General features: G+C 41.2%; 3 protein-coding genes and 1 long non-coding RNA gene across 4 annotated transcripts in view; all 4 read right to left on the bottom strand.

Moving 5' to 3' along the window:
• Positions 1 to 2,171, bottom strand: part of nit2 (nitrilase family, member 2) — a 6,035-nt gene extending 3,864 nt beyond the window's left edge. The window contains exons 1-7 of the mRNA XM_079244541.1: positions 2,108 to 2,171; positions 1,861 to 1,979; positions 1,648 to 1,768; positions 935 to 1,023; positions 756 to 849; positions 612 to 686; positions 462 to 540 (exon numbers count right to left, since the gene is read on the bottom strand). Of these exons, the coding sequence (XP_079100667.1) occupies positions 462 to 540; positions 612 to 686; positions 756 to 849; positions 935 to 1,023; positions 1,648 to 1,768; positions 1,861 to 1,979; positions 2,108 to 2,135 (605 nt within the window). The 5' untranslated portion in view covers positions 2,136 to 2,171. The remainder of the gene's footprint in view (positions 1 to 461; positions 541 to 611; positions 687 to 755; positions 850 to 934; positions 1,024 to 1,647; positions 1,769 to 1,860; positions 1,980 to 2,107) is intronic.
• Positions 2,172 to 13,788: 11,617 nt separating this feature from the next.
• LOC306759219 lies at positions 13,789 to 32,743 on the bottom strand. The gene is made up of 3 exons (XR_013771416.1): positions 32,660 to 32,743; positions 32,533 to 32,560; positions 13,789 to 14,676 (listed from the first exon to the last, which is right to left on the bottom strand). It is a non-coding gene; the product is annotated as an uncharacterized lncRNA (long non-coding RNA).
• Positions 32,744 to 36,649: 3,906 nt separating this feature from the next.
• Positions 36,650 to 53,061, bottom strand: tbc1d23 (TBC1 domain family, member 23). The gene is made up of 19 exons (XM_079244786.1): positions 52,926 to 53,061; positions 51,375 to 51,486; positions 49,333 to 49,438; positions 45,889 to 46,093; positions 45,205 to 45,328; positions 44,984 to 45,108; positions 44,861 to 44,904; positions 44,671 to 44,774; positions 44,409 to 44,531; positions 44,234 to 44,326; positions 43,973 to 44,143; positions 43,730 to 43,772; positions 42,285 to 42,391; positions 42,012 to 42,154; positions 41,699 to 41,743; positions 40,893 to 40,981; positions 40,671 to 40,806; positions 40,284 to 40,478; positions 36,650 to 38,442 (listed from the first exon to the last, which is right to left on the bottom strand). The coding sequence occupies exons 1-19, from the start codon at positions 52,961 to 52,963 to the stop codon at positions 38,358 to 38,360; spliced, it is 2,088 nt and encodes a 695-aa protein (XP_079100912.1). The 5' UTR covers positions 52,964 to 53,061; the 3' UTR covers positions 36,650 to 38,357.
• Positions 53,062 to 54,768: 1,707 nt separating this feature from the next.
• Positions 54,769 to 68,941, bottom strand: tomm70a (translocase of outer mitochondrial membrane 70 homolog A). The gene is made up of 12 exons (XM_079245528.1): positions 68,669 to 68,941; positions 66,392 to 66,565; positions 65,874 to 66,000; positions 65,665 to 65,774; positions 65,433 to 65,581; positions 60,808 to 61,015; positions 60,496 to 60,630; positions 59,474 to 59,581; positions 59,204 to 59,320; positions 57,011 to 57,108; positions 56,791 to 56,913; positions 54,769 to 56,698 (listed from the first exon to the last, which is right to left on the bottom strand). The coding sequence occupies exons 1-12, from the start codon at positions 68,894 to 68,896 to the stop codon at positions 56,545 to 56,547; spliced, it is 1,731 nt and encodes a 576-aa protein (XP_079101654.1). The 5' UTR covers positions 68,897 to 68,941; the 3' UTR covers positions 54,769 to 56,544.
• Between the last annotated feature and the right edge of the window lie 2,872 nt (positions 68,942 to 71,813).

The following is a 71,813-nucleotide window of genomic DNA, read 5'->3' as shown; positions in this document are numbered from 1 at the left end:
TAAATTCTGTAAAATAATTGAAGTTATAAATAAAAAAACAAAACAAAACAAAAAAAAAAAAGAAAAATACACAGCAAAGAAGCATGTCTGGACCAACAGTTACAGTTGTCCATATATGTATTCATCCCATTAAAAAGGAAAAAGCAGCTGTCGTGAAATGCGCTGAAATTGACAAAAGTAATAATAAATAAAAATTTTATGAAAATATGACATTATTTTCCAATTCTGGTTCAATAGAAATATTTTTAAAAGCAAAATAACATAAAATAATACACGTTACATCACTCATAAACTAATATTTTGTTGAACAATCCTTTTATGGTTCTGCTACAGTCTGGTGTTTTCTGTTCCTCTCAGTCAGACTCCTGCGCCTGTTCAGTTTTTGAGCGATTGTTGTAAATTCAGCCTTTTAAAATATAAATATAAATGGATTTCAGGTGGTAAGTGACTTCAAGTCTCACCTCGCCCTCTGCAGGAGTTCCCAGTGCACTGGACCAGTTGTCATGTTGAAGGCTCCAGGAAAAACCAGCAGCTGACAGCCTGAACACAGAAACCACAAGCCGGTCAGCATCCAACAGCAGCGTAAACCTGAAGCCATGTAAACCTCTCACCTTTTCTACTGTAGAGCTGTGCAAGCTCTGCAAACCGTATGTCGTAGCAGATCCCCACTCCCACTTTACAGAAAGCTGCAGAAGCATGAAAGAGAAGTGAATCAGATGTATGACACAAGGCGGAAGTCTGTAGTTGTCACTCACGTGTGTCAAACATGGACAAAGTGTTCCCAGGGCTCAACGTCTCAGACTCCTGGAAACGGATCTTCCCTGGAACATCGATGTCAAACAGGTGAATCTTGAAGGAGACAACATTGAAAATTTAGGCCGATTAGAGGATCTTTCGCCTGTCTATTTAACAGTTGCAGGAGATGAACACAAACCTTCCTGTGTTTCAGAATCATCTCACCATCAGGACCAAACACTGTGCAGCTGTTATACAACTTCCCACCATCCTCCTCAGGGATCGATCCTGTTGAACAACAAACCTAAAGGTTCATTAATCCCCATCCAGAAGTCACATGTAGTTTTAGTTAGAGGCCCACATTTTCTTTTTCATTCCTTATTATTATTATTATTATTATATAAAAAGAATGTATGTTGAATTCTGTGATTTATTGTGTGTATTATGACTATTATGACATTGATCAGGGGGGTTTGGACTAGATAAGACTAAATAAGTGCTCAACTTCTTCCAAAACCCTTTTTCGAACTTAAGAAGCTTATTTTATTTGTCGTTTGTTGTAACCAATATTTGTTATTTTAAAAGTCTTTTATTATTACGAAATAAATAAGAAAAATAAATAGTTATGTTTTTTTTTTTTTTAAACAATTCTTCAGTTTTTGTCAACCCTGTCCCAACTTTTCGTAAAATGAAAAATCCTACCCATCAATGAACGTCATGTGTTCTTAATTTACATTTTACACAATATCCCAGCATCTCTGGAAACAGGGTTGGAGTTTGCAAAGCAAGATAAGTTTTGTGAATTGTTCATTTAAAAAAATGAATTATTTCCAGGAAACACACTGAACAAGTCAATGAATTAACATTTAACATACAACGAATGAATATCAGTAGCCAGAGATGCTTCCCTACCTCCCACCAGATACACCTTGTTCTCCTTCGCCATCTCTGACAGCACCTGGGTGGATTCCCCGGGAATCCTCTCTGCATAGGTGGGGAAGAAGCTGGTCCCATATGGTGAATTGAAACATTCCTGTATCAGTGGCAGAGAAGAAACCAGCAGACAGTTTAGTCTGTCATTGGGAAAGCAGTAAGATTGTATATAAATATAAAACCCCTCCTGACCGGCAGGAGCACCAGTTTGCTGTCCTGTCCCGCGGCCTCCTTCACCAGCCTCCGGGCTCTGCTCAGGTTGTCCGCTTTGACGCTGCTCACCTGCAGCTGGACAACAGCCAGACGGAACTCTGCAAAAACACAGTTTTCTTCAGTTTACTATGACTTTACCAGGGACAACAGCACCGAGTAAAGCAGTCTCCCCCTAATGTTTTTAATACTTTTAAACTCTTTAGGATAAAAATGCAAAATAACTTACTAGACATCACTTTAGCTAAAGTGGTCATCTGGACTTTGTGCTGTTTAAAACGCTGTTTCGTATCGGACGTGAAGTGAAAAAGTTTCCGGGTGGCTGTTTGAATTTCAAAATAAGAGAATGATTACTTTAAATTTCCTTATTATTTTAAACAAAACAAAAATACCAAGATACTATAAAATAGTGTACTAGAATAAAACTATGCCATTGGACTTTTATCGATGTGAAATTATTTTTGGTCTCATTTAAGCAATTTCTACAGTCTCTGAAAATTTCAGTATTTTAATTTGAAGTTCAGAGGCGACCTTACGTCAGCTGGGGTGGTGAATCCACGCCCAATCAGGTATCAGTGCAAGATTGCAAAACTTTAAGACAACTCTTTGATAACGATGTTCAATTATATTCTTTTGAGCAAATATAGTGTTCCTATACCTCAAGATAATTATAACACTGTTATTAATGCCCTCCCATCGGGTATCATGGCACTATCCCGCTGTGATTCAAACATACATACCTCTTTTAATATAACGGACTACAGTGTTCAAGTGAACAGAGTTTCCATCTCTGATAAAAATTTAACAATACTTTCATAACAAAAGTCCTCATTACTAAAACCATTGCAACAGCTAGATACAAATGTCTGGAACATACATGAGATGATAAAACGTGGAACGCTATATTTACTCTTCCTTACAAATTTATTCTGCCCAATAAGGTTAAAGAACTTGTCTTCAAAATTGTGCATAGATATTATCCTGTTTAGGATTTTTCTTTTAAACGAGTTTGACCTGCTACTTTTTTTTTTTTTTTTTTTTTTTTTAGAAATTCTAACTCCACCAAAATAAGTCACATATCATCATGATTTCAAAATTATACAATGAGCTACAAACCATCAAAGGTGAAAATACTGAGTATATCAAGCAAAAATGGGAGAAGGGTAATTTTAAGCTGCCTTTGGAAGAATGGTTTAAAATACAGGACAACTCTTGGAAATGTACATGTTCACTTAACTGGAGGGAGTTCGCCTGGAAAAGTGTAGTGCGGTTTTTTTCCCAACGCCAGCACAAAGAGGTTCAAATGCAGATGCATCCTGTTAGATGTTATGCAGAATAAAAAGAGCTCATCATTATGTTGTCTGGGGCTGTCCGAAATTGGCTTATTACTGGGAAAAAATTAAGCTTAGTATTGACAAAGTCATGGGGACAAAGATACCTTTAAATTTTGAGACTATGTTACTGGGTAAACGACCAGAATGTATAAAGGGCTCTTGTAAGACATATCTATGGAACATTATGCTGATCGCTAGCAAGAAAGTTCATTCATTTTCTGAACTGCTTATTCCAATTCAGGGTTGCAGGGAAGCTGGAGCCTATCCCAGCTGGCTTTGGGGCAACAGGCAGGGTATACCCTGGACAGCTTGCCAGTCCATTGCAGGGCCACACACAGAGAGACGAACAACCACTCATGCTCACACTCACTCCTAGGGGCAATTTAGAGTGACCAATTAACCTATCATGCATGTGTTTTGGAAGGTGGGAGGAAGCCAGAGTACCCGGAGAGAACCCACGCATACACGGGAGAACATGCAAACTCCACACAGAAAGGCCACTGACCAAACCAGATTGAACCAGCGACCTTCTTGCTGTGAGGCCACAGTGCTAACCACTGCGCCACTGTGCAGCCCAGCAAGAAAGTTATTACAAGAAAATGGATGACGGACCAACAACCCACAGAAGAATGGATGAATCTTGTCAAGGAGATTGCTCAAATGGAAAAAAAACTCACATTTGCAGTAAGACTTGACTTTGAAAAATTTGTGGAACTCTGGAAATCATGGATGGACTTTATGAACACTTAAGAAGGACTGAGTTGTGATGCCCTTAGTTCTTGAGCTGCTCCTGTTTCTCCTTTTCTTTGTTTTTTTTTTTTTTTCTCCATTGTTTTGTTTTAAAACAAACTAATACCAAATGCTGTACACACACTTATTGTGATTGTCAACTGTGGGAATTCTCCCCTGCTAAACCAAATAAAAAATTGAATTATACAAAAAAAAAAAAGAAAGAAATACTAAATGGTATCGGTACCGAAACAGAAAGTTGGTATGGCGACAACCCTAGTACCTATTGTCCTGCTGTGCTGTAATAAGACTGAGTGTAAGTGACTTCAAGGACCTGCATGCACCTTCCTTCCTTGTTGTTACGGCCCAAGCCGGCTGGAATGTGGAGGAGATGTTTCCAGCACCCGCACAAGTGTAAAATTGGCCGGTTTTCCTCGTCTCCGCCTTTATCATTGGTGTCTCAGGATTGGTGGAGGACCACAGCTCATTGGCTACCTCCTCCGCCACTATTTAAGGGACGTCATCGCCCTCTTTCAGGGCAGCTGTGTCTTAGTGTGACACAGTTTGCCACTGCTGTGCTGTTGTCTGTGGTTTGACTTCTGGGACTTTAAATTGCTGTAAACTTACAGAGCCTGTAGTGTTGGTTTTTCCATTGTGGTTTTGTCCTTGTGTGGACCCTGTCTGTGATTACAGAGTTTGTTTTGTTTTATGTTATTAAGAAATTAAGTTATTTCTCCCGTAGTGAGAAGTTTTGAGTTATCCCATATTGTTTCTGGTGAATACACTTATTTGTAAATAAATATATTTGTGAACTTTTATTTACTTGTTTCGTTTTATGTTACCACCCCCTTTTTACCCCTAGATTTTCCTTCAAATCTATTAACAATGTGTTGTGCACACTGTAGTTATGTGCTGGTTAGAACTTCATAAGGGTTGTTCATAATGTTTTTTTTTAAGAAAGATGTCCAGCCAAAGAAATCCAGCTCAATATATCACTATCTCTCTGATTGAGCCCTAAGACGTTCCCTTCAGCCTTTATTGATCCAGACTCATCCAACCCAGACCTGAACAAAGGTTTATTGCTCTCCGTCTCTGTGTGAATCTCCAGAAATGTTTTGGACTCATTTTATATTCCTTAAATCTTGATTGACCTCTTTGCTATACACATTATTTCGTCTAATAATTGCTTTTATAATTCTTTTGTTGATTTGTTTTGACATAAATTTAATAAATCCACTTTTTACATATGTCTGATTTAAAATATTAAGGTTTATATTACTTTTAGAAACAAAGAAAAGGCTGATATTTTAAATGAATGAATTGTTCTCAGAGTTTTCCAGCTAAAGTTACCATGGTAACCCAGCTGGTATCCATTTAACCACAACAATGGAACATAATTCTTTTTTGATTAGCTACAATTATTTAAACAAACTAGATTCTCATATTATCCAGTTTCTTTAAATACCCCTAGGTTTCATGTTCATAGTTATTGCAACTTACCATATAATCATTTGATAGAATAATTCTACTTACATGTCATTTCAAATACTCCTAACTTTTCACCATTTTATGACTACATTTCTGTTTGTAAACTAATGGTTTACGGACAATGGCGCAAATAGAAACTAAAAAATACATTCCTAACAGAGATGTCAACTTTTTCCACTCAGTTTGTCCTTCTTTAATAAGATACTATACATTTTACTAAACTCTTAAAATTACAGAACCTTATAAACAAAAACAAAACCTGTGCTTAGGCGTAGTGAGTATTTCAGACTCTGGATTTTAGCTTGACCTGTCCATGGTGGACTCTGCTTCTCACATGACTGTGGCCGGGATGTAAATAATAGAAAGCGTTTTAATAAGCAGTTTAAAAGCATGTGTCCTGAACACACATTTTCCATACTATACTTTTCCATAAATTGAGCAATTCCAAGGATACATACAACAAAACATATATAACAAACATATTGTACTAAATCTTTGCCTCAAAAATGTTGGAGCCCTTAATCACTCCAAACAGTACTCAGATGACAAATAACTTTCTTAACATATTCAAAAGTTATTTAAAAACTAAAAACAATTCAACCCAGGGAAGCCGTCCGTTTTTAGGGCAGTTAATGTTTCCAATCTGATCACTGTAACCCCACACTAAAACTATTTGCCCAACTGTGTCATTACGTCCCCATCACCCTCTTTGGGAGGCAAAGCAAAACCAATACAAAGAAGGCACAACTTTAAGGGAATTCATAAAACTGCCCACTAACATTAGCTAACACTCCCATCCACACTTTTATCTCCAGGGAAGTTAGAAATCTTGCAAATCTGCAACATATAAAGTCTAGTTAAAAAGGGAAGTAGGTTCACTTAACTCACCTAACGAGTGAGACACTGAGCTTGAGGCGACATCTTTGAGAAATTCCTTTGACTGTTTTTTCTTTAGAATTGAAAGATGAGGAAAGAGAAACATACGGTCCTGACGTTAGAGGACATATTTCTAAATTAAACTCAAAAGCGTGTATCATTGTGCAAGCACATTGGATAATGTTTAAATATAAATAACTGTGTTGATATGTATAAAACTTTGATACCTTCGAACAGACTGTGACACTGGAAGTAAAAACTATCAAAATAAACCCAGAGGATTACAACTAATTGTTCACTTTTTCTGTAATCAAAGTGCTGTGAACTGCAGCACACTTTCACTCCCATTGTGTCAACAGTCTGATAAATGGTTTGAATATTTTCTCTTTGTTTATCATCAGGTACATGAAATAATTAATACAGTGAGAAAGGCGGATAAGTTGTTAGAATGACCCTGGATCTGTTTCTCCCATTTTTCTGACAGTTCTGAGGAACAGCTTTAATTTAATATTGTATTTCATTTTTGCTATGCTTTTATGAAACAATATTTGTATGAAGATTGTGATGTAATTCGGTCTCCTTTTTACCATTATAAACTTTTTTTATTATTTCATTATTTTAAAGGCAGAGTATGTAAGATTTCAAGGCGATTCGTTCCACCACCAGGTGGCAAACACCAGGTCGTGAGCAAACCACAAAACTGCTACCTCCACAAACGACCACAGGTTGGCAGTAATGAGCAAAAGTCACCCCTCACCCCTCCTCCTTACCAGCTCCAATGAGGGCAGAAATCGGTTGTGAGCTGTAGCTCAGAGCCGCTCTGTAATAAATGGGTGTGGTGAAGGGGTTTGTGTGTCCCGAAGATCCTAGCAGCTATGTTGTCAGGGGCTTTATGCCCCTGGTAGGGTCACCCAATGCAAACAGGTGTCTAGGGGAGGGACCAGACCAAGTACGGATCATAGACCTCTTTTCCATTTGTCTCAGCTTGTCTCAACTTAACTCGACTCAACTTGTCCCGGCTTGGTCTTGTTTCTTTTCCATTGCAATTTAGCACCAGGTCTTAAATGGGCGTGCTTTGTGTGAAATTGCTGTCACGTCAGTGTTGTGCGCGACCATCAACATACGCGACAAACACAAGATGGAGGACCTAGAGGCAATGGTATGTCTACTACTTAGTCTGTGGCTAGTTTTCAGAAACAAAATAAAAAATGAGAGCGAGCGGCGGCTGCAAGCGGCAAGACAAAATACCTTGGAGAAGCACAGGAGTTTTAGAAGCCCTGCAGTTTTACCAAGCGGAAGACAATCGCAGACTTCGAAGGAGGATAAGTCTTATTGGGTGTTTTATAGTATAATGTAATACCACATTTATTAGCACCCTATTTGCATACCTAAACCAAATAAATGATTAGATAACTATGATTTCTGGAAAGATATAACGTATTCATTCTGTGTTTCAGGTGGCAGTTTTGGAGCAGTTTCGACGCTGCAAACCGTCAGTCTGGGTGGTCAAACGAGCCTCACAATGGTGGGATGCCATTGTTCCTGGCTTTACGAGTCAGCAGTGGGTACAGAACTTCAGGATGTCCGAGGAAACATTAGATTTTCTATGCAACAAAGTACGTCCAGCTATGGAACGGAAGGACACGACTTTCCGTGAGTATGTGCCCTTAAAGAAGAGAGTGGCTCTGGAAGCTCGCCACCGGCTCAGTACAGGAGCGTCGGACACCTTTTTGGTGTCAGCATCACAACTGTGTGCAGGTGTGTGCAGGATTGTTGTGCTGCTGTGGAGACGTTGCTGTTACCAGAGCTAATCCGGTTTCCTGATGAGAGGAGGTTAAGAGAAATGGCTACCTATACCGAGAATAAATGGGGTATGCCGCAAAGTGTGGGTGCAGTTGATGGCTCCCACATACCCATAATAGCACCACGGGACTACCATTCTGATTATTTTAACAGGAAAGGCTGGCACTCCATTATTCTTCATGGTGTTGTAAATGGAAAAGGGATGTTCTGGAACGTATTCACCGGACTGCCAGGGAGCTTGCATGATGCGAGGGTCCTGAGACTGTCAAGTTTGTGGCAACTAGCCAGCCGAGAAAACCTCTTCCCAGCCAACTACAGAAACATTGGTGGGGTGCAGGTTGGTTACTACATCCTCGGAGACTCTGCATATCCCTTGCAGAAATGGCTCATTAAATCATTCCAAGACACCGGACGGGTGACAGCGGACCAGCAAATGTTTAAAAGAAGATTCAGCCGGGCACGGGTCATTGTTGAAAATGCTTTTGGCAGGCTGAAGGGAAGGTGGTGTTGCCTCCTTAAAAGGAATGACTGTGATGTACAACTGGTGAAAAGTGTGGTGCTGACATGCTGTGCTCTGCACAACCTGTGTGAAGATCATGGGGAGACATGTGAAAATTCCTGGAAGGTACCTGCAGCTGAACCAGCTCAACCTGGGGTAGCAGGAGCACCGGGTATAGAGGAGCAGGGGAGGGATGTAAGAGATGCTCTCATGCATTACTTGTTGGCCAGTACTTAAAGATTTTACTTAACAGCCAATGCCATGTTCATAGTTTCATTCATAGTTAATAGTTTGTTCATTTAAGGTTGTCTTTACATCCAGTTTTGAGTGATAATATTCAATAAAATGTTTTACTTTATGAAACTGTCTTTTTTTGTTTTTAGACCCAATTTGAAAAGAATAATAAAAACTGAAGAACTGACAAAGCCACTGTACTGGGATGTTTCTCTGCTCTTTCACACTTGATACAAACAAATAGGTCATTTTGCAGTAACAATTTGATCCTTTATTAGACATGTGTGTTGGAGCTTGGAAAATGTAGAACTGTGGTCCTGGAGAGATGGAGCTTGAAGTTGTTAAAGTAAAGTGTTTTATAAACTACATTGTATTGGTAGAACTTGAACCATATAATTGTTTAAATCAGAGACATATGTTAAATTATTAGTATAATACTGCTGCATTTGTCCACTTGCTGCATTTCATCAAAATGTCAGTAATGAATGCTTGGTGCACACTCTTCACTGGGTTCATCTGTGTCTGAACAGGCAACATAGAATAATGGCACAGTCACTTCAAAAGATGTTTTTAATTCAAATTAACCAGAAATATGTACAAAAGTCGAAAAAGCCAAACACCTAAAAAGATATATTTACAATTAAATAGGTGTCACGTACGTCGGCCACTCAGTGACGGGGCAAGCTGGCCTAACACTCCAAGAAATGCCTGATTAAATTGTGCATTTTGCTGCATCTCCTCACGCCGTAAAGCAGCTTCCTGCTCCCTCGCCTCACGAGCATCACTGAGGAGCATCTGCATGTGATGATCCCGCTGGGCCCGGTTCAGCTCATCTTCATTCTTCATCTCCTTGAGGACAGCAACAAGGTCCGATGAAGAGTTGGCCCTTTTCCTCTTTCCTGGTCACACATTTTAATAAAAATGAAGCTAATGTATTAATTAATATTCATTGCATGGACATTAAAAATAACACTGAAAAGTAAATACATAAACTTAAAGTTCATTAATCCTTTCATGCATGAATTAATAAAACAATGCAACATTTTTCTCATTTTTGTAAAAGAAAAAAAAAAACAAGTGGTTTATTTACAAAAAAACCCTTGTAAGAGAAAAACTTGTAAATAGGTTCCCACTACAGGGTCACTATGCATGAAAGGGTTAAAAACATAAAAGTTTTACATCTAGAGTTATTTAGCATATTACCACACTAATTTAACAGTGTATTATTATTACACTTTTCCTCTGTGAAAAATGTTTTTCCAAGCATTACGCCTGGTCCATGCAATATTATCTTATCTTTAATCCAGAAATAATCTTCTAAAACTCAAAATACTGACCAGCCGTACACTTAGTTTGCAGCATCTGACCTTCTTGCGTTGACCTACGTTGCGACTCGCCGCTCAACGTATCTGGCGTCTGGGTGCGTGTCGGTGTTGAGGAAGCTGCCGGTGCCAGGGTGTTTTGGGAGTCTGCGAGGAGGACACTTTAACTGTCCTCGTTTTGGGAAAGGCAGCCTTAAACAGACACAAACACAAACCCAAATGACAATAAATAAATGTATATAAAACCAATTCAGAAACAATAGCTTTTAGCTAGTGTTGGCTTTCCAATTGTAGCTTTTTGCTTGGCTGGTGTTTTCATCTTAGCTAGGTTTCGCTTTATCTAGCACACTAAAGCTAATTTAGCTCCAATTGATATTAACTGATATAAGCCAATATTAACGATCACACAAAATGCTGAAGAGTATCCATTCCTAACTAGCTGTTATTATTGTTATTATTACTTCAATTTATGTATGATCTCCTCTACACCAAATAATAACTAATGTAAACAATGGAAACCCACTCACCATCCACCAATATACTCTCCAACGCAGCAGTGGCCGAATCGACACCAATCGTCCTTCCATTGCTTGCCGGTCGCTGACCATAAATCGCATCCATTTGTTGGAACCACTTCCAGTCTCTTCTATTCGATCCACTTCGACCATTGTGGTCCTTGACCTGCCCATAGTCACTTTTGAGCTTTTTCAGCTTCTCTTGGCACTGCTGGAAACTCCTTTGGTATCCGTGTGTAGCCATGGAATCAGACAGCTCTTGAAATATTTTTTCATTTCGTGTCGCTCCATCGAGTTCCCTTTGGATCCGTTCTTCAGCAACCAAACAAAGAAACGTCTCCACCTCAGCGTTGGACCACGGAACAGACTTTTGTTGCGCCATTGCTTATCACATTGTACTGAAAAACAACTTGCGAGTTGGAGTCGCTCTTCCAGTGATGTCACTCCCTGACCCTGACCTCTGATTGGCTGCACCCCTGACCAATGGCGGCATGCAGTCTGGCGACGTCACGCACAACCCGACTCAGCTCGCTTGGAACCTGGGCTGAGGAGTTACAAAAACTGTACCGGTTAACTGGTACAAAGGCTTAGTGGAAAACCCTACAAACCGAGCCGAGTCGAGTTGAGTTGAGACAAGCTGATACTAATGGAAAAGGGCCAATAGACCTCTATGATGAAGACAAACATGGGCATAAATGTTCCCTTGCCCGGACATGGGTTACCGGGGATACCCTCTGGAGCACGAGTGCGAGCATCCGGTGGCCGGGCCTTCGCCCAAGGGCGAAGTCGGGCTCAGCCCAAATGGGTTACATGGGCCCCACCTCCTGTGGGCTCACCATCTGTGGGAAGAGCCATAGGGATCAGGTGCAATGTGAGCTGGACGGCAGCAAGGGGCGGGGACCCTGGTGGTCCAATCCCGGGCTGCAGAAGCTGGCTCTAGGGACGGGGAATGTCTCTGGTGGGGACGGAGCCTGAGCTTGTGCGCGAGGTTGAGCAGTTCCGGCTATATATAGTTGGACTCACGTCAACGCATGGCTTGGGCTCTGAAATCAGTACCCTCGAAAGGGGCTGGACTTTCTTCCACTCTGGAGTTGCTCATGGTGAGAGGCGCCGAGCAGGTGTGGGCATTCTCATCAGCCCCTGGCTTGGTGCCTGCACGTTGGGGTTTACCCCAGTGGATGAAAGCATAGTTTCCCTGTGCCTCCGGGTGGGGGGACGGGTTCTGACTGTTGTCTGTGCTTATGCACCGAACAGCAGTTCAGAGTACCCACCCTTTCTGGAGTCCTTGGAGGGAGTGCTGGAGGGTGCTCCTTCTGGGGACTCCATTGTTCTGCTGGGGGACTTCAATGCTCATGTGGGCAATGACAGTGAGACCTGGAGGGGAGTGAATGGGAGGCATGGTCCCCTCCCTCTGAACCCAAGTGGTGTTTTGTCCCCGGGGTTGGATGAGATCCGCCCGGAGTTCCTTAAGGTTCTGGATGCTGTGGGGCTGTCCTGGCTAACACGACTCTGCAGCATCACATGGACATCGGGGACAGTGCCGCTGGACTGGCAGACTGGGGTGGTGGTCCCCCTTTTTAAGAAGGGGGACCGGAGGGTGTGTTCCAATTACAGGGGAAATCACACTCCTCAGCCTCCCTGGTAAGGTCTATTCAAGGGTCCTGGAACAGTACACCAGCACTATACCCTCTTTAGAGTCCTGGAGGGGGCATGGGAGTTTGCCCAACCAGTCTACATGTGCTTTGTGGACCTGGAGAAGGCGTTCGCCCGTGTCCCCCAGAGGCTTCTGTGGAGGGTACTCCGGGAGTATGGGGTACTGGACCCCCTTGTACGAGCTGTCCAGTCCCTGTACGACAGGTGTCAGAGCTTGGTCCACATTGCCGGTAGTAAATTGGATTTGGACAGAATTTCTAGGCGCAGCCGAGGTGCTGAGGGGATCCAACTTGGTGGCCTTAAGATTGTGTCCCTGCTTTTTGTAGATGATGTGGTCCTGTTGGCTTCATCTGGTTGTGATCTCCAGCTCTCACTTGAGCAATTTGCAGCTGAATGTGAAGCGGCTGGGATAAGAATCAGCACCTCCAAATCTGAGACCATAATCCTGAGCCAGAATAGGGTGGATTGCCCTCTCTGGGGTGGGAGTCAGGTCCTGCCTCAAGTGGAGGAGTTTAAATATCTCGGGGTCTTGTTCACAAGTGAGGGAAGGATGGAGCGCGAGATCGACAGACAAATCGGTGCGGCGTCTGAAGTAATGCAGACTGCGCCTGTCTGTCGTGGTGAAGAAGGAGCTGAGCCAGAAGGTGAAGCTCTCAATTTACCAGCTGATCTACGTTCCTACCCTCACCTATGGTCATGAGCTGTGGGTCGTGATCGAAAGAACAAGATCTCGTATACAACCAGCTGAATTGAGTTTCCTCCGCAGGGTGGCTGGGCTCTCCCTTAGAGATGGGGTGAGGAGCTCAGTCATTCGTGTTTTCAATTGGGAAAAAACTACAAAGTAACCAGAACAAAATTCTGCTGCTTTAATACCCAAGAATACAAGTTAAAAGATCAATACAAATAAAAATGACAAAAATTTATTTTATTTGGAAAAAACATTTTTTAACAAAAAAAAATCTATTGTAAAATTGTGAAGCAAAAATCTTTGATTTTTCGATTTGATTTTCCCACCCCTACAAAGTTCCCAGCAGTTTTTGTGTGGAATTCTCTGATTTCTCTTAATATTTCAGAGACTCTGTGCAGCTTCCACACCCTCATCTGGCTGATTATCAGGTGAAAGGTTTGTGCCGACCTTTGACGATTCTGTTCATCTTTCTGCTGCTTTGACACTGCAACCTTTTTTTTTTTTAAGTAGCATTCAGCTATTTGACGGAGGTATTATCTTAGCCCCAGTTAAAAGATCTATTTGATATTTGATCCACTCCTGCTAGTGGAGGGTTACAGAATGATAACTCCAGTGTGAACACATTGTTTACAGATTTGCAGGAAAATCTATAAAGCTTCTATTTTGTGTGGACATGCATGTGTCTTTTTAACATAGTATGCCACCTAAATAATTTGCCATTCATCACAGCTGAATGGTTTGTCTCCTGTATGGATTCTCATGTGGTGGTTTAAGTGTTGCTTTTTGCTAAATCTTTGTCCTCATTCATCACAGCTGAATGGTTGTCTCCTGTGTGGATTCTCATGTGTTGGTTTAATCTTGTCTTTCGACTAAATCTTTGTCCACATTCATCACAGCTGAATGGTTTGTCTCCTGTGTGGATTCTCATGTGCCTTCTAAGATTCCCTTTATGAAGAAAGGTTTTACCACAGGTCTCACATCTGACACTTTTTTTACCCGAGTGGGATCTTTTCTGCAAAGTGTCGGCATGCAAAATTTTTAAACATTTCTTACTTCTCAAACAGATGAAATACTTTTTAGTTAAGCGTGTCTGATGAGATTTTTGAGAGTGAAACTCTTCACTACATTCAGAGCGAGGTGATTTCATAGCAGTGTTACTCTCCACATCTGATCCATGTGCTCTGTTGTCATTCCAGTCTTTATCACCACCCTCCATTTCAGTTCCAAAATCTGACAACAGTTTTTTCTGTGAACAAGCCTGAAGCCTTTCTGTCACTATTTGCTTTGTAAATAACTCTTGGTTCTGGGTTACTGGTTAGTTCTGGTCCTCTTCAGCAGATTCTGATGAAATCTGTTCAGCAGGGTTGTTGATCAGAACTTCTACCACAGAGTTGCCTGTAGCTTGGGTTTGATGAAGGTGAGCTGATTATAACCAAAACGTAGAATCTTTTCCTCATCTTCAGTCTTCACAGTAGCCATCATCATTGGTAAACTGGAGACACTGTCCACCAGCCCGTCATCATCTGCTTTCCATTCTGCCATACTTCCTCTGGTTCCTTTAATAGGAGATGGGACTCAAGGTCCTGCTTGTCCAGACTGCATTCATAAGGAACTCCCTTTGTAATCACCAACTGCTGCTGCACATCTTCAGGGAAGTCTGAAATAAAAAGATACATAAGCTAGATTTCTATACTAAATTTATAGCCATATTATAACCTTTAATTACATTTGATAAAAATCCCCAAGAGACATTACCACAACTGACCTGCTCATCTAAAGTTGTAGCTTATTTGTATAACTTAAATAGGGCTGTATATGAAAATGGTATATGTTGTGGGTCTCTGGTGTCTCTGGTGTGTCGGTCAGAACACAAGGAAGGAAGGTTCATGCAGGTTCATGAAGTCCAGTTTTACTGCTTATTACAGCACAACAGCACAACAGGTACTAGGGTTGTCACCATGCCAATTTTCTGTTTCGGTACTGATACCATTTAATATTTCAATACTTTTTGGTACTTTTCAATACTTTTTGTAAAATGGTAGGACACCCTCTGATGCCGATATTTCCTTTATTTTAAAATAGACTTCGGGGGAAAAACCCCCCCCACAAATAATCAAAATAAATAATTTTTAAGAACCAACAACCTCTAAACATGTGGACACATCTTCCTGATCTCAGATCTGCTCCCTTTATCTTGAGACCAGAAGGTATGAGATATTTGGGAGTTAAAATTAGAGCACCTGTTCATGAAATATTTTAATTAAATGCTAAACCTTTAGTGGATAATATGAAGGAAGACCTCAAAAGATGGTCTGTTTTACCTCCATCCTTATGGGGTCGGGGAGAGATACTAAAGACGAATCTCCTTCCAAGATTGAACTTTTTAGTGTCCTCTGTCCCACTGTTTATTCAGAAGTCTTTGTTTGATCATATCAATAGAATGTTCCCTTCTTTTTTATGGAAAAATAAAAAACCTAAAATTAGTTGGAAACTGTCCCTACCAAGAGATAGAGGTGGTTTAGGAATTCCAGATATTTATTTCTATTATCTTGCTTTTAATGCAAAATATTCTTTAATTTGGGGAAATAAAAAGATGAAAGAGGAAGGGAGTTGGGATTGGCTTGAGGAATTCTTGGTAAAGGAAAAAAATAAATGTGTATCACTGTCTTCACACTGGTACACTCCCACTCCATCCAAAAACATCGACAATCATATTAAATTTTCTTGTGTCATAAGTACAGAAAGTCATAAAACAGCTATTGAAAAATCATTTCTTCCATCCTCCCCAATATGGTGTAATAATGCCTTTAAAGCTGCGGGGGCACCACTAAATAATACTGTATGGCGTAAACAAAATATCACGGAAATCTCTCAAATTGTAGAAAATGGAGAAATCTTCCCCTTTGAAGAACCTGGGAAAAGGCATAATTTAAGCATGAATAACTTTTTACAGTATTTTCAGTTAAAGTCAGTTGTCTCCAAACTTTCCAAAGAATGATTTGATTATAATTTTGAGATTGATAAAAAAAACTCAGACTTCTATCCTCAAATAGAAGCGCAGTCTCAGGTTTATATAAGCTATTGCTTCAGTCCTCTTTAAATCCAAACTTAAAAACAGAGTCACAATGGGAATCTGACTTAAAGGTCCAACTCACATCCACAGAACGGGAAAATATTTGGCGTGATATTAAAATAATCTCTGAGTCAGTTAGAGGAAAAATAATAGAGCTGAAAACTTTTCATAAAGCATACATTACTCCCTCCAAACTTAAAAAAGATAGACCCAAATGTCAGATCTTTGTTGGCATAAATGTGGAAAAGTAGATAATCCATTTTATATGTTGTGGCTCTGCCCAGCCGTCAATCTGTTTTGGACAGAAGTAGGGCTGCAACTAACGATTATTTTAATAGTCGACTAATCTGTAAATAATTTTTTAGATTATTCGATTGGTCACAATTATTTCTGTCACGCCCACCATCTGTGCTTCCAGTTGATGAGTTCTTTTTACAGGCTCCAGTATGTTTTACACCACTCTCTTCATTTGCATCATATGAATATCCCCCTGATTCCCAGTCAATCACAACATAGTGTCCTTTAGAAAGTTAAAAGAATGATTCCTGAACCAGCTGAAAATTAAATTTAAGATTAACAGCTTACTATTAATCTATTTTGAAACATTCATACTTAGCTATAGTGTCACATCCAAGCTGTACAGAATCTGACTCAAAAGGAAAACAAAATAAATATTTTAACATCTTAATTTCTGTAGAATTGCATTGAAATGATTATTTACATCTTGAAAAAGCGTGTTTTATAGGTAAACAAGGGCCAGAATCCTTTAAATTCCTTAATCCAAACGGTGATCCGGATCACCACCAAAATTAAATCACTTCTTTCTTTTCACATTTCCAACAACTCATGAAAATCTATCCAGAACTTTTTGAGTTATCTCGGAACAAACAGATAAACGACAGTAAAAACAAAACCTAGCAGAAGTAACAACAGCACATCGCTACTCGCTAATGCTAACTTTGCCATCAGGAATGCTGGAAACCATGACTCTGGAGTGGTTTCATTTCAGATGCTCTAAGCATGACCGTCATGCTGCCATGGTACGCCAACTCTGCGTGGCAGACTACACATTTGACATGTTTGACACTTAGTGTGAAATATCCCCAAATGCTGCACAAAATGACAATACTGCCCCAAGCACTTCATGTAGTGCTTTGCAGTCATTTGCTTGGTGTTTAGAGTTCTTATACTCTCTGAAAAGCCGTGGTTGGTAAATGGCGTTAAGTTGCCTGGAGCAGCGTTTTATTAGCAAAGCCGTTACGGTGTTTATAATGCGACACATCGACAATGAAATTTCACAACGATGAATTTTTATTGTCGCGTTGTCGACAAATCGTTCCAGCCTTAGACAGAAGTCTGTAGTTTAACCATATGTCTGTTAGGTCATAGGACCATAAAGTTTAAAACAAGACTAGAAAAGAAAACAGTGGGCATTTTTGGCTGCCAAAAGAATAATTTTATTTAACTGGAAAATTGCCAAAATGCCTTTCCATAGAAACATGGTTATCCGAATTTAAAAATCTTATAAGCATGGAAAGAACAACAGATATGCTAAATGATACAAAAATGATCTCTGAAACTATTTGGAAGCTGGTATGGGGGACACATGGGATTAAAAATTAGGGTTTGATGTTAAGTAAGTTGTTTTTTTTATACAAGGGAGACAGTTTCCCATGGGACATAGAGGGAGCATATGTCCAGGCTTTTGACATGTAGTATATAAATTGTTAAGTAGCTAAAATGGAAGAGTTTTGCATAGGTAGGTACACATACAAAACGTGAGTATGTATGTATATATTTTGTATGCAGATGTAAATGTAGTTGGTGTGTGTATGTATAGGCAATATGTATGTGTGCAAGTATATGTATGTATAGGTTTATGTAAGAATCATATGTATATATGTATGTAAATTGCGTAAATTCAAATTTGACGGTAGCGCATCTAAGCTAGTAGCTAACACCAGAACCACAAGGAAGCACATAATGGAGCCCTGATATGACTAAAGGAATGAAAGTGCATATTCTCGCCTCTCTTCGAGGAGAAATCTCCAAGATTATAAGAGAGGAGATGAAGAATGTGTCGTCTAAAGAGTTCACCACTCTTAGGGCAGACATTAACGTTGTAAGGGGTGAAATGCCCAAGAAAGCTTCTGCTGTCCTAGCAGAAATCACCTCTATCAAAATGGATATTGAAGATGTGGACGGTGTATTATCATCATGGTCCAATAAAGTGAACACACTGCAAACCACTGTGACAGAACTTGAAAGTGAGCTTGTCAAACTATGGGACAAGTGCGATGACATGGAGGGAAGGATGTGATGCAGAAATATCCACATAGTCAGAATATACAAACTCCGTCAGTCCTAAAGAAGTCTCCAAAATTATTAAAGAAGCTCTGGGGATGGACCGGGATCTAAAAGTAGATTGCTTACATCAAGACCTTGCACCTAAGATTCCAGGGGATGGAGGAAGAACTCGTATCATCGCTAAGTTACATTATGACATCCTGCAGAGAGCTAAAAATCAGTCCCCGCTGATGTACAACAGTAAAAGATTCTCAATTTTCCCAGATTACAGCACCATTGTAGCGAAAGCACGCACCGCATTTATGGATGTATGGAGATCCCTACAAGGTCGAAGTGATGTGCGCTTTGGTCTACCATACCCTGCAAAATTAAAAATCATGTACAAGAAGGACAGCAGAGTTGAAGCTGAAATGAAAGAGTGGACTTCAAATGCAAATTTTGTACAATTTAAACCAGCAAATCTCAACACCAAATTGTTATTTTAAAGTGCTCAAATACAAACTGTGAGTATGGTCAGCTGATCTGCCTTTCTAAACTAGTTTATCTTGCTCAAATGTACCCAGCATTATTACCTCTAAACAACTCATTGTTCACGTGAGCTGAAAATAGAGGTATCCCGTGTGTACGGCCTGTATTATGATGATCAGTAGATCCTATATGTTGTCCAAGTACCTACATTTATGCCACCAGCAGGAGCTTGAACTCCAACACTTATTTTATTTCCCCACAACCACCTTCTTCGGTTGTGTTTGTTGCTGCTAATATAGTAGCAACAGGCTTAGACCCACATCCATCTCTTACTCTCTCTCAGTGGAAGGTTGGTGGAGGGAGTACTTCGAAGACCTCCTCAATCCTACCAACACGTCTTCCAAGGAGGAAGGAGAGCTGGAGGACTCAGGGGTGGACTCTCCTATCTCTGGGGCTGAAGTCACTGAGGTGGTTAAAAAGCTCCTTGGTGGCAAGGCCCCGGGGGTGGATGAGATTTGCTCAGAGTTCCTTAAGGCTCTGGATTCTTTGGGGCTGTCCTGGCTGACACGCCTCTGCAGCATCACATGGACATCGGAGACAGTTTTCGTCCTGGTCACGGAACAGTGGACCAACTCTATACCCTCTTTGAGGTCCTTGAGGGGGCATGGGAGTTTGCCCAACCAGTCTACATCTGCTTTGCCGACATGGAGAAGGCATTCGATTGTGTCCCCCGGGGACTCCTGTGGGGGGTAGTCTGGGAGTATGTGGTACTGGACCCCCTTGTACGAGCTGTCCAGTCCCTGTCAGAGCTTGGTCTGCATTGCCAGACGTAGTCCATATTTGTTTCCAGTGAGGGTTGGACTCCGCCAAGGCTGCCCTTTATCACTGATTCTGTTCATAATTTGTATGGACAGAATTTCTAGGCACAGCCAAGGTGTTAAGGGGATTCAGTTTGGTGGCCTCAGGATTGGGTCTCTGCTTATTGTGGATGAAGTGGTCCTGTTGGCTTCACATGGCCGTGATCTCCAGCTCTCACTTAAGCGATTTCCAGCCGAGTGTGAAGCGGCTGGGATGGGGATCAGCACCTCCAAATCTGAGACCATAGTCTTCAGCTGAAATAGGATGGATTGCCCTCTCTGGGGTAGGAGTCAGGTCCTGCCTCAAGTGGAGGAGTTTAAATATATTGGGGTCTTGATCATGAATGAGGGAAAGATGGAGGGTGAGATCAACAGATGGATCGGTACAGCGTCTGCAGTAATGCAGACTCTGTGCCGGTCTGTCGTGGTAAAGAAGGAGCTGAGCCAAAAGCCAAAGCTCATGATTTACCAGTTAATCTATGTTCCTACCCTCACCTATGGTCATGAACTGTGGGTTGTGACTAAAAGAACGAGATCTTGTATACAGGACACGCTGGAGGGATTATATCTCTCAGCTGGCCTGGGAACGCCTTGGGATCCCCCCTTATAGCAAGTCTATGGATTTAAACCTTTGTTGAATACAGTCAGGAAGCTCGTTTTTGTGAACATTGTACATAACTACAGCGGGGCTGAGATCAACTAAATCAGTAAATTTGAACATATTTAGGTCAATAAACAATGAGTTACCGTACTTTCGAGACCATAAGGCGCACTTAAAAGTCTTATTTTCTCCAAAATAGACAGAGCACCTTATAATGCGGTGCACTTTATGTTCATAAATGTTGTTGTGTGACTTTGATGAGCGTTTTGCTTGACTGACAGAGCGTTTCCTGCCAACACGCAGCTTATATAGATGAAAGATGGACGTAACAGAGGGCAGCATGAGAACGTTAAAGGGGGAAGTGTGGGCGTGAAAGAAGACGCTAAAGGCATGTCCTGAGTAGGTATATAGTGCCGGTATGTGCATTATGCAAAACATCAGTTTGGCTAATGACCCCTTATTAAAATGGCACCTGTGAAGAGACACGTTTATGAAGCACAGTTCAAACTTCAAGCTATCAGCTACGTGGACAAACATGGGAATCAGGCAGCAGTGAAAGAAATCAAGTGACAAATGAACTCGGAGCTTGACGAAGGAACTCCAACCGCTGGACATTAGTATAAACAGGGTGTTCAAAGTGAAGTTGCGAACGGCGTGGGAGCAATGGATGACAGAAGGCAAAGACAGTTTTGAGGCAGCACCAGGGGAGTTACGCGACAATTTGTGAATGGATTGCGGATGCTTGGGCTAACGTATCTGCTTGAACTGTTCTTTGAGCTTTCGCAAAAGCCGGCATCATTTATGAGGAGACACAAGGCACAGAGACTGATTGACAATGGCGGGCGGGAACCCAGTGTGTTCGATGGGGAACAAGCCCAGCTGTTCATTTCAGCTACAGAAGATGAGGACTTTGAGGATTTGTGAATGAGGATTGATCAAAAACAACATGAAAACATTGCTAAATTCTTCAATAACTTAGTTTTTCTTCTGCTGCCCTTTTTAAAACACACGCAAGCAAGCATGTTTTAAGCTAGGGTACAAATATGTTTCACCATGCCCGTGCCCTAAAATCCGGTGCACCTTATGTATGTGTTAAATACAGAAACAGCACCCGTAACTGAGACTGCGCCTTTCATTACAGTGCGCCTCATGGTTGTGAAAATACAGTAGTTGGAGCATAATAAATCTGCATATTATTCTGACTGCTTTGTTTTGCAAAAATAAAAATGGGTTGGATAACTGTTTTATAAATATTCCGCCATAGTTCCACACAATAATTTAAGCACTGAAGAACGAGGGTATTGTACAATAACCGGAGGGATTTTTTGTTGAAATTTACCTTAATTTTACACAATACACAAATGATTTTTCACATACTTCTGTTTTTACTAGGGCCTGACCTATATGGATTTTTTGATGTCCCGGGTGAGGTGGGGGACATTGATATAAAGACTTTAGAGAAGGCCAATAGCCGATATAATGGCCGATAAATCCATCCACCAGAAAAAAATTCAAAAATATTACTCAAAGCTAAAACACTACATTCTAAGCTCATTCTTAAACTCATGTCTACTGTTAGACACCATGAACTATCTGAATTATTCACTGATTTTTTAAAAAAAAATGTAAATACGGTTTTCTTATTCCACAGTGCCTACACACCGTCACTGTTTCATCAGCTGATCTCTTTCATTCTTTATCGTATTTGACAGGGAAACCAAAGTGTTCCCACACAGGGGATATGAATGAACTGGGGCGTTCGAATTCCTCCGCTCGCCATGACCATGCTGTACTTGTGTGGAATGGTTGTGCATGCAGCTTTCTTTTTTTTTTCATATCAATCCGTGGATCACGTGTGTGCCGAATCGTAGATACTGATCTGAATGGATCGTGGATCAATGATGATCCGTTGCACCACTAATAATATTAAGTATTCAGAAGTTGTGGCACGTAAAAACAAGTAAATGGCACGCAGCCACCAACTTTCACAAACGTTCACGAGGCTAAACACTAAGCACTGCGTTCCTTGTTGCAAAACATCAAGCTTTCCTCACTCTTATGACTTTCCTGCCTCATGACTAGAGGTGTTTTGGGGGCGCCTCTATAACATGTAAAGTGGTCATTTTCAAAGACACTGTTGGAAAAAATACCTGTCAGATTATGGCTCTTTTTTAGAGATGATGACAATAGTTGCTATTTAACTTAAGCATAGTCTGTCCTGTATGTCTATCCGTCACAAAACACCAATATCTTTATTATTGTATATAATAATAATCATGCATGGGCCTGAAAATGTTAGCATCGTATGATGTACTGCACTACTATTACAGTAACAGAGTAGAACCCAGTGTGTGGATGGCTGTATTAACAGAGCAAAAAATGCTACTTTTTTTTATGATGGCAAAGAGCCATTTAATGAAGACTACACTTATTTTAAGTGAGAGATAGAAACACGATATCTTTATGTCACTAAAAAAACACCAGTTATGATGCTTTTACGCACTTAGACAGCTATGCTTCACATTGTATTTGTGCATGCTTAACTTTTAGCAAGGTAAGAACTATCGTAACTAAACACAACGCGGCCACGAGGCACACAATGACAAGTTTGTTGAGAATGTAAGAGGGAAAACATAATTGGGTTTGTTTATTTAACGTTTCAACTAACCAGTGACAAAATATAAAATGCTCGTGAGCAGAAGTCACTTTACTTGGCTTAGCTGCTATCCGTCGGGTTTGCTCTGTCTCAGCTTCCACGGTAGGCAGCCATGAGCAAGGATGACCCCGCCCTGGTACTTATCATGTGTTATGGACGCCATCTGCTGGATAAGTAGCCCAATCATCCAGCAGTTACAGTTTAACTGGGCAGTCTCAGAAACAAATATATGACAAAGACAATTTTTTACCGGTAGCCGATATCAACCCCCATATCGGCCGATAATATCGACCGGCCGATAGATCGGTCGGCCCCTAGTTTTTACATGATTTCCTTGCTGCAAAACGTTTTGAGCGTTTTCGACGCTCAAAACGCATTTGGTCTGAAAACACCGTTACACTAAGATAACTTTTTATGCAGTCATAAGCGATTCATCTGAAACCATATTGTTCCATTTTTGATTGAAGTAATTCATGATATATAGTGTCAAAGGCCTTGCTTAGATTGACAAAAACACCCACTGTATATTCTCCTTTTGTCTATTACATTTGTTATCTCCTACACCAGTTCTGACTGTCACAGAGGTTGATGTCTTTGCTCTAAAACCGAACTGCTGATCATTATTTATATTATGCTTATCAATAAATTCATTCATCCTTTTGTCAATTTTCTAATTTTAGAAAAATTAAGGAAGTATAGAGACCCGTCTACAATTTCTAAATATGTCTACATCTATGCTTTTGAAGATTGGTATTACTTTTGAGATTCTCATAGTTGCCAGAAAAATGTCTGTAAGAAAAGATTAATTGCAAATGTATGTGAATGGTGCAACAATACAGTCAATCATCTCCTTTACCAGCGTCATATCTGAATCAAAGCTTCATCTTCATCTTCAGCCGCTTATCTGGGGTCGGTTCGCGGTGGCAGCAGCCTAAGCAGGGAAGCCCAGACTTCCCTCTCCCCAGCCACAATTGCCAACTCTGCGGGGGGGGATCCCGAGGCGTTCCCAGGCCAGCCGAGAGATATAATCCCTCCAGCGTGTCCTGGGTCTTCCCCGGGGCTTCCCCCCAGAGAGACGTGCCCGGAACACCTCACCAGGGAGGCGTCAGGAGGCATCCTGACCAGATGCCCGAGCCACCTCAACTGGTTCCTCTTGATGCGGAGGAGCAGCGGCTCTACTCTGAGCCCCTCCCGGATGACCGAGCTCCTCACCCTATCTCTAAGGGAGAGCCCGGCCACCCTGTGGAGGAAACCCATTTCAGCCGCCTGTATACGAGATCTCGTTCTTTCGGTCACAACCCACAGCTCATGACCATAGGTGAGGGTAGGAACGTAGATCGACTGGTAAATCGAGAGCTTCGCCTTCTGGCTCAGCTCCTTCTTCACCACGACAGACAGGCGCAGTCTGCATTACTTCAGACGCCGCACCGATTTGTCTGTCGATCTCGCGCTCCATCCTTCCCTCACTTGTGAACAAGACCCCGAGATATTTAAACTCCTCCACTTGAGGCAGGACCTGACTCGCACCCCAGAGAGGGCAATCAACCCTATTCTGGCTCAGGATTATGGTCTCAGATTTGGAGGTGCTGAGTCTCATCCCAGCCGCTTCACACTCGGCCACGAATCGCTCAAGCGAGAGCTGGAGATCACGACCAGATGAAGCCAACAGGACCCTGTCATCTGCAAAAAGCAGGGACCCAATCCTGAGGCCACCAAGTCGGATCCCCTCAACACCTCGGCTGCGCCTAGAAATTCTGTCCATATAAGTTATGAACAGAATCGGTGATAAAGGGCAGCCTTGGCGGAGTCCAACCCTCACCGGAAACGAATCCGACTTACTACCGGCAATGTGGACCAAGCTCTGACACCTGTCATACAGAGACCGGACAGCTCGTACAAGGGGGTCCGGTACCCCATACTCCCGGAGTACCCCCCACAGGAGCCCCCGGGGGACACGGTCGAATGCCTTCTCCAGGTCCACAAACCACATGTAGACTGGTTGGGCAAACTCCCACGTCCCCTCCAGGACCCCAAAGAGGGTATAGAGCTGGTCCACTGTTCCGCAACCAGGACGAAAACCACACTGCTCCTCCTCAATCCGGGATTCGACAATCCAGTGGACCCTCCTCTCCAGGACCCCTGAATAGACCTTACCAGGGAGGCTGAGGAGTGTGATTCCCCTGTAATTGGAACACACCCTCCGGTCCCCCTTCTTAAAAAGGGGGACCACCACCCCAGTCTGCCAATCCAGCGGTACTGCCCCCGATGTCCAGGCGATGCTGCAGTGGCGTGTTAGCCAGGACAGCCCCATAGCATCCAGAGCCTTAAGGAACTCCGGGCGGATCTCATCCACCCCCGGGGCCTTGCCGCCAAGGAGCTTTTTGACCACCTCAGCGACTTCAGCCCCAAAGATAGGAGAGTCCACCCCTGAGTCCACCAGCTCTGCCTCCTCATCGGATGATGTGTTGGTAGGATTGAGGAGGTCTTCGAAGTATTCCTTCCACTGACCCACTACGTCCCGAGTTGAGGTCAGCAGCTCCCCACCTCCACTGTACACAGTATTGATGGAGCACTGCTTCCCCCTCCTGAGCCGCCGGATGGTGGACCAGAATCTCCTCGAAGCCGTCCGGAAGTATTTCTCCATGGCTCCTCCCATGTCCGAGTTTTTGCCTCGGCAACAGCCGCATGCCGCTTAGTCCGTCGGTACCCATCAGCTGCCTCCAGAGTCCCACAGGCCAAGAAGGCCCGATAGGACTCCTTCTTCAGCTTGACGGCATCCCTCACTGCTGGTGTCCACCAACGAGTCCTGGGATTACCGCCACGACAGGCACCAACGACCCTACGGCCACAGCTCCGGCTGGCCTCCGCCTCAGCAATAGAGGCACGGAACACAGCCCATTCGGACTCAATGTCCCCCACCTCACCCGGGACATGTTCGAAGCTCTGCTGAAGGTGGGAGTTGAAGCTCGCTCTGACAGGGGACTCAGCCAGACGTTCCCAGCAGACCCTCACAACACATTTGGGCCTGCCAGATCTGACTGGCTTCCTCCCCCACCATCTGAGCCAACTCACCACCAGGTGGTGATCAGTTGACAGCTCCGCCCCCCTCTTCACCCGAGTGTCCAAGGCATGTGGCCGCAGGTCTGACGATACGACTACAAAATCGATCATCGAACTGCGGCCCAGGGAATCCTAATGCCAGGTGTACATATGGACACTCTTATGTTGGAACATGGTGTTCGTTATGGACAATCCATGACGAGCACAGAAGTCCAATAACAAAACACCATTTGGGTTCAGAGGGGGGGGACCATGCCTCCCAATCACTCCCCTCCAGGTCTCACTGTCATTGCCCATGTGAGCACTGAAGTCCCCCAGCAGAACAATGGAGTCCCCAAAAGGAGCACCCTCCAGCACTCCCTCCAAGGACTCCAGAAAGGGTGGGTACTCTGAACTGCTGTTCGGCGCATAAGCACAGACAACAGTCAGGACCCGTCCCCCCACCCGGAGGCGGAGGGAAATTACCCTTTCATCCACCGGGGTAAACCCCAACATGCAGGCACCAAGCTGGGGGCTGATGAGAATGCCCACACCTGCTCGGCGCCTCTCACCATGAGCAACTCCAGAGTGGAAGAAGGTCCAGCCCCTTTCGAGGGTACTGGTTCCAGAGCCCAAGCCATGTGTCGACGTGAGTCCAACTATATCTAGCCGGAACCGCTCAACCTCGCGCACAAGCTCAGGCTCCTTCCCCACCAGAGAGGTGACGTTCCACGTCCCTAGAGCCAGCTTCTGCAGCCGGGGATCGGACCGCCAGGGTCCCCGCCCCTTGCTGCCGCCCAGCTCACACTGCACCCGACCCCTACGGCTCCTCCCGCAGATGGTGAGCCCACGGGAGGTGGGGCCCATGTAACCCTTTCGGGCTGAGCCCGACCGGGCCCCATGGGCGAAGGCCCGGCCACCAGACGCTCGCCCTCGTACCCCACCTCCAGGCCTGGCTCCAGAGGGGGGTCCCGGTAACCCATGTCCGGGCAAGGGAACATTCACGCCCAGGTTGGTCGTCATCATAGAGGTCTATGAGCCGTGCTTGGTCTGGTCCCTCCCCTAGACACTGTTTGCCATGGGTGACCCTACCAGGGGCATAAAGCCCCCGACAACATAGCTGCTAGGATCTTCGGGACGCACAAACCCCTCCACCACGATAAGGTGACAGCTCAGGGATGGGCTGAGCCGTCACCTGTTAGAAAGCTGTCAAAGCTGTTAGAAAATGTATAAATTATCATTTGTTCATGACTTATCTTTTCGTATATTATATGTTAACTTTTGAGATTACTTTATCAAAGATTAATTCTTTTTGGTGAAACAGAGTGCCTCAGGCTGAATGAGCTTTTGTCACTCAGACAGACCATCCTATTGTTTTCTTTGCACCTCGTGTTTTACTCATGTCTTACTTCTGGTAGTCTGTTAAACCAAATAGATGTTTATTTGTTTTAACAGCTGCAGGAGTAAATGAAATTAACACTACATTTTAACTGGAAAATGTGTGATGAACTCGTGATATGCACCATGCCATTATCTGTCAAATAAAAAGCCTGAGCAGAGGAAGAGCAAGCGAAGAAGACAGTTTGGAGTCTCTGTGCACTCTGAGACTGTTCTCTTCCCTTTGCAAAGGTTACACTGAGTTCTGAGTCTGTGTCTCTTTCTTTATTTTACATGTCACAGAGGTTTTAAATCTGACAAAAGCTGTCTGGCTTATTTGTACATATTGCTGCCTGACACTTAGATAACTTTTTATCCAGTCATAATTGATTCATCTGAAACCATATCGTTCCATTTTTGATTAAAGTAATTCATGATCGATCGTGTCAAAAGCCTTGCTTAGATCGACAAAAACATCCACTGTATATTCTCCTTTTGTCTATTGCATCTGTTATCTCCTACACCAGTTCTATGACTGCCATTATTTTAGAAAAATTGAGGAAGTATAGAGATCAGTCTACAACTTCTAAATTTGTCTACATATATGCTTTTGAAGATTGGTATCACTTTTGAGGTTTTCATAGTTGGTAAGAAAAGATTAATTGAAAATGTATGTGAATGGTGCAACAATACAGTCAATCATCTCCTTTACCAGCATCATATCTAAATCATAGTAGACATATATGTCTAATTTTACACCAAACAACACACCCCTTTAAAACAACTGATACAATTAATGTTACTTAAAACATGGATGGAAAAGGAAATCTGATCCATCGCAAATATAACTGATGACACAGGTGAAGGACTAAACTCTCAGAGGTTGGTGGACAACCCTGATGTGAATGCACCTTTACGGTGTTCAGATCATAGACTGTATATAAAGAGATGGACGGAGATTCTGTGACGTCACCCACAGGTTTCTGAAGAGCTGAATGGAAGCTCGGTGGGCGGTTCCTACCGTCGCCATCTTGGCAGCGTCATGTGCGTCGTTTCGCCCGGAAGATACAAATATGGGCAAAAAGGTGGAGCTGAGAGGGGAGTCGTGAGCGTCATGGCGGATGATTGACATCGAGCGAACTCCGAGCTTTCTGTAGCTAAAAACTAACCGAGCCAACCCCAAGATAAGTCACGTTGTTAACCTGCTAAAAACCGCGGTTGTTCAACGTTCTTCTGACTTGAAGCCAGAGATTGGTACCTGTCAATCAAATGGACATGCCCCTAAAAATGCAGAACTTTGAGATTAAATGACTTTTAAACGGGCGAGTTAGAAAAAAATTCACTCCCCCCACAGTTGTCATGAAGGTAAACCTGACCTATAAACCGAAAATGGATTTTTGAACCAGGCTGTAAACATGTTTATTTCTACCGTGAAGTTGGCCTTTTTAACATGGGAGTCTATGGGGATTTGCTCTAATTTGCAGCCAGCCCCTAGCGGGTGAAAGGGGAACTGAAGTTTTATGCACTTCCGCATAGGCTTTACTTTTAACCAGCGGAGGTTGCCGCTTGGTTCAGACCAAATGCGTTTTGAGCGTCACAAACGGCAGGTTTACATGTAAAGTCTATGTGGAGACGTGGCAAGAGGGCGTCGAGCTTTCTCGCGTCGCATTTTGAGCGTCGGCGTGACGTGCGTTCTGCGCCGAAAATTTAAGAGGTTTTTTGTTCCGCGCAGAACGGCGTCAAAAGCCAGAGATGGAAAATCTGAACTTTGGCCGCTTGACGCGGGGCGTCAACCAATCAGAGGGATCAGCTCACAGCTCCTGGAGGATTTCTGTGGTGAACCCAGACACGGCGCTGAGAAGCCCTACGACAGTGTTCATCATCGCATGCGGCTTACTTGCACTGTTGCCAACTTGGCGACTTTTTTGCCAAATCTGGCGACTTTCAAACCCCTCTTGGTAATTTTTTTTTTGTGAAAGGCAACTAGTGACAAATTTAGTGACTTTTACTGAAGTTATTGGAGACTTTTCTGGTGTTTTGGCGACTGACTTTAAAGCGCATATTGTAAAGTTATTGTCACAAACGAGAGTCTCTCTCCGTCCTAAAGCACTCACAGTCGGCTCCGGCTGCAGCAAGTCAGAGGAGCATAGAGGACATCTGCACGATTACACCTACACAGTCAAAATGAACAGCCAAATCTGCCACTCCCGCTCTGGATTACAGAGTGGGATGTAAATTGCAATGTTTTTCACGTCACGCAAAAATAATTATATTTGATTCACAGCCTCTGTCACTTACTCACCTCATCCACTTTGTTTGTGAGACAAGCTAAATATTTATTTAGCTCGTAATGGCTCTAGAAAGTACAGAAAGGAATGGGAATTGATCCCTGAATTCAAAGGCTGGCTGAAGCCATTTATTGGAGACTGTACGAGGACATACTGCCTGTATCATAAGACTGATTTCTATGCTAAACTCTGCGATAAAAAAAAACAAAACGCATGACTCAAAAATATATCCATAAAGCAAAGCCTTAGAGTTCAACCTAAAGCAAGCTAAAACTAAAAAAAAAAAAAAACATAAATAAATAAAATTAAAAAAAAAAAAAAAAAAAGTATCTCTGTCAAAGTGTCTTTTTTAGGTCACTGTGGCAGTCCTAAGCCCAGATAAAAAAGGGGGGTTGGACATGCAGCTAGCAATTCCGCAAAACAATAAAATCCTTGGTTAAATTTGATATTTAATAATGTAACATTTAATAAAGCAGGACAAAGCTTATTTATACAATGTGGGTTTAATGGTATTCAAAATTATTTTTCAAAGGGACAGCCTGTTTCAGTGGCAAAAAAAACAACAAAATAAAAACAATAACCACTAGAAAAAGTTTATTCATAGTACTAAACATATTTAGGGTGGTTTTGACTGACCTTTTGTTTCTCCCACAAGGTTATTTCTCTCCTACTAGGTCCATTGAATTACATGCAAATTAAAAATTATGCAAATTAGGTGATTACGTCATTTAGCGACTTCTAGCCACTTTTAGATTTCTTCACTGAGGAGTTGGCAACAGGGCTCACTTGTGGCTCGAGAAGCAGCCACTTGCTTTCTGAAAATGCTATCTAAACAAATCATAATGATCCTCAACGGTGCAGTTCTCTACACAAACAAGATCTGCAGAAACTTCGCTGTCCTAATGGCCCTAACTGACCTTGTCAGAGTTGCTAGTTTTGGTTGATTTCAGCTGCACCGAACTCCGTCGGTAGCTCCGTAGATATAATTAAAAAGAAACACGGCGGGGACGGGTGAACATGGCGTGCTAGAAGACGTGTTCTCGCTGAGATGCCGCTCCAACTACCGTTTGTCGAGTTGCAATAAGTGCTACTAACTGCGCAATCTACATACGAACACATATGTTTCTTACATCTTTATGTGCAATGACCTTGGTCTTTTTGATGTTTGGAAGATTTGCAATCCTCTCTCCTAGGATTTTACTTTTCATTCCCGTCCTCATCACTCCTTTTCTAGAATAGACTTTTTGTTTGTTTCTAAATCAATCCTTGACAGAACTCAGTCATGTTCTATCAGTCCATGTGTCCTTTCAGATCACTCATCAGTCGTCATGGAATTATTTCCACCATATTATGATCTTTTATCAAGACATTGGCGCTTAAACCCAGTTTTAATGAGTGACCCAGTATTCGTGAACTACTTAGAAGACCAATGGGACTTATTCATGTCCACAAATAATACACCTGACATTAGTGCTTCTACTCTGTGGGAGACGGCCAAAGCATTTCTGAGAGGCTCCATTATCTCATTTGTTTCGGCAAAGAAGAAGAACTCTCTTAAAAAACAATTAGAACTCGAACAGCAAATTGCTAGTTTGGAGAGGGACTTTAAACAGTTTTCCTCTCCTTTGATGCTTAATTAGATGCAGCCAGATCTGCTTTAGACCAATTGCTTACTCAAAAAGCAGAAACAGCAATATTTTATGCAAAACACAGATTGTTTGACGCTGGAAATAAACCTGGAAGGCTCCTTGCCCGACTCGCACAGGGAAAAGGCGGATATGCAATATCCTCTTTAAAAGACAAAAATGGTTATTTACATTTTGAATCTAAAATGATCTGTAAGGTAATGAAAGAGTTCTATCAGGTACTCTACTCTTCAGAATGTGGTGATACATCAGATCCCTGTGAAACTTTCAATAAGATTAATCTCCCAGGGTTGTCTGCACAACAAAGCTCAAATTTGGATGAACCAATAACAACTCAAGAGGTCCTGGAGGCCATACAGTCCTTAAAAGCTGGAAAGGCCCCAGGCCCTGATTGGTTTGGGCCTAATTTTTATTTAAAAAATGGCCAAGAAAATTGTTGGTCCATTGCTAAATGTATATAAAGAATCATTAGTGAGTGGGACTCTCCCTCCAACTTTGAATATGGCACATATCTCTCTAATCTTAGAAAAGGATAAACCTTCAGAATTGTGCACATCTTATAGACCGATAAGTTTACTTGGTGTAGATTGTAAAATTTTAGCCAAAATTTTGGCAAAGAGATTGGAGGAGGTGTTGCCAATACTAGTAAAACCTGACCAGACAGGTTCAATGTGAGACGACTTTTAAATATTCTTGTGTGTGTGTGTGTGTGTGTGAGTTTAGTTTACGTTGTAGTTGATGTAATATTTGCTAAATGTTTAGTGTGTTTTGTGTATGGTTATAAATCAACCATTACAAAATATTTAATTATATTTGAAATGTAAAGAAAAGTTTGTTGTACATCTTCATTATATAGAGACACACACTTTTTTTCCCCATTCGCCAAATTATTTATTCTTTAGATATAAATGCAATCATGATCTGTGGAGCAACACATCATTGCCATCCTCTGCCTCTCATCAGCCTCAGACGGTTCCTGGAGATGCTGCTCGTTTGCCGCTCGCTCCAAACAAGCGGCAGACGCGTTTTGGGCGTCGGACACAGAAGTGGCAGTTTAGTGACCAGCATTAAGCGTTCAGTGTTTGGTCTGAACACACCGTTAACCGCACTAAGCACCAAACATCACAACCACATAATCAACCAGAACACGACCACTTTCTTATTAAACCAAACATATCACACCAAAGATGTAAAGTCTCACCTCTTCTCCTGACGAGGCCGATCCTTCTCTGCAGATGACAGACGATATTAGTCAGTATAAAAGGTACATCGGACTCACTAGCTGTAGTTTAAAGTATGGTATCAATAAATAATGTCCCAAAGAATACCTTGCGGGAAAATGTAGCGGATCCTCGAGACCTGATCGAATCTGATCCACGGTCGTCTTCTGCTGCTGCTTCTTCTTAGTTTTCTGGCAGACTGAACGCCATCAGGCGTATTGCTGCCCCTCACAGTCTATAAGTAAAACTTCATTAAGGACAAGTGCTCCGATGTAGATTGGAAGACTCCTATTCGTATGTGAGCCAAGAAATGTTCTAAGACAGATGTTCTCTAAGGAAAATTGAACTTCATACTTAAAACAATCGACTCCTTTCTTGTTTAGGTAAGGCAAGGCAAGTTTATTTGTATTGCACCTTTCATGTGCAAGACAAGTGCTTTACATGAAACATGAAACATTAAAAGCATTACAGAAAAAAAAAAGCATAAAAGAAAATACAAATAACAAAATCACAACAAAATAATAAATTAGATTAAAATAATCATTGGCAGAATTAATTAAAAGTTACTGTGCAGATGTCATGCATAGGCGCATGAGAAAAGAAATGTTTTGGGTTTTTTTTTTAGATATCTACAAGTTAGGCACTATTTGCACTCTTTTAAGCCCAGCCTTGTCACTCTTCCGGACCCAACCATCATTGAAACAGTTCTCTCTCTAAACCTGTCCCAGAAAAGGCCGATATCAGTCCTCTACAACCTCCTCTCAAATCTAAAACCACCTCCAGAGACCCAGATCAGAGCTGCATGGGAGGAGGACCTAGGCATGTCCCTGTCACATAAAACTTGGAATTTAATATTTAAACGGATCAATTCATCCTCTCTCTGCGCCCGCCACTGCTTAATTCAGTTTAAGGTAGTCCACAGGGTTTACCTCACTAAATCCAAGCTCTCACACATTTACCCAAGCATCAGTCCATTCTGTGATAACTGCAAAACTTCTGAGGCCACACTCATTCATATGTTCTGGTCCTGCCCCAGACTCGACAAGTTCTGGTCAGAGGTTTTCTCTACTTTATCTCTGTTAATAAAAGTTAGACTACCGCCAAATCCCCTAACGGCTCTGTTCGGCATCACCGGGGAGGTGATGCCCTTATCCTCAATATCCTTATCCCTTCGCTTCTCTTGTGGCTAGACGCTGTGTTCTACTCAAATGGTGGGACACTGTCCCACCAACACATAAGCAATGGCTAGTGGATCTGATGTCCTGTTTGAAGCTTGAAAAGATTAGATGCTCACTACAGCACAAGAGCAGGAAGTTTCAGGAGACGTGGGGACCCTTTTTAAATACTTTCCATAAGACATGGGAGCAGGACTTCTAGTGCAGCTTTGGGCTTATAACACGAAGTATTATTTCACAAGTCTTACATTCATTTACTGGCTCATGCCTCCAAACTGACTCTGACCTAGTAGGGAAACAGGGTTCCGGGTTCATTTTCCTCTTTTTTTTTCTATTTTATCACTATTATTATCTTTTTTTACTCCTTTTTTAAAAAAATTATTTTATTTATTTATTTTTGTGTGCTGTTGTTTTGTTAGGTCTCACTCAATCCTTACCCCTTCATTGTACTGTACCTATGGTTCCTGCATCTGGCTACCTCCTGTGGGCCGGTGTAAATGTTTTGGAGTTTTTCCTCTTTATCTTTTTTCTTTGTGTATGTTTGTTAAGAAAGAAAATCTTAATAAAAAAAAGATCTTGAATATATAAGAAATGTTTGTAACCTGGATTTAAAAGTTTCTACTTTTGGTCAAAGTTTAATCTCCACTGGCAGTTTGTTCCACTTGTTTGCAGCGTAACAGCTAAATGCTGCTTCTCCATGTTTAGTCTGAACTCTGGCCTGGACTCTAGTCTGGACTAGTTGACCCGAGTCTTTGGATCTCAGAGCTCTGCTTGGTTTATATTCTCTGAACATATCACAGGTTTGTTCTGGTCCAAAAGCATTCTGGGATTCGTAAACAACCAGCAGGGTTTTGAAATGTGTCCTGTGATTGACTGGAAGCCAGTGTAAAGATTTTAAACTGGTGTGATGTGTTCAGACCTCTTAGTTCTAGTTAAAGCTCTAGCAGCAGCATCTGGATGAGCTGCAGGTGTTTAATGCTCTTTTAAGGAAGTCCTGTTAAAAGACCGTTACAGTAATCCAGTCTGCTGGAGATGAATGCATGGAGGAGTTTCTCCTGATCTTTCTGGGAGCTTAAACTTCCTGTTGATGTTTCTCAGTTGGTAAAAAAGCTTCTTAGTGACAGCTTTTATGTGGCTGCTGAAAGTCAGATCTGAGTCTATCAACACTGTCACACGTCCAAACTGTCACCCTGCAGCTCAGTCATGGACCAGAACACAGCAGAGAGACTGATCCACGCTTTTATCACATGTTAGATTATTGCAATGCTCTTCTTTCTGCCTCCTGATGAAGACCAAAAAGAGAGCTCAAATTACACCAGTGTTAAAATCTCTTCATTGGCTTTCTGTGCGCTTCCATGTTGATTTTAAAATACTCTTACGGTGTGTTCAGACCAAACGCGTTTTGGGCGTCAAAACACTCAAAACGCTGTCGCTAAACTGCCATTTTTGTGTCCGACGCCCAAAACGCTCCTGCCGCTTGTCTGGAGCGAAAAGAGAGGAGGAAAGGCGAAGCTTCTCTTCTGGTCAGTCTGGATGATGGCGGTGCAGTAGAGCCATGGCGTGGTTTTATTTAATAAATAGGGCAGTGATAGTAACTTATGAACCTCCCAGGGCTCTCAGGTCGTCGGGGGCTGGTCTTTTGTTTATCCCCAAGGCAACAATGGCAACTGCTGCTGATACAGAAATAGCAAATACTGTTTGACAACGGCAACTGCAACACATAAGAGAGAATTAGAATAAAAGTTTACCATGGTTGGCATCCCCTCTGTAAATTGAAAAGTGAGGAGACCAGCTGCTGGACTTTTAGGGGATAAATGTTCTATTCTGGTCTGATGCAGGATTACAGCCGCTCAACAGTCCTGGATCTCCATTGCCCACGCCATCAGAGCTGTATGGTCCCTCTCCTCTTTACTCCACAGGACACAGCATTCATAAAGAATTTCCTATTTTGAACAGTTTTACACTGTGATTCACACCATTTTAAATGAGCATTGGTCCAAAGATGACAGTGAGATTTCTGGATCAGGTTCACATATTGCGCTTCTTTGTATGACAGAGCAGATTAGTGCATATTAGTGAGCCTCTGCGTCTGAAATGCTCCTTTCATACCCAATATTACATATTACTGACCTGTTACCAATAAAGCTAATTAGTTGTCAAATGTTCCCGTTATTTTGAAGTGTACCAGTTACTCTTCCAGCTTTTTGTTGCTCTTGCTACATTTTTCTATGTTGCTGCAATCAATTCCAAATGAGCTCGTATTTTTCACGTCATGGTAAAATGTCGCCATTAGAAATACGAAATGGGTTTGACATTTTCAAATCACTGAATTCAGTTTATAACTTACATTTCGCACAACATAGCACCTTTTTTTTGGAGTTGGAGTTATAAAATTGAAAAAAATTTTGGCCTTTTTGGGGATCATCTGAAATGAGTTTCCTCCGCAGGGTGGCCGGGCTCACCCTTAGAGATAGGGTGAGGAGCTCAGTCATCCAGGAGGGGCTCAGAGTAGAGCCGCTGCTCCTCCACATCGAGAGGAACCAGTTGAGGTGGCTCGGGCATCTGGTCGAGATGCCTCCCTGGTGAGGTGTTCCAGGCACGTCCCTGCAAAAGGAGACCCTGGGGAAGACCCAGGACACGCTGGAGGGATTATATCTCTCGGCTGGCCTGGGAACGCCTCAGGATCCCCCCCGAAGAGTTGGCAAATGTTGCTGGAGAGAGGGAAGTCTGGGCTTCCCTGCTTAGGCTGCTGCCCCCGCGACCTGACCCCGGATAAGTTGCAGAAAATGGATGGATGGAGCTTCAAATGAATTCTTTTCCTTGGAGAGTTATGCAGCTTAATCTGTGTGTAGTTCAACATCAAACACATAAAAACCCATTTTAAATCACATACACATTTTCAGTGATGTGTCCACAGGTGCAGTCCAATAATCTCCATTTATTAAAAACGGAAATGTTTAGAAAATAATAGCATTACAGTAAGGTGCAAATTATACTCGAGACATGTTGCATTTTCAACAAGGACATAATTTGCCAGAATTGGTACAGAGCAATGTAAAGACTCCCAAGTTAAGGACGCTCCAGTCGAGAAGAATACTGAAAATCCTCACAAAATTACGAATAACACAATGTGTGGATTACCTGGGAATGCTATGAAAGACCAGATTTAGTCTTTAATTCAAGTTTCTCCTGCTCGTTTTCAGATGTGGATTCTGACAAAAACCCCATTCAAAACTAAGAGATGGTAGTGATAAAGTGGTCTCTGGACTGAAATTTGATTCCAGCAGTCACACGGGAGGCTCAGACACTTTGAAGCCAGCACACCTAAACAAGGAGACTTCAAAGCAAACACACGAGTAAGCAAAAGCAAAATGAGGAAATGTTAGAGATTAAGATCAGAGAAGCAGTGGTGCACTGTGATATGTTGCCACTGCTGATGCCAAAATCACATCACAGGCATGAGGCCGAAGGCAACAACTGGAGCTGCTCAGTTTCCACTAATACAACTAAAAGGCTGATCTGAAAACCGATACGACTCTCCCTACAAAAAAACTTCATGTTTAAATTACTGCCAAGATGTGCTTATAAGTGCAAAGCACCGCCCTCGTTACAACAATCTCATTAGTAAGAGCTTGACGACGCCAACATAAGAAACGTTTTGAGTTAATCAGAAAACTTGCATACTAAACTGAAAATAATAATAATAATAATAATAATAATGGTGAGGTGTTTAGGGTTTTATTAACTACAATCATTGAACCTCCCAATCACTTAATATCCCACTTTGGTCCAGATGAGGTTACTTAGAGCTACAAACTGTATGAGATGAGGATAATTCACCACTAGATCTAAATGCTGACATAAATAATATCCCCAAAATACAGATAAAAGCTCACTTCCTACTGTAGAAACAAGGGATGCATGACACCATGTTTGTTTCTCAGCGTATTTATACCTTTCAGGATGTGCTGTCAAAATGACACTGCAGAGATCTGTGCTGATATAGAGCAGTTTACACTGTATTTACATGTCATATTTATAAAGACCCTCAATTTCTATTTAAGGCTGCCTGCTGGAAAAGAAAAGTTATCAAAAACAGCTGCTGCTGTAGGAAACTTGCTTCATGTGTTTCTTTATGTCTGATTGTGAATGTTTGTTAAATTTACTCAACATGTCCAGAGAAATGCAATCAGAACAAAAACGTTAGTAAGAACCGAGATGCTCAAGTCGAAGGAAAAAGGTCAGTCATGAATGGGTAGAAGAAAGTTTGCCACTGGTCAGCCAGTATGCTACGTTAAGGCCTGAAGGAAATCATCAAAGCTGAACTGCTCTGTAATAACATCACATCTTTACTAATGGTAAGGAAAAACACACTCTAACCAATATTTCTTAAATTAGTGGAAAGGAAATGACTGCGGAGCACCTATGTATGTAGACACATGCAGCCTGTCCCACAGGTCTGCAGTCGGCCGTGTGCACACATCCCCGAGCAGACACACAGGGCGTTAACAGTCAACACTGCACTGGGATCTGTCCGGGAGGGAGGACAGCCGAGGGAGAGCAGGAGAAGGAGACTATCAGTTTGTGTTGTGGGTCATCATCATGATCTCCAGTGACGACTTCATCTCCGCTTACGAGCTCTCCAGAGCATCAAGAACTTTCATTATCTGCTGCTTGATGACCTTTGTAGCGTCGCCGGCGTTGGGTATCAAATATCTGGAAGGAGGAAGAGGACACGTCAGCTCTGAATATAGACTGAAAAATGTCCATTACCTGACCTCTCGACTGTCTTTATTTATTTCATGTGAATGAATAAAAAGTAACCCGCCAATCCTGCATGGATGACGTTTCAGCTGCAACAAGTCATTTAAAGGTGGAGTATGTAAGATTTTCAATATTTAAAAAAAATAAATTAACTAAAAAATAACTACAATCATAATTAGTTTTTTTTAAACATGTAGGTTCCAGTCTGTCCGTATTTGATGTGTTATTAAATTACAAGTTTAATTAATGACAAAGACCCTTCTTAAATGTTTGCCTGCCAGTAAAAAAAAAAGTGCTTTTTGTCATTTGTCATTAATTAAACTTGTAATTTAATAACGCATCAAATATGAACAGACTAAAACCTACATGTTCAAAAAACTTTCTAATTATGATTGTAGTTATTTTATTAGTTAATTTATTTTGAAAATATTGAAAATCTTACATACTCCACCTTTAACCTGAACTGATGTGGGGAAGAGGTTCTGACTTCTTCAATAACATTGTGGTTAGAAACATCTTGTGGTTGTCCACAATGTCCAGTAGCGACTCCAGTTCTCAAGGGCCACAGTCCTGCATGTGTTTCCCTGCTGCGACACACCTGTTCTACAGTCATTCAGCGGACGCTTTAGTGGTTTACATGTGATAAGTCATCAATTAACCACAGAAATTACCCCTAGCATGCATGTCTTTTGGGTGGAAGCAGGAATACCCGGAGTGAAGCCAGGCATACACGGGGAGCACATGCAAACTGCTAACAGAAAGGCCACTGCTCAAACGTCCCCTCCCATCGAGGCTCAAACCAGCGGCCTTCTTGCTGTGAGGGTAACCACTACACCACCTGACTCAAATCAATGGGTAATTACAGAGCTTGAAGTCAAACTCTGCACAAGTCTGCGAATCAAGTCTGATAGGCATCAGGATGTGCTGCAGCAGGGAAACTCCTAACACTTGCAGCGTACGGAGTTGCCCACCCCTGTTAGTTTGGATGAAAAGGGTCAGAATGTTGGCAAAGAAATAAACAAAGAAAGAAAAAAGGGGGACTACTTTAACACTGCAATTTCCCTATAGGATTAAAAATAAATTACAGAGATGCTGACACTGCTAAAACTTGGCCATGAACATGCCATTAAAAACTGGAAGGTTTTTAACCATCTTCCAGAAAGAAAGAGAGGCTCACAACTATGAGTTAATAGTGAAAGAACATTTCCACACACATGGAAGGAAAAGCAAGAGATTGTGATTGTGTCGCCTTAAAGGCACTTTTCAGTGTGGATAATCATAAACACGGGGCTACAGTTTGCTAGGGAGCAGAAACATTGGACTCTGGAGCCATGGAAGAAGGTCATGTGGTCTGATGAGTCCAGACTGAGCCTTTTCCAGAGGGTTGCTGCAGTCGGTCAGATCTAGGTTCAACAACCTCATGACGTTCACACCATATTCCAAGATGCCAGGATTCATGGGCGAGAATGAGACTTTGGTCACCACAGAGTCTAGATCTGAATTCCTGTGAGAATCTCTGGGATGTGCTGGAGAAGGTTTTGCAAAGTGGTCAGACTCTCCCATCATCAACGCAAGATATTAGTAAAAAATGAATGCAGCTCTGGATTGAAGTAAATGTGATATCACAGAAACATAGTGAAACAACCAACAGGTACAGATTGTCCAACTAAATATTAGTGTGTGCCCTTTTTTTGGGATTGGCTGTGTGTAAGAATTTGTCATATTCAATATAAAATTGTAAGTTGAAGGTGGTTTTCAGAAAAAATAGCTTTAAAATCCAAATGTATGATCACCTCTCAACGGCGGATATCTCGACTCCAGCTGAGTTGTTAGTCCCAAACTTGAATGTGATAAGTTCTGGGTGCTTCTTCTTGGATGTGATCTTCACCACAGAGTTCAGTGCTTGTCTGGACTGGATGTATGCAAAGCCTTTCCTCGAGGCGATCTCTCTCAGGCAGTACATGTGAGTTGCTGTGATCAACAAATGACTGCAAACGCAAGAACTAGTCAGAAGTCAAGATTGGAAGATTTTTCAGTTCCTTCACTTTTAAGGAAGTTAGCGTGAATCACACTTAATGCAAGTTCCTGCTTTTTATGATTTAATCTTTTCTCCTTCACCCATGACAAGAAGTGGAGATGTGTGTCAGAGTGTAATTCCCAGATTCATTCCCTCAGCTCACCTGGGGAACATGTGACCAGTTTCCTTCACTTCATTACATGGAATGTGATGCTTTACATCTGGTTTGTTTATCCAGGTCTGAATGTTGACAATCTCCTTCCTGTCATCATCTGACATGGATGAGCTATCGATCTCATCTGGGGGGAGAATCACGCACCAATAATTGCTTTGAGATTTAAAAGCACCCCTTTTAAATCTGTCGTTTCATTTGCTCAAGCCTTACCTGTGTCATACTCTTCTTCGTCTGCAATACTGAAGACGGGCTTCACCCCCCGGTAAGGTTTTCCCACGCGATCGCTGCTGCTCACATGTCTGTTTACAGGAAGACACAAAACAGATTAGACTTCTCAAATCAGCACTGAATGAAGGCTCCAGAGATATGCGACTACCTTTGCTGAAATCATCTAATAAAACAAACACACAACAGACAATTTGCACACAAAAAGCGATGGCAAGAAGACCTCCAGACTGCAGTGAGCATCATGAACCCACTGCTGCCACAGGTTATGCTGTGAATATATAAATAGGTTAAATAAGACACTTCTAGTAGGTATCAGCAGTTATAGATTAGTACTCTGATGATATTCAGGGCTATTTAGAGCTGTTTCTTTGCATACTATAGCTATCATGTAAGAAAAGAGCCAATGAAATGAAAAAACAGGCTGTTGGATGCGCCTCTAAAGCTAAACACACGTAAAGCTGATGTTCGCTCAAAAACACCTCAAGACAGGAAGAAACGCCAGGCTGGGTGAGTTGTGGATGTAAAGATGACTCCATGCTGGCTTAAAAGCTGCTGCAGCAGATGTTGTTAATGAAAGCATGAAAAAAACCGTGACCTTAAGGAGAACACAGCCTGCTGCATACTGAAAGGGAACGCGTGGTCATGTTAGATGACTGAGTGAAGTCAGCAAAGATGCTGGCTCTAAACATGCGTTAACATGGCAAAGTGTTACAATCCCAGTGACTGGTGCTGGTCTGCAGCCAGTAGGCATGCTGGTGACAAACAGCGGGATGTCTGGGAGCTCTTACCGGTCAGGAATCACCTTCTCTGGCCAGGGCAGATTGAAAGATATTCTAGTGTGGAATAAGGGACAAGGGACTTTAAGTTGCACTACAGCAAAACTTCCAAGTCTCAGTGTTGGTTACATTTATCAAAATGAGAACAGTTTTCTTCTTTGCTGAGCTGTCTGGTGCATAAACAACATTTATTCAGGTTTAAAGATGAGATAAAACCCAATGAAAAGGTAACAGCAACTCTGGTAACAAAGCGACAGGCTGTAGTGAAGATGCTCATGATGAAAGCGCGTTAAGGAGGATGCTGGAAGGAGAAGTGTGTCCCTACCTGTCAGCAGGAGTGGAGGTGTTCTCGATGAAGCTGATCATCTTCTCCTTTACATTAACCGACTTGGACTTGAGTGCAAAGGTCATTTTGTTAACCAGGGACTTAACACCTTTGCCGTCTCCAGGGCTGCTCAGAGACTCTCCCTGTGAAGAAAAGAACAAGACAAAGAATCATCAGAAGATGGTGAAGATGAGGAGATTTCCCAAATCTTCAGCAGAGTAAATACTGTCAGCCTCGTTCTGCAAACTTTCTGTAACATTTCTGGCCACTTACATCAGCAGAGCTGAGGCTGCTGTGTGATCCAGATGTGCTGACAATCCAGTTGACATATGAAGAGTCCAGGCCTTCCACATTCATGTCTACCAGATGTTTCTGTAAAGCTGAACAGACAAGAATCTTTGCATTTTTGTTACTCAACAGTGTTTACAACACTGCTACAGTTCAGAGTAAACATGCACATTTTTCAGTCATGATTGCAGTTTTGAGTCAATAGTTTAGTGCTTCTGTGTCATCAATTTCCCAGTTTTCAGTTCTACATTTCACTCTACTTTTTTCCTCCACATGCATCTGTTTTTAGAGGACAGCTGCAGATGCAACAACTGGAGCGAAACGTGACGACCTAATAGCTTGGAAGCTGCATTACAGAACAGTTGTTTTGCTTCAGAGATAAAACTTTCAGAAAAATTAGATGAAAACAAAGAAAATATCAACCACTGCTTAGAGCAGGAGATATTTTTATAAAGTCAACTGTGTTGTGTAAACATTTCAAAGTTTAAAAGGCACATGTAGACAAAATTATAACAGTGTATACATACCTCAATAATCTTTTTTTTTTTTTTAACTCTTTAGTTTTGATTAATAACAAAAGCAACAGTAAGAAGAAGGAGGGAAAACTACATAAAGATGTCACTTCACCCAACTTACAACACATAGTTGTAATACATAGATTGTAGGTCATTTGTTCCACTGACCATATTTCTTCTTTAATGTCCAGCCAGTGGTTCACTGTAGTGGTGCCAATTTTAAATTCAAGGTAACTGTATTGATACCCAAAACTAGATTTGTTTTCCAGTGAAGTTACCAGGCAACGAGGTTCTTCTAATGGCTTTCTTAGCCTCAAGAGATAGAATTAAAAAAAAAAAAAAAAAGTACAAGATTCCTTTATCTATTACACTTCCTGGTATTAGTCTTTCATTTCTAAATAGGGGTTCATTTTTGTGAATGTTATTGCTTAAAATTCGCCTCATAGCTTTTGAGACCCCATCCCAAAATGTTTGTATTTTCATACTTGACCAAATTTTACAAGTGGTTGGTGTTGTGTTGGTATATTCCTGCTTACACAAATGGTTATTTGTAATTTTTAGTGTAATAAAAAACTACATTAACCAAATTCCCTCCATCTTACAGCTTGTGTTTATGTTGGGTTCTAACTATGGGGCATCGATCAATTCCTTTTTAATTTTACTTTGCTTTTTCATGTCTGTAGCATGGACGTGTCTGAACTGTAGTCATCTGTATAAACCTTCATTCTCCATTTTTGAACTTATTTTTAAGTTGAAGGAATTACTAAAAATGTTGCTTAAATATAAAAGTGTAAACGTAGCTGTTATTCCCTTTTCCCTCCAAAGCATAGGGAGGTAGGATCAACATCTTCTGTCAACCACATCAGATCCAGATATTAAAGTTTTCTACACATGTTAATATGTTAACTTACTTACCCATGAAACCTCCTTTGGCGATGCTCACATATTCTTTGTTTTTCTGTCAGAAAAACAGAAAAGACATTAATTAGCAAAAGTGTAAATAAAGTTCCAACAATGGAAACCAGTAATTTAGTTTCTCGGTTTTTTTGTCCGGTTGTCAGCAAATAAACAAACATTATGACAAGAGGATTAACTTCTTCGTCCCTTTTTTTGTATATTTGACTGTTTGTTTGATAAAAAATAAGAAGACATCCTCACCTGTAGAAAATGTGCCAGCACCATGTTCATGTACATGTCTTCCTCTTCTCTGCCACTCCCCATGAAGCAGAGGTGCTCTCCACTGGCAATGGAGCCCGACTCTAATGACTGCTTCTGTGCTTCCAAGAGGGACTTCACAGAGAGCGCAAACTCAGAAGGGTTCTGCAGCATCTAAAAGGGAGAAAATGATGAAAAATCCTTTATTTTCATATACTGCATGCACATTTTCAATGATTATTTATTATTGCCGTTATCTCTCACCAGGTCAGAGTCCAGGTGGAAGGCTGTGGACAGGTGCCCAGCATTGTACTGCTCTGCAGGCCGACAGTCCACCACAAAGAAACGAACCCCGTCCTTTAAAAGAAAATCTGTGTTCATCACGTTATATTATCAGATTTTCTGGTTGGAGCTGATTAATAATGCACGTGTCACTGACCGGCTGAAGCTGGTTGGCCTGCAGGATTTCAGGGACAGACACAGGGAGGCACAAAGCTTGACTCAGGTCAGTGTCCTCCTCTTTAAGAGCCACCAGGCTGCTACCAAACAGATTCTGATTCATCTATCAGGGAGAAAAAGAAAAAATACATAATAAGCTCTTTGTGAAGCTACTTTGTTCTGACGGCTTTCCCACAGAAGGTTTGTTTGTGCTGCAAACTACCCAGCGAGTGTCAAACACAACCCTATACATAGAGACCTACCTTTCTGAGTGACAGGGGTGTTTTGCTCTGATAATACTGAGCCAGAGAAAACAAATCTTCAATGTCCTCTGCTTCCAGGAGAGAAGGAGAAGTCTCCAGCATTTCTGTGAAATTAAAACTTGCTTAAACTCAGTTATTATTAATCTGTTGAACAATTACACAAAAAAGCATGTTAGGAACCCAAACTCACTGATGATGTTCTCTTTGCTCTCTTCATGTGAAACAATGGTTTCTCTGAGGGTGGATCAAACTTAAATTTAGCACAAAATTAAGGTAAAAAGTTACTGTTTGTTTATCACTAAAAGTTACATACTTGGCATTAACGAGGATGACGAGCATGAGGAAAAAGATGAGGAAGGGGTCTGCCTGTTGGAGGTAAGAATCCCACAAGGCCTGGGTAACTTCAGGAAGGCAGTGGCTGGAGAACAAACTGCCCAGCTATGGAAAAAAAACAAAAACGACCAGCTTATACTCTACCACATAAGCATTTAGAGTAAGAAAATGTGGTCCGTCTGTCAAAAGAAGAAGACCAACCCAGTTGATGGCATAGGAGTCAGGTGTGATTTTTTTGGTGTCCAAGAATGAGCAGAGCTCTGGCTCATGATACTGCAGCAGTAGTCTGTAAAGGTGGAAGGGTCGACCGTTCGGCACACAGTCCCTGAAATGGAGAAATCACATGCGTCAGTGTTGGGATATGCTTGCTGTGTACGCTTGCAACCATGGCAACGTTCAGCTATGTCTGTGTATATCCTTGTTGCGGCCAAAACGTTTAATACTGGAGGTCACCACTAGGGGGCAGCACACAGCACTGGACTCTAAACGAGAGAAAAGGTCGCCGGCAATGTTTCAGCAAACAACCGTTTACCAATCTGTTGCCAACTAGGCACAAGTGCTCGTCACTGTGAAACAGGGAGGAATCATAAAAATTCTGGTAGTTGCCAACAAGGTCCGAGAGGCGCTCCTGAAAACTAGCCGCCATTGTGTTTACCTCGGATCTCGTGTTCATGCTCTTGTTCGCAAGAGCACCTCTAGTGTTCAACTCAATACTAAACACTAGAGGTCTGATGCGACATGTGAAATGTTCCCAAAGGTACATCAAGAACGCAAAGGTGCCCTGATGTGTACGCGGATACGTTGCCAGAATCGAGTTTATCCCTTAAAGGTGACATTCTCCGTGGGAGTGGGGATGAAGAGGACTGCAGCATTGAGACAATTCACCTGGGGATGTACTTGTTCATGACAGCGTAGAAACAGTTGTAAAGGTCGCTGCGGGGCAGCTGAAGCCCCAGCAGAGGTTTGAGGATGTGCGGCCAGCTGAGCTCTGGGGTGAAGGTAATGTTACGAGACTTGCAGTAGAAAGTGATGACGGACTCCACATCAGATACCATCTCACACCCCTCTTCTTCTGACACTCCCAGTTGGTCTAAATATGAAAAAAGGCGAGGCAAGTTTATTTGTATTGCACCTTTCATGTACAAGACAATTCAAAGTGCTTTACATGAAACATTAAAAGCATTATAGATGCTGTAAAAAAAAAAAAAAAAAAAAAAAAGCATAAAACAACAAATAAAAAAATCAAAATAAGATCATAGAATATAAAAAGTAATTCAAAGTAAAAATAATTAAAGAGTTACTGTGCAGATTTCATGCAGGCGCATAAGAAAAGAAATGGTTTTAACCTGGATTTAAAAGTTTCTACATTTGGTGAAAGTTTAATCTCCACTGGCAGATTGTTCCACTTGTTTGCAGCATAACGGCTAAATGCTGCTTCTCCATGTTTGGTCTTGGACTCTGGTCTTGGACTCTGGTCTTGGACTCTGGTCTTGGACTCTGGTCTTGGACTCTGGTCTTGGACTCTGGTCTTGGACTAGTTGACCCGAGTCTTTGGATCTCAGAGCTCTGCTTGGTTTATATTCTCTGAACATATCCCAAATGTGTTCTGGTCCTAAACCATTCTGGGATTCTGTAAACAACCAGCAGGGTTCTGAAATCTATCCTGTGACTGACTGGAAACCAGTGTAAAGAACTGGTGTGATGTGTTCAGACTTCTTAGTTCTAGTTAAAGCTCCAGCAGCATTCTGGATGAGCTGCAGATGTTTAATGCTCTTTTTAGGAAGTCCTGTTAAAGGATCATTCCAGTAATCCAGTCTACAGGAGATGAATGCATGGATGAGTTTCTACTGGTCTTACTGGGAGACTCAACTTTTATATATTAAAAAAAAAAAAAAAAAAAAAGTGTTTATAATCGTCTCATATGTGTCCATTTATGCTTTTCTCTGCTTTTTCTTCTAATGGCTAAATTTAACTGCAAGGTTATTTTAAAAAAATTATTTAAAAGTAGAAGAAAAAAATTGTTTATTTTCTTCACAAAGGATGATGTGGATGTTCTAGTTACACTATTAGAAGATAGGCCCTATTTTGAGTATCAAGAAATCTGTACGATGTCAGGAAAGGAAACTAATCAAAGTCAGGCCATCCACCCATCTTTTGCCGCTTATCTGGGGTCGGGTCGCGGGGGCCACAGCCGAAGGCTTCCCTCTCCCCAGCCACATTTGCCAACTCTGCTGGGGGGATCCTGAGGCGTTCCTAGGCCAGACGAGAGATATAATCCCTGCCTGGAACACCTCACCATGGAGGCATCCAGGAGGCATCTTGACCAGATGCCCGAGCCACCTCAACTGGTTCCTCTCGATGCGGAGGAGCAGCGGCTCTACTCTGAGCCCCTCCCGGATGACCGAGCTCCTCACCCTACCTCACCCTGCGGAGGAAACTCATTTCAGCCGCCTGTATATGAGATCTCGTTCTTTCGGTCACGACCCACAGCTCATGACCATAGGTGAGGGTAAGAACGTAGATCAACTGGTAAATCGAGAGCTTCGCCTTCTTTACCACGACAGATAGGCGCAGAGTCTGCATTACTGCAGATGCCGCACAGATTCGTCTGTCGATCTCACGCTCCATCCTTCCCTCACTCGTGAACAAGACCCTGAGATATTTAAACTCCTCCACTTGAGGCAGGACCTGACTCCCGACCCGGAGAGGGCAAACCACCCTATTCCGGCTGAGGACCATGGTCTCAGATTTGGAGGTGCTGATTCTCATCCCAGCCGCTTCACACTCGGCCGCGAATCGCTCAAGTGAGAGCTGGAGATCACGACCAGATGAAGCCAACAGGACCACGTCATCTGCAAAAAGCAGGGACCCAATCCTGAGGCCACCAAGTCGGATCCCCTCAACACCTCGGCTGCGCCTAGAAATTCTGTCCATATAAGTTATGAACAGAATCGGTGATAAAGGGAAGACTTGGTGGAGTCCAACCCTCACCGGAAACGAATCCGACTTACTACCGGCAGTGCGGACCAAGCTCTGACACCTGTCGTACAGGGACCGGACAGCTCGTACAAGGGGGTCCGGTACCCCATACTCCCGGAGTACCCCCCACAGGAGCCCCCGGGGGACACGGTCGAATGCCTTCTCCAGGTCCACAAAACACATGTAGACTGGTTGGGCAAACTCCCACGTCCCCTCCAGGACCCCAAAGAGGGTATAGAGCTGGTCCACTGTTCCGCAACCAGGACGAAAACCACACTGCTCCTCCTCAATCCGGGATTCGACAATCCGGTGGACCCTCCTCTCCAGGACCCCTGAATAGACCTGGAGAGTCTGAGGAGTGTGATTCCCCTGTAACTGGAACACACCTTCTGGTCGCCCTTCCTAAAAAGGGGGACCACCACCCCAGTCTGCCAATCCAGCGGTACTGCCCCCGATGTCCACGCGATGCTGCAGAGGCGTGTCAGCCAGGACAGCCCCACAGCATCCAGAGCCTTAAGGAACTCCGGGCGGATCTCATCCACCCCCGGGGCCTTGCCGCCAAGGAGCTTTTTGACCACCTCAGCAACTTCCGCCCCAGAGATAGAAGAGTCCACCCCTGAGTCCGCCAGCTCTGCCTCCTCATCCAAAGATGTGTTGGTAGGATTGAGGAGGTCTTCGAAGTATTCCCTCCACCGAACCACAACATCCCAAGTTGAGGTCAGCAGCTCCCCACCTCCACTGTACACAGTATTGACAGAGCACTGCTTCCCCCTCCTGAGCCGCCGGATGGTGGACCAGAATCGCCTCAAAGCCGTCCGGAAGTCTTTCTCCGTGGCCTCGCCGAACTCCTCCCATGGCCAAATTTTTGCCTTGGTGACAGCCGAAGCTGCATGCCGCTTAGCCCGCCGGTACCCATCAGCTGCCTCCAGAGTCCCACATGCCAAGAAGGCCTGATAGGACTCTTTCTACAGCTTGACAGCATCCCTCACTGTTGGTGTCAACCAATGAGTCCTGGGATTACCGCCACAACAGACGCCAACGAACTTACGGCCACAGCTGTCACAGTCAGGCCTTTAGATTTTTATTCCTCAGTGTTATTCAAGAAAAGATTTATTAACTAAATGAATAAATAAATCCCATACATCAAATACATACTGTTTTTCCCCTACAAACCAGGATTTTCCTTTCCCATGAGTTTGCTTCTTTTTTTTCTTCTCCCTGAATCTGCCAAAAATGTTTACCTACAAAAGAATATGTATAAATTCTTTCTCTTCAGGCCTACATGTCCTGTACATATGTCAACAACTCCAGCAGACAGGACTGTGTCAAGAATGTCACATATTTACTCACCGATCAGCTGCTGACTGCGGTTGTGAATGAGCGTCTGTTCTGGTAAGTCGAGGACACCATCCCAGGGAGACAAGCTGTCTCCTTTTCCAGAGACGTTTAAAGCAATCTGGCAACACAAAACAGGAGTCACTGCTTCCACATGAAGCCCCTTAATGACAAAAAGGTACACTTGATAAGCATGAAGTCCAAACTATGACTTAATGCTTGGTAATGACAACTGGTTTTAGTTATTCTTTTCAAAAGAGCTGGAAAATGACATGAAACATTTTACCAGTTTACATTTTCCATCTAATAAAATGTCTTAAAAAAGGACAACGGCAGAATTGAATTTCTATGACATCAACAATGGTCAGGCTGCCGTATCGCAGTTGAACAGCTCACTAACATCAGTATAAAAGTACTAAAGAGTAAAAGTACTAGACCATCACATTTAGGCTTAACTGTAAAATCTATGCAATCGCCCCCCTCTTTTTTATATAACATATTTTTAAAAAAAGGAAAGATAATGCAATTTAAAGAAAGGCTGAAGCCTGACCTGATGGTGTATCAGTAAGAAGTGAAAGCTGTGACATCATCTGAACATGAAATGCTGGTTTTTCCTGTATGCTGACTTCTACCTTTATAAAAAATGCTTACCAGTTAAAAGCAGATGGCTTCAAGTGTGAAATTTTATACATGATTTAACTTTGCTTCTCAAGAAGATGAAGTCACTTATGATCTATTGTTTGTGTGAATAAATGTGTAGCCGCAAAGTTGACTTCAAGCAGAACATTTATGGTAAGTTTACTGATGTTTAAGCAAAATCAGAAACTACTCAGTGACCTCAACAATATTACAGTGTTACATTAAAGGCTTTATTTAGACAAACGTGACAATACGCTCTGTTATGTAACAGATGTCTTATGTAAGTGAGGTTTCAGGGTTTAGTGACAAGGTGAAAACATTCAATTGGCTCAAGATATGCAGACATTGGAAAGCAGGTTCACTGGGATGTGTGCCTCTTGACACATACAATACTTATCCTTTTTATTTCTACTCACTTCCTTTTTATAGTTTGGTTTTTATATCTGTTGTACATGTTTGTTTAAAAAAGTGAATCAGTGAGCATCAAAGAGGAATTTATGTCATTGTTTGGAACTTTTTTCTTTTCTTTGTATCTATCTATCTATCTATCTATCTATCTATCTATCTATCTCTGCCTTTATGTGCTAAACAAGCAGGGTACATCACAACTCCAGGGTTGTCATATAGATATACTGAAGAAAATAAAGAAAACACATAATCCTTTTTCCTCTCTATTTTTTTTTGTTTTTTTTACCCCACAAGTTGACACAATCTCCTGAGATCACAGAGAAATTACAACTCTTCCTTTTAAACTGTGATTTTACATCTCCTTTCACAACATCTTGTTGCAATGCTTCAACAATTCAACTGCATTTCCTTGTGTCAGGGTGTGTTTAAAGTGACGTTTTTCCAACAGTTTCAAGCTACTAAGCAGACATAAATTTGGACATATTCTGAGCTCCTTTCTCTTATTTCTATATCTCATTTAAAGAGTTAATGAAAAGAAGGAAAGGTATGGAAAAGAAGGAAACTGAAAAAGCTAAAGTAAAGTGACTGGTCATTTGCAACACATACAAGATGGCTGAGTGAGAAATCTCATAGGCACCCTCTGCAATAACCATTACAAGGAAGCAGTATAGTTTTTCAGAAGGTGAACTAAAATATTTTGGAAATGTGACAAACGTAAGGACCCATAATACACATTTATGCTTCATAAATGACGAAGAAAGTCCAGATGTGACTGCTGTCAACTAAGAGGACCGTAAGAAGGGAAATGTCAAAGCCTCACTCCACTTGGAAATTCCAAAAAATGAGTCAATATTTCCTGTCATCAACACACCCTTTGTGTCTGGACGCTTTTTACATATTACTTTTTCCTAAAGCAAAATAGCCACATGAAAAATCTCAATGCATCCTGCGTTTTAGAAAACCCTCTTTCTTGCTTATAATTTTCCTGTCTTAAATACACACTCCCATACCTTCCACATCTTGGATTTATGTTGAGTCGAATGCTCCTGGACCTGAACGATGCTCCTCTCCATCTCCATGTCTGAACCACCAGAGTCCAGAGCCTCAGCTAGATCCTGGTCCCTGTGGAGGTGAACGAGTCAGTGCAGAACTGTAACAGCAAGACTTTTTTTGCAAAGCATAAAAGAAGTTCTTGGTTAACAAATAACAGTATGATGCCATTGGGATTTTTTTTTCCTTTTTTTTTTTTAAACATAATCCAGGACTCCACAGTTATTAGGTGACCTTATAATTCCTTTTATAATCAAATGCAAATAGAAAATCATTTCAGGTGAACTAGTGAAACATTGTGGAAGTAAATCATCTGTTCAGAAAATGCAAACTACAGTTCCAGCAAATTTTAATCTAATGTATGAACTTAAACTGAGTATTGCATTTCAATCATACAAACAATTATAGTAGCAATAATCAAAATGATCCGCTATAACTAGTGCTGTGACTATATGCTTTTGTCCAGATTCGATTCAATTCCAATTTTTTGAGTGCCGATAAGATTTATATTGATATTGCTAATTTTTGTTGATTAAAATTAAAATGTATAAAACTTTTTTTTTTTGCTCATCTTTTTTCTTGTTTTCAATGAGGAAAAAACAACTCAGTAGCCAGATCATCATTCTGATGCTATAATGCCCAAGAAGACAAGTAAAATGATCAATATAACCAATAAAAATGACAAAAATTTTATAGTGAATTATTTTTGTTTATTTGGGGGAAAAAAATCGATTTTTTTTTTTTTAACAAAAAAATTTTTTTTGGATTTTTTTTTTTTAACAAAAAAAGAAAATTGATTTTAAAATTGTGAAGCAAAAAAAAAATCCCTTACTCCTTTACAGTCTTTAATTTACACAGTTATATGGTTAAAGAGAGTTATATCTTAAAGAGATTATTGTTTAATTTTAAAGAGATTATTGTCATTCTGTGGTATGTATATGGGACAAAATGATTTGACATTAAGCCATTAATGTTTTTAATATTCCCATCCTGACAGCTCAAGAAAAGTTTTACACAGTCTTAAGAGATCATATACTTTTTTTTAAAACAGTACCACACACTTACGTATATGGTGTACTCTGGGAAAAAGTGATTGTACATGTAAGACGACAAAAATAAAATAAATAAAGAAGGATTTAGAGCAGATTAGATTAAAGGATATCTTGCTAGCTTCTAGCTATGCATTTAACAACACCTCCATTCAAACTTTTTAGGGGAGGAAGACATAAACACATATACTTATACGACACTAATACTTCGCTAAATCGTTCTAGTTTCTGATATTGATCTTACTTCCTTAGCAGGTAATCAATCAGAAAAAAATGAGCTAATTATTATTAGCCGGCTAGCTGCTGTCACCGAACTGATGCTTGTCGTCAGCAGGGCAGACCAACACGACGAAGACATTTTTAGTTTATTTATATGGAAAACACGTAAATTAAGCCAACAAGACTTTTTGACAGTCGCAATGACGCCTCTAAATATGTTAACCCGAAAACAAAAAGTCTCACCAGCTGCCCTGAAGCGCTTCCTCCGCGGCTTCCGCCATTGTTGTGTTGACGGAGACGCGTTGCGTACCGTAAACACGGCCGATATGTCGCACAGTGCTGACGAATCAGTAGACACTGATTGTCTCCTGACAGGAATGCATGACCTGAATGTTTGAAACAGAGAAAAACAGAAAAAATATTCAAAATGAACTATGATTATTTCATTTTAAAAATGCCAAAAGAACCCGTCTAATAATTACAAGTATATGGTATATGTCTGTCAGCACAATCCTGTCTAAACAGCAGGTATAATCCGGTATTGGACGAGGAAAGGTGATACCTTTCTACAGGCACGGATTAAAACTGCACAGGTCCCTGAGCCCAGAGTGTTTCAGGGGCCCCGTTTCTACACCATAACATTGTAAAAATTGTGAGTGATGCGACATTTCTCACTCTCAGCCTGTGGTACCAGTAACAATACACTAGACACTGTGGTCTAACTATCTGACTTTTATATATGTAAACTGCTGGTGTGTACTAGGGCTGTGACGATATGCTTTTGTTCCGATTAGATTCCGATTTCTTGGGTGCCGATACAATTTAAATTGCGATTCTCACAATTCTTTGATATTGCTGATTTTTGTTGATTAAAAACATAATATGTGTATAAAACTTTTTTTTTCTCGTCATTATTCTTGTTTTCAATTTAATAAAAAACAACACCGTAGCCAGATCATCATTCTGCTGCTATAATGCCCAAAAAGACAAGTAAAAAGATCAATAAAAACAATAAAAATGACAAAATTTTTTATAGTGGATTATTTTTATTGGAGAAAAATGGGTTTTTTAATTTAAAAAAAAAAAAAAAAAGATTTTAAAATTGTGAAGCAAAAAAAATCCAATTTTTTATTTTTCAATTCGATTTTCCCGCCCCTAGTGTATACCCTACGTGGGCCCCACATGGGCCCCCAATGGGCATGATGGCCCATGGGATCATGCCCATTGGATAATCCGACCTTGTTAAAAGGAGTTCAGTCTTACAGTTAAATACAAAACAAAGAAATAAAGCTTCAAACATACTTGATCATACATATTCTTAGAATAAATATATAAAATAAAAATGACAGAGATATTCCATAAAGTGTTTAGACCCTCTACTCAGTAAAAGCTCGTGCTCCCCACCCTCATTTGATTCTTGACTCCGTAGAACCCAAAGCCTCATTTTCTGTTGTCAAACAAATCCTTCCTTTTCTCTTGTTACAGTTTAATGTTGAGTAAAGGGTGCATAAGTACTTAACTTGATTTAAATCGGGCAAGGAAAGAGGTTTTCCCATTATTATTGTCATCCATGAGTGCTTTAGATGGTGTCCAAGCAGTGGTGTAGGATGGAGTATTGGTCCATTTATGCCAATCTCATCCTGTCACTACATAAAACTTTCCACAAAGAGTCCTGATTTTTTTCATGGCCATCATGTTAAAACTTGTGAATCTTATTCAGTGATGGTTGCATTGCAGCCTTCTTAGCTTTGGTGGTATTTGAATTATGCAAGTAGGAAGCAGCTCTGGAATATTCCTGTAATGGATGATAATGGATTACTGGCATCAGTCTTGCTGTGCACATTTTTTTCTTAGATCTGTGTAGGTTTCCTGAACTTTTCAATTTCGGTTTTGTGTTTGTTTAATGGTCTTTTGTAGTAAAATTTATAATGGTCACATCTACATTATATTTATTTTTTGCATATGGCCGGGTGGCATTTTTCTTTATTCCAAAATAATCTGGTTTCCACAAAGAGTAATGGAGTTAGCACCTTTCATGAGAACTTGTAAACATTTAAGGCCATATCCTCCTTCAAACTGTCAGTGATTACTAAAGTATGCACAGAAAAAGAGTCAGCAATACTAAGAGTTGCAACTCAGTTTAAATTACAACACATAAAAATAAATTTAAAAAAGTCAGAAATACTGAGGTATGTACATTTGTATCTTATAAAATACAAGGAATTCTAATGAATTACAACATAATTAGGTTTCTAATTGGCAAAACGGGACATGTGTTAAGCGTTGACAGGATGAGTAACAGGTAAAATTCATTTGAAGAACAATAACTTTATTAGGCTTCATATTCTCTTCCATTTTGGTCATTGTACACATTGCTAATAAATGTTTTTTAATCAAAGAGTGAAAACTTAGGGTTACATCTCTTTCTTTGAAGGTTAACTCCGGTTTTGGGGTTTGAGAATAACTAAGCTGTCATCCTCACCATCTGCAGCACAATATGGTCAACTATGTAATCACACATTACATGACAATTTGCCTTTACTGCTGCCAACAGAGAGAATCACTGATGTAAGGAGATGCTCAAATTGGTTTTTAATAACAAACACTGTGGTTGTAGAACAAGTCATCAATAAAAGCTCATTTTTAAGATAAATGTTCAGATGCAACTCAATAACCAAATCAGACACTGTACCGAGACGCTTCAGGGCTGCATGTGGACCAAAGACTGTAAATGTGGACTGATAACGATAAGGCCAAGTTCACAAGAACATTTCTTTCTTAAATTAGGACGAAAAAAAAAACAAAAAAACGTAACATTTTAAACCGAATAGATTAATGAAAATAAACATTCAGAAGAATATAGAAAATAAATTTCATTTCTAAATGAACGTGAGTTAAGAAAAAACCCCAAATACTAACTGAATACCCATTCACCTGTGTTAACGGCAATGTAAAAAAGAAATTAAAAACATAAAAATAGCCAAGTTTTTCTAATCGAAAGTCCCGCACAAAAGTTTCAGAATAGTTTTTCTAGTGTTCAAGACAGCACAAGCATTCATTTACATTTATATGAACATGCTGCACAACTTTTAGAAAATAAAAAAGGAAAAAAAAAAAGCAAACCCATCACTGAAACATGAAATCTGAGTGGGACCATCGGTGGGTCTGCATCCAAGAAATCACCTCCAGAAGGGCAAATACAAACATTACACATTTTTCACTTTATTCTCATTTTTTTTAAATCTAGCATTCAGAATTAATATTGTATGTGACCGTATGGAAGCAACTGGGGAAATTTTTCTTTTAGATCAGCATGAATTAAGAAGTGAACAGTCCATTAGAACTATGCAGAGCTCTCACAGTATTTTCTGTCGAATGAAACGTCACAAAAAGCCTTACAGTCAGGAACCAGTTCAGCAGACGGCACGTTTTTCACTTGTCTTTCATTTCACTCAGGTGGTAAATATTTCTGATGTTACATAGTCGTGCATGTGTTTTTTCCTCAACTTCTCTCTTTATTCTGAGTAATAAAAAGATTTGATAATAACGTTGTGGTTGAATTATGTGTCAGCAAAAAGCTGTGCTGGTCAAGATCGCACATGCCAACCTGCATCCTGACAAACCCGTGAGCCGACCAGAGACCTGAATCATAGTCTCAGCTTGATTATTAATACAAATCCTACTTTTCCGTGACAACAAACCCTTTAATATGATGTAAACACAGTACAAATTCAGGGTTCTTCCTTAGTTTTCCCCATAATATCCAGTTTTTCTTTTAAACAAATCAAAGTTAAGTCAGACAGTTGCACTTTAGACACAGATTCAGCAACGAAGACTGGTTGACGGTGGGCAGGCTGAGAAGTTAAAGTGTGGGAGGTTTCAGCCCGTACTTCCTGGCCACTTCTGTTTGGGCGTACGCTGCATCGCATAACGAGTACAAATGGGCCATCTCCATCTCCGACTTGGCTAGGTTGATTGCTTTATTAAACATGTCTATTGCCTTGTCCAGGTTGCCCCTGAAAAACAAAGCAGGTAACATTCTGGTTAAATGAATAACTTAAAAAAAAAAAGGAACAAATATCAGCTCTGGTTTCACTGTTGACCTCACCTTTGAACTTCAATGGTTCCCATAGTTTCATAGGCAAAGTCACATTTGTTGTCTATTTCAATGGCCTTACTGATGAGCTCCAGACCCAAGTCCAGGTCCTGTTTCCACTGCAGCTGCAACAACCTGGACACATTGAACAATCACCAACAGAGCTAGTCTGGTAAATCAGAGCCACAATTATTTTCAAGATGCTGCAAAAATAAAAGGAAAATGTGCCAACCCCTTGTGAACATATGTAGTAGCGTTATCTGGTTCCAGTTCAATACACTTGTCATACATCTCATCAGCTTTTCCAAACTGCTGCTGGTCAGTCAAAGCCTGACAAGAACACAAAACAATCATTTGTTAAAACACATTACTGTTCATGCTTAGTCTTCTTGCTGAACATGGGTTAAAATTAAAGGCAGAGTAGGAGATCCTGGAAAAGCGCTTAGAAACAGCTGCATTTTGACAATTCACAGTTCAAAAGTCTAAACCCATTCCTTCAGACTTCCCCCTAAAGCCATGCCTTCGCAGCACAGAAACGTGTTTATTCTTAAGGGTTCATAAGAACCGTATTTGTACCGTATTTTGATACCATTCATTACCAAAGATGGGGTCCTGACTAGGGCTGCTCGATTATGGCAAAAATTCTAATCACGATTATTTTGACTGAAATTGAGATCTCGATTATTTAACACGATTATCAGTTATCTTTAACTATATGAATATAGTTAACATTAAACCACGGCTTTTAAACATTGTCTTTAGGATTCCACAGATTTTAGAAAACAAACAACATGAAGCTTTGTCTTGACAAAGTAAAAAATTCTCATGTAAACTGAATAGATAATTGTAAGTAAAGGTTAAACAATGTTGCGCGTCGCGGTGTTCTCGACTCGGCATCAGGCATTATAACATGTAATGCATGGTTTCAAGTTGTTTAATCCGCTTATGCCAAGGTCCCACACAGGAAACATTTTGTAACAAATTTGTATTTCTTTTGTACAACATTTGCTAAATATACTAAAGTATAGGAACTATTTCATGTTGGCCTGGATGTAGTTTTTATGCCAAACAACCGCTGTCAGGCTGCAGCACGTTTCTCTCATTCACCTGTTAAAAGTCAGCTGATCTGAACCAGCTGATTAATGCGTTGCTATGGTAACGCCCCGTGAGGAGGGATATTATAGTGATTTAACTCGCTAAACTACGTGTGCGTTTATATGAAAATAATGCAGCCAGTTGTCACTGACAATGGTATAAACTATGTTTAGGTGAACTTCAACAACCTACTGCAGTTATTCTACATTGACCTGCAGCCGGAGCCGACTGAGACTGGCCGCCTGGGAGTGCTTTAGGACGGGAGAGGCTCCCGCTGCTCCTTCCTTACAGTAACTGCAGAACAATATGTGTCTTCAAGTCAGTCGCCAAAACACCAGAAAAGTCTCTAATAACTCCAGTAAAAGCCGCTAGATTTAGCGAGAAAGTCGCCAAGTTGGCAACAGTGTCTGAATGAAAGCAAAGCGGCTGTGGGAGGAGTTTACAGCACAGCGCTGCAACGCCAGAGACGCTCGATTAGCAGCTGAAGACAGCAGGAGAGGAAACTGCAAAGAAAAGAAAATAATTGCACCCTTTTATTTTTACGATCGTTGAAAACCTATGTTACTTATTTAACTGTCTTTTTTCCTTTTTTCCCCCTACTTTTTTATGTTTGGTTTTACTTTTCATAAACTGTTTTATGAACTTCTGTTTTTAGCTATCCTTTCATACTTATCACCAATTTAATCGTGTTTAGGTTTATTTTATCTTGGTTTTTACTGCTTTAAACCAGTTTTCCCTCATGAGGAGCGGGTATGCCACAAGATTTGCCTGATTTGTCTGCGGGGTTGTTGTCATGGAGATCCCCTTTGTCTGGGTGACTGGAGGGGGCCATGCACTGCAGCCTTATGGATGCAGCATGGACCCCGGCCTACAAAGATCTGAGCCTTTCCTGTGTTGCCAAGTGCTCAGGGGTGGGCTTGCTCTTCACAGAAGTGTCAACCCAGATTATATAATATCTTTACAGTCAGTTAAGAGACAGAGGTGGGTATGAAAATGATTATATTATAAAAATCTGACTGGATTTAAAAAAAAAAAAAAAAAAGCTTCTGGCAGAAATGTCTAACAGGGCATGAACAAAACATTGCAGGAGAGAAAGCATCGTGATGGCCTGGAACAGCAGGGCGCCATGCAGAAGACATTACAAAGTGAGAAACACTGGTCTCACTTTAGTTCCCAGAAATGTTACAATCATCATGTTAAGCTTTCCTAATTTAATAGAAGCTGCAGCAGATGTTCATTAGCATCACAATTTTCTTTATCAACGTTTTAAAATATTAATCATTAAAAAAAAAACCAAAAAAAAACAACCTTCAAGTTGTTGATTTCATACCTGGGCATAAAGAGCATATCCCTCTGCACATTTTGGAAACCTTCTGATTACATCTTCAAAGCCGTTCATGGCCGTCTGCACCTGTGCTGGGTTGTTTCCAGTATAAGCTTGTCTGTACTGGAGGCCATGATGGAGAGAAAAAAGAATAAATCTGCAGTTATTAAAATATACCAAAAACAGTTTTTTCTGTAAACTTTGGCAGATAAAATCAATTAGAAATTAAAGCTAGCTCGTTGTCAAGGAAACATGTATCTTAAGGTCATGACTTACGAGCGCGAAGCACTTCTGTGCCTGTGCCAGAGCAGAGTCGGGTCTGAGCAGGATGCACTCATCAAAGTCTCCCACCGCCTCGTCAACCTGATCCAGCAGGATCTTCAGCTGCGAGCGAATACGAAGGTCTTGTCAAAACATGTCCAGCATCACATTGTTGTCTTACATCACAGGTGCGACATCATAAACACCAAGTTGGTGGCTGTTACTCAACACCAAAATGAGATAAACTGGGAGCCTGTGATTAGTTGTAGCGAGATGGCGCCAGTTGTCCCTGATAAATCTCAGTCTTAGATCTGAGGTTGCCCTTTTCCAGCTTCAGTGAGCTGTTCAGGCTCTTGTTAAAAAGCTGAATCTGGATCCTACGGTTCAGTCAAACTTCACGATGGTCTCAAAGCTGCCTTTTCTGTCCAAGTTGCTGGACCAAGTTCAACTTCTCTTACAGATCTTTTAAACCTACATGCTGCTCCGAGATCAGTGAGATCTGCTGACCGGTCATATCCCGGCTGAAATTAAGACGGGAAAGAGCCGTTTCTGTTTGTTGCCCCCAAACTGTGGAACAGACTCCCCTTTTTAATTAAGACCTCACCTCTGTGGACATTTTAAAACTTTGTTTAAAGACTCATTTTTACCATCAAGACTGAGCTTTGGCATTTTTTAACCAATTATTTGGTTTATGTTTGTTTTTTTTATAATCTTTTATATTTCTCTTTTATCTGTTGATTGTTTGGTCCCCCTTTTTATTTTATATTTCTATTTTGTCATTCTTAGCTGTTTGGTCAGCAGGTATTGTTTTCAAAAGTGCTTATAAATAAAGCTGACTACACTATGACTTCTGTGACGTGGAAAACAGAATTTGACAATAAAACTGGAATAAATTGTAAAATGTGGAATTTCCTCATGTGTGGACATGATCTGTTATTTACGTTTTCTGCTGTTCCTCAAATAAATTAACAAAAAAATCTGGAACATGAAAACAAAATGTAAACAAATTTCATATGACCCTATAAAAACACTCATACCTGACCCCTGTGGTGATACACGTCAGGGTTGCGTGTGTCGATCTCTGCAGCCATGTTGAAATCCTGCGTGGAGAGCACTGGCTGCTGTTGCTGCATGTACATGCTGCCTCGCTTGATCAGAGCGTTGGCTCGTAACTGTGAGGGTTAGGAGAGAGAGAGGCTGTCACATGGCTGCATTTCTGATAATGTTCACAAAATTACATTAATCTAGAAGTTAAAATCCACTTTATATTCCTTTAGATTACATGAATCCCAATTAAAAGCAATGAGTTTACAGTGGTGATATTTCCCCAATCACAGGGAACACACTACCTTTACGTTGGCATCCTGCATGTTGATCACTCGGTCCAGATCTGGTTGAGCTGCGGTAGCGTTACCGATCAGCAGGTAGAAAGTGGCTCGCAGCAGCAGAGCCTCTGCTACGTATCTGCCTCCTGACTCGATCTCTTTGGTGCATTCGCTGATGATTTTGTCATAATTCTCCTCCTCCATGTACTGCTTCGCCTTCAGGTAGCCAGAGCTAAAGAAAATCAGAAACAGAAAAAAAAGGTTTAATTCATCTGCAGGTGTTTCCAAACTTTTTTTTTTCCCCTCAATGAAATGCACTAATGTAAACATTTCATTTAAAAAATGTGGGATTCTGTATAAATATAAACATAATGCAATGACTTGCACATCTCATAAACCAGTTTCTCAGGAAAAAACCTGCATCTTGCATGATAAATGGATGTTTTTGTGTTTACAGAACTGACAAGTTGCACATCTGAAATGTAAGCAAGTGTATTTTATTTAGTTCTTTTTACAATCACAGCGATGCACGCAGAAAGAATAAAAATAAATATGATCAAGTTGCATGAAATCCAATTAAAAATTTTAACAAGTAGTTACAAATGTAAAAAAATCAATAAGATTCTCAATAAAAACCTTTGTTTAACTCCACACAGGCAACAAATCGTAGCTGCAGTGATGCAACAGATTTGGTTTTTACTTATTCACAGCAATAGCTACCAAACTGAGCCTGTGAACGAAGATATGCAGCAACAGTGTGTTTTTCAGGTTAAAACCAAGATTCTGGATGGTGAACAAAATTAAGCAAGCTGGACTGAATTCAGCATATAGTTCAGGAGGAGCTATAACCTGGTCTCAGTCTTGTTGACGTTTAAAACCAGACAATGACGAGAAAGCCACTAATCACTAATCTGGGTTAAACAGAGGACTAGGGAGAACAGACAATCCAACTGCTGAGGCTTAGAGCCATCAGCAGACTGCAATCAGCACAGAAACAACCAGCAGCACTCAGAGCGTGCAGACCTCTGCCAAGCCTTTGTAAGTTTTTATTGACCATGATTGTGGGCACTATACTTGAGATAGTGACAAAATAAACCTTATCTACCCAATGGGGAAAAATCCTTGGAAAAAAAAAAAAAACTTGGATCCAGGCAGCAATCTGGACTTCCCCCAAACCATAAATACTTGTTCCATTTCTGAGATTTCCTGAAAATTTCATCACAATTTAGCCGTAACATTTTGAGTTATGTTTCCAACACACAGACAGATGAAGAAATTCCCTCCACCTTGGCAGAGGTGATAAAAAATGTCATCAAAAGGGTGAATGATGTCAATGGTGGAGAGCATGCTGAAAGAAAATACTGAACCCTGAGGAACCTCACAGGTCAGAGAGGCGGCGTAAGAGAGGAACTTGTTGTACAGAAGACACAAAGGCCCATCAGATAAAGAGATAAAACAGCCTAAAACAGGACCAGACACGCCAGCTGAAACTTTAAGCCTATTAAGTAAAATCAATATATTAAAGGCTGCACTGAGATCAAGTAAAGTGCTTATAGAAAAAATCCGTGCAGAAGTCATCTTTATATAGAAATAATCTTCAAAAACTCAAAATACTGACCAGCCATACACTTAGTTTGCAGCATCTGACCTTCATTGTCTGGTGTAGTAAATGACTGTTAAGTCATACTACTGTCATCACTCAACTCTGCTCTAGTTTGTAACATTACAGCCATTAACATTACATTTTTCAATGCTGCAGGTACCCTTATGGTCGAAATGGTACAAATTTGTACTTTATGTCACTTTGAACCCTTTTTCGTACTCTGAAGGTGTGTTTCTGGTCTCTTAAAGACCAGTATTGTACTTTTGAGAGAACATTTCTTTAAAATGTACCTAGGTACAGAAATGCCCTTATCTTGTACCTCTATTTTTGAGAGTGCACAGGAGAAAAGTCCAGCTGCAGAACTGACCTGCCTGCAGTCCAGACCTTTCACCAACACAAAGCATTTAGTGCATCATAAAAAGGAAATATAGCAAAGAACCAGGACTGTTGAGCAGCTAACAGCACAGATAACAGACCAGGGGCCTCATTTACGAAGCTGTTGCACGCACAAAACCCGGCGTACGCCAATTATAGTCAACTTTTGGGATTTATCAAAACACGACTTGGCGGTAAAACGTCCCTACTTCCACGCCAACTCTGACCCTGGCGTACGCACAACATCTGGAGAAACGTGAAACGACGACACCAAAGGCAGAAAACAAAACCAAAGAAATGGTGGGAAATTTGAGACATTTGTTCAAAATCAAATAGAAACTTTTACGCAGAATGTTGTACATTAACAGCGTTTGCAACAAATAATAAGAAAAGAAAATGCACATTTGATTTGTTCCTCCACCACGTAAGACGTCAACCACTAAAATCTGTTCTGAAACGAAGCAGTTCTACGTGTTATAAAAACCATTTCACACAGTTATTAAGTCATACAGAAGCTGCCATAATAATAAAAGTCTAAATGAATAATTGCATTAAAATGACGTGGTCGCCCATCATCAGGCTGATCATGACAACCTGTAGATGTACAGAACATGAAGTGATGGTTGGATATAAAATGAACCCAAATGCGTAAAGGCGCACAGCGGCTTATCTGTCCCTGCGGAGGAGTTGGAGATTCTGGAGTCGAGCCGGCACCTTCCAAAGGGAAGTGACTGAGAGGTTGGGGCTGATCACTCCTCTTCCCAACCCAGAGTGCAGAGTAACAGAACTATGTTCTCCACAACCAGACACGCCGTGGTGTAGCGGCCATCGGCCAGGTGGAGGCAGGCGGAGGTGCACAGGAAGAAACCTGTTGTACAGCTGCAGATGTGTTCAGATAGTGGAGGCGCTACATAACATGGTACTAAATGGCGTCAACGCTTCACCTGCGTTCACCTGAACAATCATCCAATCTGAATGATTGTGTTGTCAATCATCCTCTCACGTTGGAACCAAACTGCTGCTTTACGTCTAGAAGTGATGCAACACATCAGAGGTGGAGAATTCTGATTTATTCACAAGTTTATCTTTTAGTGTCATTTCTGTCAGGGTGGTGTTTATTCCTCCCCATCTCCTGCACCTCCTCCTCTGTGAGGACACACCTGCTGGGGGGCACAAGGTGGAACCACTGGCCTCCCCCTCTCCCACTAAGGTGCAGCGCTGCAACAAACAGCAACACCAGGATTTTAACAATAAATAAACTGCAGTCAGAAACGCCTCATTTGTGTGCGTTTATTTTATAAAGTAAAGCAAAGGAGCATTTGGCGTATTTAGTTCCAGCGTATCTCTGGACTCGTATTTTCCCCGCCAGCTCCTAATATGTGGTCGTAAGGAGCAGCCCCCACACCACCCCTTCCCCCCCTGGTGACCCCCCTGGTTTTTACTTTCTGGATAAGTCCGGCGGTCTAATGAGACACATTGACAGCATCCGTCACCTGCTGACGCTCCTCTGCCTTTCTGGCAGTGCTGATGTCCACCCCGTCTCCACCAGATAAAATATTTTGACATTTCACAACCTTTTCAATTAGAATTTCTACCTTATATTGCAGAAATTTCCTCTTTTTTGCTTTTTCCCCCGCTGAACCGTCATGAAAATGAGATCGATTAATATTTATCAGGAGTGTTCACCTGACCTTTTATAGCCGACATGTGGGCGTGACAAAATGTTCCCTCACATGCGCATAATTTAGTCTTGATTCTGATTTATAAAGCGAAACAGGTGTGAGACGTGCGTGCACACTGCTTTATGAATCAGGAAGTTCCGTACGTACACCACCTGTTGTCATCGTTGCTTCGCACAGTTTTATAAATGACGCCCCTGGTCTTCCTTACACCCACAGATTTAAGATATTTGAAAATTGCTGCAGTTTTAATACTTTATGTAACTCTTTTAGAACTGAGGTTGTTCATGTGAACAATTTTACCGATGAAAATAAACTTTATAAGACCAATTTGTGCTTTTTGGTTTGGTTCCTTTAGAGTTTTGTGAATATAAAACACAAGATTCAGGGGTTATTCGGACCCACATAAAATTGTGCTCTTGTAATGCCTGATACATTTGCTGTCTAAGATTTTCCTTACATACTTGTCTACATGGACATGAAACACAGGTGCAGCACGCTTAGCATGTCCCCAAGAAAGAACGAGCACCTGTCGGCCGCCAGTCTGATCAGACTGGACTTCTTACAACAGCAGCTTCAAAGACAGGGGGACGGAAAATAAAGCAAACAGAGGAAAAGCAACACAAGGAGCAGCAGGAATGTAAAGTATGGCAGATGCAACGAAAGAGGTGAAGATGTTCATCTTTTTCTAACAGGCCTACAAAATGAAAACATGAAACTACGACTGTAATAAAAACTTCTGATTTCTTCCTTTTCTAAACAACCATAGAAATTGCTGAACAAATCCTGCGAAGAAGAAAACAAGCAACAGTTTTCCTTGTCACCACTCTTCCTGAGGTAGCATTCTCAACTCAACCCACCAGTCCGAGTTAAATCCTTCTGGAGCACGTATAAAAGCAATAAACAGGGTTTCTACAGCTTTTTCCTCCTACACCAGCTTCTCTAACTCGCAAGTTTCATGAAGAAAGTTTGTATGTAGAAAATATTCTGACCTCTCCGTTACTTCAGCCGCTTCTCCCTCCTTGTCCTTGTCTTCATCTTTTTTCTCACCCTTCTGCAGGGGCTGGGAGATGATGTCGTCGGTGAATGAGCTGAAGTATGACTTGATGAACTGAGGAGAAGGCATCATTGGCTCACGATTCTGCAAGGGACAGTTTGGGGAGAGGAAAAACATTAATAAACACTTTTTACAGGGAAAGAAAACAAAGTAGTTTAAAGAATTACCTTGTATTTCTCTTTGGCCTTCTCTTTTCCAAGCTGTTTCAACACTTTGTCTGCAAGCAGCATGCTCTGTTGGTTCTGAAAGGCCTCGAGAATACACACCGCTGTGACATCTGGAGAGCGCAGGAAGAGTAAAATTAACCCTCAGAGTCACATATTTTATTATAAGCTTTAAAAAGAGCATTTTATTTTCAGGAACGATAAAGTCTTACCCTCTAGGCATTCCTTCTTATTGTCAAGTTTCTCAAGTGCTTTGGCCCTCCTGAACAGGGCCTTGATGTAACGTGGATTCAGTTCCACAGCCTGAGAGCAGTCCTGTACGACTTCCGTCCATCTCGACTGAAATCACAGTTAAGCCCAGTTACACTTTAATGAACGTTTGCTGTAACACTGCTGGCAGTTTCTTCATCCTTCAGCAGACACAAAGTCACACATGAAGGAGAGTAATGTTGATGATTTGCCTGCAGCCTGCGTACACGATAACCCAACATCAGTAACCACTGATACATGACCTTTCCTCTGGCTTGTAAATGAAAGAATAGAGGAGCATTTTAAACACAGAGGAACCTTTTCAGATAACAGTGTAGCGACCAATCGCTTTGCTCATGCATCAGGTCAGCGAACACTGATGGGGAAAATATGTTAATAAGAAGCGTTTGAGTAATTTATCAGGCGACTTTTTTTTTTTTTTTTTTTTTTACAATGGTGTACATATAGAGAAGATGCCAACCTGCTGTTCATAGGCTGCTGCTCTGTTCTGGTAAAATGTTGACAAGTCAGCCTTCTGTTCGGTGGGGCAGAGAGCAATGGCCTCTGTGTAGCACTGGATGGCATTGTCATACTTTCCGGCCTTGAAGTACTTGTTGCCCTTGTTCTTCGCTGCTTGGGCCCGATCCAAAGGGCTCTAGATGAGACAGAGAGAAGACGAGGATTATTGATTTAACACTTTGTGTGACTCAGAACTGGAACTGAACTGGACCAAGAGCTAACACTCAACAATAGTTTTGAAGCAAAGCGTTCAGTCGCATAGAGAGATGCGCACGTTAATTTCACCGATACCTATAGTGAGTAGGATTGTGTGTCATTTAATTTGGCATATTGACACAGTGATGAGATCAGGAACATAGGAAGATATATGATCCCAGGTAAACATGGGTAAGTCATGCTCAAACATTTTTCTTCTTGAACAAAAAGAAAAGCTTTCTCTGAATTAATATCTTAATATTTTAATATTTCAGATAAATGTATCTAAAATAGCATATTTCTTAGATAAGCTCATTTTTAAAAAAAATTATTTTTATTAACTTGAAATCCCTGCGATGGACTGGCGAGCTGTCCAGGGTGTACCCTGCCTTTCGCCCAAAGACTGCTGGGATAGGCTCCAGCTTCCCCACGACCCTTCATCGCAGTTAGGATAATGAATGAATGAATGAATGAATGAATGAATGAATGGACAGCCTGCAAGCTGAAGGCTTGTAACTTTCTCCCTCACTGGTTACAGTAAGCTGGGACAGACGGCTGTCCCATGAGCCTCCACCTTTCAACAGCATTCTCAATACTGCTCCCCCAATGCTACTGCTTTTGCAGCAATGTTAGAGAAAGAAAACTCACCCCTACAAAAAGGGACGATGTGTTAAAGCCATGTTCTAATCTGAGGTGCAGAAGCTTCTTCACATCTTCAATGTATTGAAATAATTATGCATTAGGCAGCTCAAGTACACGGTAGTTTTATAGAACTGGTACAAATCTACAGCAACCAAAACATCTATTACTTACTATACATGTATATTGCTTACAAGAGAATTAGGTATGTCACATTAAGTCAAACCAAGATTAAATGTTTTTCCCTCCACAACATTAAAGTGAAACCTTCAAATAAAAACACTGTATAAATAAGGACTGCTTCCTGTATCTACAAGGTTGTAACTCATGTTAACGATAAACACAGATTACTCATTTGTGCAGCAGGCTGGTTTGAGTCTGTTATTACTAGCAACATCAGAAAGAAACCACACACTCCGTGACAGGTGTGACCAAACACATGCACCCTCAGGCCCAGTTCCTGATCAGTCAAACATGTGCCTCCTAGGTGGCACATGTTTGAATATCTTATTAATTCGCACTAATATCAAAATGCAACTTTAATAAAGACAAAGGTCTGGGTTAGACTGAAAACACAACTACTAAAAAAAAACATGCAGTTGTAAAATGATATACACTTAAAAATACATTTTTGAACATTTATATAATTATCAACAACTGGTTAATAAAGACTAATTTAGCTCTTAGCCCATTATTGACATATACATACATACATACATATATATACATAAGCTATTATGAATTAGCTTTCATATGTTTTTTTTCCCTTCTTTAAAGCGTCTTGAGATGGCATTTCCATGATTTGACGCTCTATAAATAAAGTTGAATTGAAAAAATTGAATTGACAGCGAAGTGAAAGTATAGATTTAATCAATTAATTTATCTTTAAACAGACTGATTTAGATTACAATTAACAACTAGTAAATAAAGAATTTAGCTCTAAGCCCATTATTGAAAGCGAGGTTAAACTATAAATTTAATCAATGATTTTATCCTATAACAGACTGATTTAGATGACAGACACCTCCGCCCATCTTTACGCTGCTGCTGCGTTAGCCAGTTAGCAAGCTCCTGTAACACGTTACAAAACTCTTCACCTACATTAAAAATCACACAAGCGCTAATCATAGTATAACTTTCTACAGTATGCAGCTATTTTACATGTGCTTAATGTAAGACAACAATAATATTAGTTAAAATGGTAATGATAACACAAGCTAAAGTGCTAATCCAGAGTAAAGCACCGGCGGCGGTCGGCCTAGCCGCGACAGCGTCCTTGAACTGACTAATACGGCAATGACATGTGCAGAAAGCCCTTTAAACCAACAGTATGAATGGAAAACATTAGAAGAAAGCAGCATATACTCTAAAACCACGGAAACTCTACAGACTGTGGCTGTAGTACCATGTTCTCCTGCTCGGTTCGAGCTGCACCGTCCTGGCCCTGAACGGGACTGGCGCTGCCTTCTGGTGTTTTCCGCTCCCCGGTTCCTTTCCTCTGCTTCGTCCGGCTCCGGTTCCAGAGGTAAACCGCTCCCACTCCCAGTACGATGGGGGTCCCGACTAGCAGTGCCAGCTGCCAGCGGGGTAGCCCAGTCCCGGACTGGGGCTCGACTGGCTTAGAAGCAGCCATGATCTACAACTGGACCTAGCAATGGTTCTCCAGCCAGTACGACCAGTAAGCACCACCTGACAGCGTGAGGGAGAGGAGACTGTTCTTCTTCTGCGATTAGATAAATGGCAGGTTGCGTTCTGCAAGGCGCAACACTGCCCCCTACCGACACTATTGTGATTTATAGACTATGTAAAAACAGGACTAGCTTTAAATACCTACTTTTAAAAATAAATTTAAAAGATTACATGAAATTGAAAATTTAAACAAACTGCACAAAATCAACCTACATATTTCAGCCAGTTTGTTTCCACAAAGGGATCTAGGATCAAAGGTTAAAGCGAGTCAGAGCACATCTGCATGTTATATGTTTAACTTCTGTGGAAAAAAATATAAAATAACATTTTTTACTAGTCAAAATAAATAAATGTCAGAATAAACATCAATCAAATAAATCAAAATAAAAAATAAATATTATCATTAATGGATTTATCATTTATTATATATTTATTATATTATTTAATATATTATTATTATTATTATTATTATTAATAATAATAATAATAATAATAATAATAATAATAATAATAATAATAATAATAATAATAATAATAATAAATAAAGCAAATGAATAAACATCAGAAAGTCATTTCGAGTGTTTTTTATTATAAAACTACCAAACGTTTGTTTGACATGTCCAGTTTGAATACAACCACCAGATGGCCATGTTGCTGCCTCTTGCCCTCTAACTTTCCTGCTTCTTCATCTAAAAAGCAACTTCAAAATGCTGAGGGTACATTGCATGTATTCCTATATACATTTTGTTTTTAATTATTTTATCAACATATGTACAGGTATATAAGGAATACATGTCATGCCATAGCCCATTAACCAGTATAGTGTTCAGGAGCATTTGTGCAGAATATTAATTAAATAACTTATAATAGGAAAATCAAAAACCCCTCCTAATGTGGTGCAGAACAATCAAATTAAGATCCAGTGTGACTTCCATAGACAGCCAACAAAATGGTAATACCAACCCCACAGGACATTGTGATCCTTGCTGTGACTGATGTAGCCATCACGAACTATGGCCACATCAGGAATACAAGAAAATGAAGGGAAGGAACTGCTCAAATGAGAGCTAGAATAGGCCGCAAGGGAAAGGCAACAGTGGTGCATGTGGCCATCAGAGCCTTCTGGGCACCAACAGATACCTGCAGAAACATCAGACATGTCAGTCCTGGTAGAAGAAGAGCCTGGTAGGATCCAAGCTTGAGAGGGATGAATAGTTACCCACTCCACCCTGAGAGAAGGGTTTATTATTATTTATGTTTATTTTAAACTTACTTTTCTCATTTAAAGACTAAGGTATATTCTGGTTTATTTACACAATTACAATTACATCCTGTTGTAAATGCTTTTTTTGTGACCAATGTGGATTCATCATGTGAGCTGTTTACTGCTTCATTCTCCTCTCTGCCGTGTAGGAGCTCAGTGCTGATCTATTTGGACAGAACCAAAGCCTGACTAGTTAATTTGTGCCCAATGCCATGTGTTCTCCAACAGTGAGCAGCTCTGAACCTTTATGGAGTCAATTGTTTTTAGCTGGTTAAAATAGTGTGCTATGGTATTACAAAGTTTCATTTAGAAAAACTCACAGATAGTTCTTCTATTTAATCAGAATTTTCTCTTTAATAAATAAATAACTGATGTGAAAAATGCAGAACATTTTGAGTTGCAGACGCTGCCTTCTTTCCCTTAAAAGTAAAAGTTACTTGATTTAAGAAACCATTAAATCTCTTTTCCCACTGTACCACAACGTGTGATGAGACACAACGGTCTTTTACATTATGTGTCATGTATGGAGCCACAGTAAATTACTATTGTCTCTTAGCAAAGCTAATAGGGATGAATGTTACACTAAGGATATTTGACATTCTAGCTATTTCTGACTCTGTTATTCTACTATGTCTGCTATTGTTAGCACTGTCTGGCTTAGTTTTAGCTGCTGCCAGATTCTGGTAAGCTGTGAAAACAGCGACATGTCTGCACTGTTGTAATGCAGGGGTGTGATTAGAAAGAGGAAGATAGTACGTAAAAATGGCAAATCCTTAGTGATAGTCTTCTAGAGGACCAAATTAATCCAGCAAAGACATCTTACATTGATGTAGGCATCTGCGGTTTGTGGTTAAAAAGCGGTTTCATAGATTTTTTTTTTTGTCTTGTCCAGCATTTAGGCATGCAAAATGGATTTTCTGGATGCTGTATTCTGCTGGGCAAATTTAGTTTGCCAAGGGAAGATATAATGCTCCCCTTGATTTTCTGGATTTTTATTTTATTTTTCTATTTATTTTGCATAATAGTTTGTATTACAAAGTTTGTACCGGAAAGGACAGAAGAGGGACAGAATGAGAATCAAAAAGAAGAGAAAACAGAAAACAACTTGTTGAGAGAAAAAGAGAGAGAGAAAGAAAAGAAAAAAAAGAAAGATTGAAAAAAAGAAAAACATACTACACACATTTGTGTGTAAATAAGCACACATACACACCCACTTATATATACACACATCCATACACCTACACACACTGGAGTCATGTTCTCCCTGTGGGAGGACAAAGTCATCACCTATCAGGAAAACCCAGAGCTCACAAGCTAAATCAGACACACAGGAAGAAAACCAGCTGTTGTAGGTAAATTAACCCGCAGGCGACTCAGTGACTGTATCACATGCAGAACATACAGAGTGGAACGTGTTCATAGAAGAGTGATCATGCCAATGTGGCCCCGCCCACACGCAGGCAAGAGGAAGACCCGGAGAACCCCGAGGCTTGAGCAGCTGGCGGCCGTCCCCAAGCACAGATCCCAAATGCCCCGCTCCGGAGCCAGCCATGCATCCACCCAGGAGGTGGCAGAGGGGGGGCCCCAGCAGAGCCCC

The sequence above is a fragment of the Telmatherina bonti genome (assembly GCF_933228915.1).
Source record: "Telmatherina bonti genome assembly, chromosome: 8".
NCBI classification, from domain to species: Eukaryota; Metazoa; Chordata; class Actinopteri; order Atheriniformes; family Telmatherinidae; genus Telmatherina; species Telmatherina bonti.
The sequence above is the reverse complement of the archived record's forward strand: the minus strand, read 5'-3'. Positions and strand labels throughout refer to the sequence as shown.

What these genes read in the sequence shown, in the direction of transcription:
- tbc1d23 (XM_079244786.1), bottom strand. Translation starts at nt 52,963, where the DNA reads ATGGCGGAAGCCGCGGAGGAAGCGCTTCAGGGCAGCTG. An exon ending in ATAAATCCAAGATGTGGAAG is followed by an intron (nt 49,439 to 51,374) that starts GTATGGGAGTGT and finishes TTGTGTTGCCAG; the next exon opens with ATTGCTTTAAACGTCTCTGG. An exon ending in ACCTCCACTCCTGCTGACAG is followed by an intron (nt 41,744 to 42,011) that starts GTAGGGACACAC and finishes ATTCCACACTAG; the next exon opens with AATATCTTTCAATCTGCCCT.
- tomm70a (XM_079245528.1), bottom strand. Translation starts at nt 68,896, where the DNA reads ATGGCTGCTTCTAAGCCAGTCGAGCCCCAGTCCGGGACTGGGCTACCC. An exon ending in CAGCAGCCTATGAACAGCAG is followed by an intron (nt 66,001 to 66,391) that starts GTTGGCATCTTC and finishes CTGTGATTTCAG; the next exon opens with TCGAGATGGACGGAAGTCGT. An exon ending in TAAGAAGGAATGCCTAGAGG is followed by an intron (nt 65,775 to 65,873) that starts GTAAGACTTTAT and finishes TGCGCTCTCCAG; the next exon opens with ATGTCACAGCGGTGTGTATT.